The sequence below is a fragment of the Brachionichthys hirsutus genome, unplaced genomic scaffold, assembly GCF_040956055.1.
Source record: "Brachionichthys hirsutus isolate HB-005 unplaced genomic scaffold, CSIRO-AGI_Bhir_v1 contig_976, whole genome shotgun sequence".
Classification (NCBI taxonomy): Eukaryota; Metazoa; Chordata; class Actinopteri; order Lophiiformes; family Brachionichthyidae; genus Brachionichthys; species Brachionichthys hirsutus.
In genome coordinates this window covers 1,009,619-1,081,089 of record NW_027180316.1, presented here as the reverse complement: position 1 = coordinate 1,081,089, position 71,471 = coordinate 1,009,619, and the positions used below count along the sequence as shown (strand labels likewise).

At 42.2% G+C, this 71,471-nt stretch overlaps 2 protein-coding genes and 5 non-coding genes across 8 annotated transcripts in view; 1 reads left to right on the top strand and 6 right to left on the bottom strand.

The window, feature by feature from the left end:
* Positions 1 to 20,341, top strand: part of dync2h1 (dynein cytoplasmic 2 heavy chain 1) — a 65,884-nt gene extending 45,543 nt beyond the window's left edge. For both annotated transcript variants that reach the window (XM_068756703.1, XM_068756702.1), the window contains exons 80-95: positions 2,610 to 2,770; positions 3,181 to 3,306; positions 5,682 to 5,792; positions 6,552 to 6,621; positions 6,701 to 6,786; positions 8,358 to 8,433; positions 8,640 to 8,854; positions 9,876 to 9,980; positions 12,425 to 12,541; positions 14,046 to 14,153; positions 14,412 to 14,513; positions 16,804 to 16,893; positions 18,474 to 18,583; positions 18,663 to 18,744; positions 19,564 to 19,690; positions 19,958 to 20,341. In XM_068756703.1, coding sequence (XP_068612804.1) covers positions 2,610 to 2,770; positions 3,181 to 3,306; positions 5,682 to 5,792; positions 6,552 to 6,621; positions 6,701 to 6,786; positions 8,358 to 8,433; positions 8,640 to 8,854; positions 9,876 to 9,980; positions 12,425 to 12,541; positions 14,046 to 14,153; positions 14,412 to 14,513; positions 16,804 to 16,893; positions 18,474 to 18,583; positions 18,663 to 18,744; positions 19,564 to 19,690; positions 19,958 to 20,106 — 1,835 coding nt within the window. In that variant the 3' untranslated portion in view covers positions 20,107 to 20,341. The remainder of the gene's footprint in view (positions 1 to 2,609; positions 2,771 to 3,180; positions 3,307 to 5,681; positions 5,793 to 6,551; positions 6,622 to 6,700; positions 6,787 to 8,357; positions 8,434 to 8,639; positions 8,855 to 9,875; positions 9,981 to 12,424; positions 12,542 to 14,045; positions 14,154 to 14,411; positions 14,514 to 16,803; positions 16,894 to 18,473; positions 18,584 to 18,662; positions 18,745 to 19,563; positions 19,691 to 19,957) is intronic.
* Positions 20,342 to 34,372: 14,031 nt separating this feature from the next.
* Positions 34,373 to 60,201, bottom strand: LOC137912541 (platelet-derived growth factor D-like). The gene is made up of 7 exons (XM_068756695.1): positions 60,084 to 60,201; positions 46,908 to 47,097; positions 45,816 to 45,993; positions 40,889 to 40,948; positions 39,043 to 39,256; positions 35,759 to 35,976; positions 34,373 to 34,507 (listed from the first exon to the last, which is right to left on the bottom strand). The coding sequence occupies exons 1-7, from the start codon at positions 60,199 to 60,201 to the stop codon at positions 34,373 to 34,375; spliced, it is 1,113 nt and encodes a 370-aa protein (XP_068612796.1).
* On the bottom strand, positions 48,763 to 48,835 carry trnam-cau (transfer RNA methionine (anticodon CAU)). The gene has a single exon. It is a non-coding gene; the product is annotated as a tRNA-Met (tRNA).
* trnam-cau (transfer RNA methionine (anticodon CAU)) lies at positions 49,050 to 49,122 on the bottom strand. Its single transcript has one exon. It is a non-coding gene; the product is annotated as a tRNA-Met (tRNA).
* On the bottom strand, positions 49,418 to 49,490 carry trnam-cau (transfer RNA methionine (anticodon CAU)). The gene has a single exon. It is a non-coding gene; the product is annotated as a tRNA-Met (tRNA).
* Positions 49,872 to 49,944, bottom strand: trnam-cau (transfer RNA methionine (anticodon CAU)). Its single transcript has one exon. It is a non-coding gene; the product is annotated as a tRNA-Met (tRNA).
* Positions 50,309 to 50,381, bottom strand: trnam-cau (transfer RNA methionine (anticodon CAU)). Its single transcript has one exon. It is a non-coding gene; the product is annotated as a tRNA-Met (tRNA).
* Positions 60,202 to 71,471: the final 11,270 nt, after the last annotated feature.

Genomic DNA, 71,471 nt, shown 5'->3' with positions numbered 1-71,471 from the left:
CATATTCAAAACAGCAAGATATAAAAATGTTCAGGCAGAAGAAATGGGGTCAGAGCACATGGCAGTAGTTTTCACTGCACAGTTCAAAGGCAATTTTTCCAAAATGCTCTGATAATTTTAAGCTGTTGGCAAGAGAATCCTCACCTTCAGGATTTGTCTTTGATTCCTTGATTCTTGCCATGATTTCCAATCACTAGAATTCTGTTGTTTTTTTTGCATGAAAGCAATTAGCCTTTGCACTAAGCGGCTCAAACTCTCAACCTGAGACTGAGATTGACGCTCTGCGTACTGTGTGTGCCAACCAAGGTCCAGAGGACAGAGTTCTATTTGGCAAAGTAATATATATTTTGTTGTCACCTTGCACAGATAATTACTTTTAAAGCAATTTTCTGTTTTTGTCATATTTAAATTTGTATTTATATTGTATTTAATTTTTGTCGAGTTTTCTACCATCTGAATTGGAAACGTACGTTTTTTTGAGGCTTCAACTCTAGACCTGTATACTATAGTATGCAGTGTAGTATGCAATATAGTATCACATCACTCAACTGTCAAATATTGTAATAAATATGTCTTGAAGGATCCCAATGGATATACAGTAAGTGTGGAAGCGGATAAAATATGGACAAAGACAGATGTCTTTAACTAGTGTACTGTAACCGCTTCGGTTCCTACTGGGGGGAAACTATTGAATGGAAGTCAGTGTCAGCTGTCGTACAGCTGCTCCAGACTGCTCATAATCGTACTAGCTCACTTGGAGAGACGGTCAAACTTTCACATTGGTCGATTCATCGACTATGGCCAGTTTCCTGCTTCTAAATATTGCTATTATATCAGCCTGTTTTCAACCTTTATTTCAGATTAAGAGACTAATGCACCGCCAGGTGTCAAGAGCTACTATCAAACATGGTAAAAATGAAACGATAGCCATTAAGGGTGACCATGTCTTTGCAGTAGCTGTCTGTGTTTGTCTTATTTGCTGCTATCCAAGTCTTTTTCTCCTATCTCTCTCTCTCTGGGCATTCTGAGAGCACACATTTTACATGTATGTTTTGTTTCTTATTTGTTCATGTGTAGACTTAATAAAACAAACAGTTTGAACATACAGCAGCATGGCAAGGGTGAGTGAGCATTTTTTGAAAGAGCGAGAGAGAGAGGGAGGGGGATTCAAAAATCATGAGGGAAGAAGATTTTGTGTGTGTGTCTGTGTTTTTGGCTGTAAACCAGTATGCTAATGAGGCATGGTCTGTAATCCTTTTACAGCTAATCTCAGTCAATCCCTCCAGTCCAGGCCTGGGCACTGCTCACGCACACAAGCATACCTGGGTGAACACAACCATGCACACTTGTGCTCGCTTGCTGTCTTGATTTCTGAACCTCGCAAAGAATACAATTTCACTTTTTTTCTTTTCATATCTTTCTTATCATTTACCATTTCTGCAAGGGGAAGGCACTTTTTTCTGAAATGAAGTGAAAGGATATTACTGTAATAAAAAACCCCGAGTGCCAGACACCATGAGGCCTGTGCGTCAAATGTCATTAATTCTTAGCCATTCACCTTTTCGTCCACTAAAAGTTTAACTCATAGGGAAACTGTGGTTCTGTATTTTTCAAGTCTGCTCTGTCCTGTTTGTATGACATTAAGCAGGCAGACATTCTTTAAATGCTCCCTGTTTTTGCTGTCACACGTCGCAATCATGTCAGATGATTGTTGTCCTTGTTGTTGCCATGGTGATGTAGATAAAGGTCACACTTAGATGTTCTACCAAGACCTTGTGCACTTATACAAATATGTATAGATGCAGCAGACTCCAAAAGAATGTTCAAGCTGGGTCGTTGTCCTGGCCAGAACAGAGAGCACTGTGATGCATCTGTCTGTTTGTGCCCGTGTGTGTGTGTGTGTGTGTGTGTGTGTCTCTTCCAATCTAATGAATATTTCACTTCAGCTGCATTGCCGTGCAATATGCTGACGTACTGTATATACCGTATACGATTAATGTCAAAACACAGCCACTCGCACTGTATCAATTTGCACCGCAGTTTGTGTGTCAACAATCACTCATCAGATATGAAAATGTATATATTACAGCAGGATTAGAGCTAATATTCAGTGAGAAAACGCACACATGCAGACAAGTACGCAAAAAAGCCTGGCTTCTCAACACCAGGGGGCTGACAAGGTATTCTTCTGCTATGTATGGTGAACACTGCTACACACCTAGCACTCAGTATGCATGGCACATCACCATTGTAATCTCTCTCACACAGTCTGTCTCAGTGTTTCCAGTGTCTCTCTCCATTTGTACAACATCACCAACCCTTCTGCTCTCCCACTTTTATTTTACCCCAGCGTCCTATCCTCGTCAGTCTCAATGTGTTACCACTGTCTATAGCTCCTTTTTTGTCTGCGTACCTCCATCAAATATTCCCTTTTTTTCAACTACTTAACTGGCTTTTCTTTGTCTCCTCCTCATGTACCCTGTCTGCTCAGCAGTTGCAGACCCTCTGACTTTGAATCGCATATTTATTGTACATAAAATATTGCAGCCCTTCTTTGCAGATGTGCATTTTACACCTGCCATTATCTCCCCATCTCTTGTCCTCTGTAGATATGAAAGAGCTCTCCCCTCCTCCCCTGAACCTGCGACGCCTCTACACAGACACCCTGGAATTGGAGCCGGTGTTGATTATCATCTCTCCAGGGGCAGACCCATCCCAGGAGCTTGCAGAACTAGCAGCTGAAACTGTGGGCAGGGACAACTATCACGAGGTAGAGGATAGACAAATAAATGAACAAAGGCATAGCATGTTAGCAAGTGCAACAAAACATCAATAAGCTCTCACACAGCTGCTTTTATGTGGTTAATGCAGCTATTAAAGAATAATGGGTTATTGTTTTGTCTTTTTTGTAATTACATAATTAAATGTACACACAATCCCATCAATGGGAGTTGCTTACGTGATTACTGTAAGTTGTTTAACTGACATAGAGGTATAAATCATTTTAATTACGAGTTACTAAGCTCCATGTGGAAAGTAGAATCTCATTTTGCAAGTATTTCATAATTGCATACATTTTTTTAAAGACCGATTAAATTTTCATTGACATTATCTACTTTTAATGAATGTTAAAAAAAACGTTTTCTCTTCCGATCTCCTCCTTTCTCTTTGTCGGTCTAGATCTCTATGGGCCAGGGACAGGCTGATGTAGCCTTAACTACGCTCAGAGAATGCTCCAGAAACGGAGACTGGCTTTGCCTAAAAAATCTACACCTTGTCACTACATGGTTGCCCCTTCTGGAAAAAGTAGGTACCTAGCGCATGTATGAAGTTTATTCGGTTGATAGAGGGTGTGTATGATTTTTTTTTTCTGTAACTGTAATGTAATTATTTGAACTCTCAACTAAAAGATTTCTGTTGATATACTTAGTAGCCAAATTGACTCTCTTACCCTAGAGGCACTGGGTGGATTTGGATAGGCTCAACCTCAAATATCCCCAGGGTCAAACAGGTTAATGAGCATTTACATATAATACTGCAGCCACATTTGTACTAAAGCAGACGAACAACGGAAGCTGTGGATGTTGAATGAAAATTTACAAAATATAAACCAAAAACGTTTACCAAGAGTTTCCCTCAGTCAATTGAGTAAAAAGCTGCCATCTGCAAACTTCTGGTAAAATATAAGAGCTTGCTGGTGGGCTTCAATGTTTAAACCTGCTTTGCTGTTTATTCATTACATGAAATCACTACATGTACGCGAACACAACAACACAAGACGACAAATTCTGAAGGCTGGAGAAATGTACATATCTAAAATTACCTTTTGTTATTTGCCTGCACATTCACATTTCCTCTCAACCTGTCTGCTCATATTATTTTCTGCGCAGTTGTTTGTGCGGTTGTGTATGTTTAGGTTTCCCTACGCAGTAAGTGTGTTTGTATCAGGCTTACTTTGCCTGTGATAAGCGTATGTGTGTCACTGCTCACTGCATGTTATTTCTTGCTAAATAAGTTCTGTGTGGGTTAATACGTGTCCTCCACTTTCTATTATTAACTCCTGCTCTTTGTGCCGGTGAACTCTTTATCGCTGCTTTATTGTAGCGGGTCAGATCTCACTGGGAGGCTCAGCTGTTGGCACTGATTGGCTTGTCTGTCTGAGCTCGCCCATGTATCTGTGGGGAGCCCGTACCTCCAGGGGTTAGCCAGAGATCCTTCCTGTCCAGAGTCGTCTGCGCTCCCTGTGTCGCTTTAACCTGAGATTATTACAGCTCATTTCTTCTTCTTCTCTACTCAGCTCTCCTCTTTGGTTTTCTCCATTTGTCTCTCCCTCTACATCCTGTCTATCTCCTCACCAGCTTTTCCTGCCGACCCCTCTTCCACTTCACTCTTTCCTTGTCTTATTCTTTGCACGGCAACCGGTGAGGTCGGGTCTTTGCAGTTTAGCTTGAGATGAAAAACTGATGCAACAAGTGGAACAGCGGCGATGGCGAACGTGAGAAGAAAAGAAAAGAAAAGAAAACACAGTCAATGTAGAAATATTGAAGTATGGAAAGATGAACCGAACCTCAACAAGCAGGTTGAAATTGTTGCAAAGCATCTCTACGTTTCTGCATTTGTTTCCATCTGTTCTGTCCTACTAGATTTCTCCATACAGTGTCTAACTTTTCCAACTTCTTTTGCCATCTGTCTATCCAATCCTTCGATACTTCACTAAATCAGTCGGTCAGTAAGAGCTGGGACAAAGGTTGAAAGAGGGGTAGAGAAGGAGAGTGACATACTCATAATTGAAGCTGGCAGTGCCGATGTCTTCACATCCCTGTCGGCTTATATTCTTCCACTTGCAGAGCTTTCTGTCTCGTTTTTCACATCATCCACTCCAGCTCTGCGTATGGATCTATCTTTCAGTCTGAGTGCATGTCACTCTACCAATCATATGGAGTCATATGAGAAAAGATAGATACATTTGACTTGTTTTACTCCCGCGAATAAATGAATCACTGCACACCAAACCTTTCAGAAATGCATCTATTCAGGCAGACAGCGTCTCCGGAGAAAGCACGGGCGATAGGCTTGTATCTGGAGTTACACTGTGTTAAGATTCTTATTCTTATGTAAAAAAAAAAAAAATGTGTACATGCAAATAACACCGGTTTAGATGAAGGCCCAATCCCAAATGATGTAAAATGTGAGCACAAGTCAATGCGGTGTGTGTGTGTGTGTGTGTGTGTGTGAACATTCAAGCAGATGACCCATGATCCGGAGGCTGTTTTTAATCACAAACCTTCATAGAATGAGTGGTGGGAAGAACACAATGAGAGAAAGAAAGATTGAAATTGAGAGGATGCGATAGTGAAGGAGACGGTGAAAAGAAAAGAGAGAAAGATATAGCACAATAATAAATTACAATAAATAATAGCACACATAGTATGTATGCCATTATTTATGAGATAAATACTTTAATGCTTAGTATCCCATTAGTATCTTGCGTTGACTTCATTTTCCTAAGCGCACAGGGTATCCAAGCGGAAAATTAATTTATGAAGTTGGTTAGCTCAGGACTTTTCATTTCTGAAATGCAGTATACCCACAAAATCATGCTCCATTTTCCTGTGATGATCTTTCTTCGTGTGTTTGTGTGATGCGTCATCTAAAACGCATTTACTGTCACTTGTCCTCAGGAGCTGAATGTGCTTCACCCCAAACCAGGCTTCCGTCTCTGGCTGACAGCAGAGGTTCACCCTAGATTTCCTCTCATCCTGCTGCAGTCCAGCCTGAAGATCACGTATGAGGTACCCACACGTTCTCATGAATCACCACACGCAAACAGCTGTGCAAACAACGCAACCACAATACTCTGGTGTACTTTAACCTGAAACGCAGTGTAGGTTATTGTTAACTAATTCATTCTGAAAAACTTTACGCACATCCGTACATTCTTGTCAACACCCTGGGATCAAGTCCTTCATGATGTGGGTTATGTTCTACTCAAAAGAGAGAAGCGTGGGTCCGGACTCTGTGACTGAAATGTTATTTGTTTAGAACCATGTATCTTCCATTCCCTTATATAATGACTGCACACAAATGGAACCACGCATCTGTACATCTTTACAGAGCAGCATAGTTGTGCAGCTCGTGTGTTAGTAATGCAAGCTTTAGTGCTCAGTCTGTTTGTGATGGGAGTCCTGCTCAAGGGGTTGGCTGCTTCTACGGCCAAGCATTCATACAAAAATCCTCTCTCCTTTGAGTCTGTCCGCTTAGATTGTGTCTCTTTTGACAAATCTATCGTTAATATATGTGAGTATTTTATACTTTTTTGCAAATCACTTATATTCATTACGGCCTGTGCGTGCTGTCAAAACCTACAGCTGAAGCTACCAAATGTTCAGTGAAGCAGATAATGTGTGTTGATGTCATTTTCTATAGCAAGAGCACTTTGTTTCCAGAAGAATTTAATGTACATGACTGTTCCAGTTGAATGCATCATAATAAAATATTTTCGACTCCCTTTTCTCCGTCTGTCTGTCCACAATTTACGCCCCCAACTCCAGGCTCCTCCTGGATTGAAGAAGAATCTGCTGAGAACATACGAGTCATGGACTCCAGAGCAGATCAGTAAAGGTTGGCTCTCCTCTCCTCTCCTCTCCTCTCCTCCTTTCCTCTCCTCTTTTGTCATGACATATTGATCATTTGTTTGTAGGAGGCATCCTGGCAAGAGCCCAATCCTTGTTTTGTTTGGCTTGGTTCCATGCTGTCTGCCAAGAGAGACGCAATTACATACCACAGGTAAAATACACAGACACCTCCACATATACCTGAGTGATCAGAGTTCCTCTACTTCATGTCGGAAAGTAAACTAACACTGTAGTAAAAGGGGGAAAAACACAGTTCCTGTTTAATCGTAGCATGTCAATGTTGCGTATTCCATCTGGTTATCTTTCGAAAACATTAAGTAACCCCCATGTAAGAGATCACGCTAGCACATATCTGTGCAGGTTCTCAGTCATCCAGGTCGAGGTAACTCACAAAGAGCAAAAGCGAAGAATCAACTGGACTTGTTCAAGTTTGATTCTTCGTTTTTACTCTTCGTGATTTACGCTAGCGTAACAGTTTCCCTCCGGGGACAATGAACTATGTGACCTGACCTGACCTTGAAGGTAAATACCAATCAAACATAGATTCCATTCCAGCCTCACAGCAGCTCTAAATAACATTACCGGTAAGTGATACATTTTAATGCGCCACATACGTACAGCTCAAAATGTTCAGAGCTGGGGAACATGACTTTTCCTCATTTGACCCTCAATTCTGCTGATAAAGGATGTCCACATAACACAATAGAGTGTGTAAAAAATGGTTTAATTTGCATTCTTAGAGAAAAACATGCTATTTATTTCCTTAGTTGAACCTCAAGAATTAGCATAAAATGGATAGGAGATCAAAAATCATTGAGAGAAGTGATGCTGAAGAGTTATGAGGCCATAGGGATTAAGGGTGGACTGATTACCATTCCGGTTGTTATGTGGATGTTATATTCAGCATTTTATTCTGTCGATGTAATTTTTCGCTTGTTAGATTTCCATTAATCTAAATTAATTAAAATGTGCTGCGTTCACACTGATGCAGCATCCTCTCCATCTTGACACTTCTCTGGTTTCACTCAACAGCCCTACACACAATTTATCTAATGAGAGGTCTGTCTCATTAAATATTGCAACATCTCTGCAGTTATAAAAGGCTGGTATCGCTTTCTGTTTGTATAGCAATGTATGATTTGGCACACAGGATTATTAAACTCTCGGAAGAAGCAGAGAGAACCTCTATTTACTTGTTTTTTTTCCATCCTTAGTCTGCGCCATTACTCGCAAATGTTTCTTTTCTCTATGTCTCTCAATCCTTGAACCTCTGCTAAGTGTCTTCATTTGAGAGTGTAATGTTATTTCCCATCCAAGAACATGATCACCCAATTACAGAAGCAGTCCTCTCCACCGTCACTTACTGCCTTCATCCTTCCTCTCCAATTTATTCTTTTCATCTTTTTTCAGTGTGCACAAAATATTTGAAAAGATATACGAGTGGAGTCATTATGGAAGACAATAACACAGTAGACTGAATTGAATGCTCTTTACTGGTATATAAGATCACTGGGCTGTAAGAGTTTGGAAATCCTTTTTATTGCTTCAGATATTTTGTTGTAATTCCTAGAAAATTAGGGTAGGTCAACCTCAAGGAGAAGACAAACACGACCAGAACAACAGTCTTTATGCTTGATAAACAGTATGTCAGGGATTTAGACTGTAGTAAGGTAAGTCTTTGTCGTACCGGTACAATAAATATATTTTTTTCCCCTTTCCCAGGGTTGGACTAAGTTCTACGAGTTCTCTCTGTCGGACCTCCGTGCCAGCTTTGAGATCATTGACAGGCTTTTTGAAGGTAAGGGATTGGTAGCAAACATTATAGTAAAGTGGAGACTGCTGCAATGTGGGATTGAATCTGTGTGTTCTTCAATCAATTACCTCTTTAATTGAAGCATGTGGTAGATGCCCGCTGTGTGCGTGTTACTGGAGTTTCCTTTTGTTTTCTGAATACATACATCTGTAGCTTTCATTAATCACCATCTACATTTCTACCTCCTTAAGGTGGCAGACCTTTCCAGTGGGAGTTCGTCCACGGTCTTCTGGAGAGCGCCATCTACGGTGGACGTATCGACAACCCCTCTGACCTCCGCATCCTGCGCTCCTATCTGGAGCAGTTCTTCTCCTCGCAGCTCCTCTCAGGTGGCCAGAGATCGAGCAGAAGGGGAACGTGTTTCTTTCCGCCTCAAATCAACCTCCCAAACTCTTGCTCCCTATTGGTAAGTTGTCTGGACATCAGTTGTCAAAGAATGGATTTTAATGAATATTTGCAGCCATAGTACTCTTTGTAAAGCTCTTGAAGATATTCAAGAAGTATTTCTTGCCAGAGAGAAAAAAAATAGCCACTTCTATGGTTCCAATTTACTTAAATTCAAATGTTGTTGTTGGCTTCCTTAAATGGTCAAGTTGTATTGGCAGAGGAGCAAAAACGTAATTAATACTCCCAGTATTTTTCCTGAATAGTTTACCAGCTCAGTGATGGACTTTCCTACGTATTAGGTGTCAGTGTTATTTTAATTTAATGTATAAAGTTGCCAATGCAAATTCATCCAATTAGTTAACCTTAAAGTTGCCTTACATTCTGTTGACGTAGTGTAGAATTCACAAAGATAAATGAAAGCCCAACCTATCGATTAGATAGATTGAATAAGTTATTACACTGCAGAGCCTTAGAAAGACGACTTCCTGCACAAATTAAGTCGATATGGAAATATCCACATTGAATGTAAGTGACATTGATAATTGATAACGTAAGGAAAGCTGTATCAATCTGTATAAATGCATAGAATTCAGGACTGTGCAGTATTTTTTACCTCCAGTAGGAATGCTATATTTCAAGATTACTATATTATTTCCTCTCTTTGATAATAACAGTAACAAACTGAAGAAACTTTGGGTACATGTTGGTTCTCTGCAGATACTGCGATGATACGCGTGGCCTTGTTTTGACATAATTCCAATACTTTTTGGAAATCTACCCACACATTTAGTTGCACTTGCAGATCTACATGTAATAGGAGAGTGGACTATTGGCCTTGGCAGAGATACTCTATCCAACTGCCCTGCTAGTTTATCTTATACTCCCACATTTCAGCCCTAAGAAGCATGCTAGAAGTTTATACTTTTTCAATTTAGCAGCATTTTTGAAAAAAAAAAAGCATTGTGTTGTATTTTAACATGCTCAAATTGACTGTCTTCAGCTTTTCTGTGTGAGCTGTATGTTTTTGTGTTTCTTTCCAGGACTATCGGAACATAATAGAGAATCTCCCAGAGGATGACAGACCTGCCTTCTTTGGTCTGCCTGCCAACATAGAGCGATCCTCCCAGAGAATCATCAGCTCCCAGGTGCAGCCATCGACACAAGCAAACACACTCGATGTATAGCTGTGCACATGTCTTATTTTTTACATGCTCCGTGAAGCACTAACATCCCAGTTCACACATGGGCAGACACTCATCCTCATTGTGAGTTTGAGATGTGCTCTGTGTTTATCGTGAAAGGTGATCAGAACCGATCAGATATTTGAATTGATTATGATGCCTTATTTGCAAAATAATAATAAATAATACATAATACATAAAAGCATGAAAGTAATAGCAAACAGATCTTTCAAGGAAGAGACCTACATTAAAAGTATAGCACATGCATCAACATGCTGACGTTCTCCGACTTCCAGAGGTTCTAACAAAATGAACAAGTAAGCACTCCCTGCCATAGTGAAGTCAATTTTTCACTTTGGCAGCCGTGTTTTTGCAAGGTCACTGCACTCTTTGTACAGAAAGGCTATTTATCTCCTAATTGCTGTTTGCATTACACAGGATATTACTCAAGCATATTGTAGGTGAAACCTGTGCAGTTAAGTTTTTATGTAGTTCTCTTTTTTTATACAATCTATAGTCTTGCTTGAATCACAGTGTTTGAGTTAATGCATGTTTGAATGTGTATCCTTCAAACCAGCCAGCGACCTCAGTTGTGGTGGAGGGCATCACCTCCCTTCAGGAGACATGAAAGCAGTTTATTTCATGGCCAGGACTTCAATTTAAGGTTAAACCATTATACCAGGCAGCCATCCATTTCCATTTATTTCACTACAAAATAAAATTCACCTTGCAGAGACATGGAACTAGGGTTACATGGGTAATCCATCACAGTGCATATCGTGCCAGATTTGATCAAAGCGGAGGTCATGTTGTTGGTGTGAATTGTTGCCATAGCTCATAGGTGCAAGTGGCTTTTTACGCTGCAGCCATTATACAGGTTTAACAATAGTCCCAAGGCAATTAGTTTTCAAACAGGGTATCAATCAATTTGTTATGTCCTGGCCAAACTTTAGGCATAGAATTTAGCATCTAAGTAATTCCTGGCACACAATACTGATGTCATGCACATAAAAACTTAAATATCCCAGAGTTCTGACTCGATGAAAAAAAGAATTCAAGAAACAAGAGCAAAAAAATCAAAGAACCTCATTTATCTGTCAATGGAATAAAAGCAAAAATAAAAGCGAGTGACATGATGGATTGAGGATTATGCAATAATTATTTCTTCCTGTGTGAAACTAGCTCCAGTAAACTCGGCACACTCAAACCATGTTTAACCACTAGAGCTTGTGTTTTCAGGCTTCCTGCAGCCAACAACATACCATAGTTTAGAGCACACGGGTTCCACAAAGCCACACTCCACCCGTGTCTACTTGTCTCTCTTCCTGCTGTCATTTGTCACATTCTCTCTCTATCTCGCTCGCTCTCTCTCACCTTGGCAATCCTCTTGGTTTGGAACTTAACTGTATCCAGTGATGATGTTGTTTCATATGTGACAGGTTGAGAGTTTTTAGTTGTCTTCATCAAATAACTTCTTCACTATGACAAATAGTTTATATGAGATGCAGTCCTGAATTGCACTTGTAATAAACATGACGGTAGCACGATGGTGCAGTGGTAGCACTGTTTGCATAGGATGTTAAATTATGCAGTTGCTGCTTTGTTGCCATTGGTTAAGATAAGAATGATATTTAATATATTTAAATCCCTATACGTTTGACCCCAAGTATATTTCAAATCTCCATCCTCAGCCGCTCTCATTTTTACTGTAGGTGAAATTCTAGATTAGCTATCTGTTTTTTCATCATTCTCTTCTCTCACTCGTCCCCTCTCTTGCTGTCATTCACACACACACACACACACACACACACCCCTTCTGAACAGAGAAGATAAAACGGGTGTTGGTAAAGAGTCCTCCTGGCCAAAATGAAAGCCATTTATCAGGCACTTTGCCTTCCCCATGACACACAGATATGTAGAAAATCACATTAACACACGCTGGGTCAAGATAAAAGCACCGTTCAGGACTCTATGCCTGCATCTAATCCTGCTTGACTAGGCGCTTAAGGGCCTGTTAGCTGATGTGTGTTTTTGGAATGTATTCCTCTGTAGTATTTTAGGTCATGAAACAGTGAAACCAGAGTTATCAATGATGTTGTTCTAATGATTTACTTCTTTAACTCTGCATTGAATGCTTGCTTGTTTATTCCATTTACATTTTGCACATTTTTGTAGAAGACTGAAGCCACACAGACCTATTTTGCATGCGACTTTATGGGTCTATTTATTATAAGGTGGTTGTAAGAATCCGCCGTCATTTATTTTTAGGCAACCTTTTCAAAGCCTGCTGCAGGGCTTCCTGCGTAAACAGGAATGGAATGTGTCAGTTGGAAAAAGGTGCCGCTCTGTTGCCACTTATTTTCTGAATGTCATTAATTTGTTTGTCTGTGTATTTGATTGACCCGTAGGTGATTTCTCAGCTGCGTGTCTTAAGCCGCTCTGTTGCAACCGGTTCAAAGTTTGACAGGGAGCTTTGGTCAAGTGGACTCGCACCCATCTTCCTCTTGTGGAAGAAACTCAACCAGGTTGGTTCAGTTAATATTTCCCATTCTCCTTTGTCGATTTCCACAACTGCTCGGTTTGCTTCCAACTCTGAAGCAGGATCAAACCCCCTTTTATGTTGCCGTTTACTTGCCAAACTGAAAAGCTGGCCAAATGTCAACTTTATTTCATCTTCAGCAAATTTATTAAGTTGACTCCATGCCTGAATCTCATCAGTTCATATTTTTTTCCTTAAAATTTAAGGAATGTGATAACACATCTATAGATCACACCATAATCTTTACATCATTGAAACACTACATGTCTGAATATCTTGTACCATTTTGTCATAAAACTAACTTGTATTTGCTAAATGCTGATTTATCATTCAACGTGCTATTACATTCCCCATGCAGCAATAACTAGTCTAAATTAAAACCCGTGAAAGTTCATTGTGAATAAGTAGGGTCTAATTGAACAATGAGGATGATAGCAGGACTCCTGCGGTTGCTTGGAGACTGGCACCTTTCCAAATCAGAAGGACATCTACCTCTTTTTTGAATCATTCAGCCACCGTGTTCCCTCTGTTGTATTCACTCTCATGCTGTCACATACTCTCCTGTTTGCTCATTTGCACCGATGCCTCCCTCTCTTTCTACTCCCGCCTTCCCCCTCTCTCATTTCAAGTAGACGCATTGGCTGTGTTAAACATTGCTAGCGTTTCACTAGCTAGTTACCCACAGATTACAATCTACCTCCGACTGCGTTCAATTAGCGGACCCTTCTGTCATCGGCTAACATCTTGTGGTTGACCATCAGTGGATTTGTGTTCCCTGAATGCACATCCTTATCTTTTCAACTGAACACGGACTGATTGGGTGGCTGGTGGTCATTTTATGTCTGGATAATATAGCATTTGCCTGCTGTCTGTGTATTTCTTTGTACGAATTGAATGTATTTATTTCATCAAATCTTTATAAAGTCTGGATCAAGACCAGGGGAAAGAGACAGCATATGGCATTGTTGGCTGTTAGGGTGCTTCTGAATGGAGGCAATTGTTTATTGTCTCATTTATATCTCACTCATTTTTTCTTTCCTCTATCCTGCATTCGCACCATCCCTCTCTCTCTCTCTCTCTATTCTCTACTCTGCCTTTCGCTGGCTAGGACTACATTAATATGGAGTAGTACGCACAACAGAATACATCACAATTACATTTTTTGTGTATCTTTTTTTGCGCATAGCATCTGTTGTGCACACACACACTTACAATTGATCCTTCTGCTGACAAATGGAAATGAACTCCCCTGTTTGCATTCTGGGGAAAAAAGCCTAATCCAAATGTAATTACAGCTCATTCTTCATTGTGGAAAAACCATTTTAGTTCATGTATGATTGTGCTAAGGAAGCTCACAGGGAACAGAGATGACAATGTTCAATTGATTAAATTGTCCAAACATCCAGAGCTCTAAGTCAATTGATATGACTATTGTCCAATTATATCTGCTTCCTTCATGCTAACCTGCTTGTCTGTCTACTGTTTGTCAGGGTTCTAAGCTGATACACCAGAACGTGTCTCCGCCTGCTGAAGGTCAGGGGTCACCGGTTCTGTCATTCATCACTCTGGAGCTGTTTAATGCTATCCGCCTGGTCCAGGTGCGTCAGAAATTCAGAAACAAAAATGTAAATATCTGTCTATTGTTTGAAATATAATTTAACGATATATATTACATTACCTTTTGTTTAAAATATTTGTGGTACTTACACTTCTTGTTACTTTCATTTACTTGTTGAAAGTAATTACATTAAAATAAGAACGCTAAAACCGTTAGCTCATTCAGCTAATAACCACTCAAATGGCAGCTCGAGGTAATAATGTTGTTTAACGTCGCTAACCTGTAAGTGTTGTCACAGAGTCTCCACCAATCCCTGTCCGCGTTGAGCAAGGTCACCAGAGGGGCCCAACTGTTGACTCCTGAGGTCCAGAGGCTGGCCACTGCCCTCCTCAATCAAGTGGTAAATTATTCAATCAGATAGTCAAATTATAAAAATGAATACACATGTCTTGGCTGCCTTTGTTTCAACAGCGTCAGATAGAATAGTGTCTGTTATTTGACATTCAGCAGATTTTCTGCTCTGACAGCTCAGCACATTGGATGGAACTTTGATTTATCTCATCATAAAATATACAATAAGTCTTATCTCTTTGACTTAGAGATGGAAGTAAATTATTTCTTTTGACTGGAGGCAAAAGTGGAAAATGTTCCACACAGAGAGGTTTTGTCCACAGGGGCAAACGCAGAGCTGAATGTAAATGTCGAACACACGCAGCGCTTACCCTCCTGCGTTTCAAAGTGGCTGTGATGAGGAGGAGGAGAGCTGCACAATCAAACTTTTACTATGTTTCTGTTTGTAATTTCCTGAGAGAGAGAGAGAGACGCCTTGGCCGTAATTCATTTCTCACTGCTTTGTGACTGTTTTTATTTTAATAAATGGTTCTTTAATCTCATTCCCATCTCTCTCTCCAAACCAATTTCTTCAGTTTTTGTCTCCAGTCAGTTTTTAATTCAGATTAGGCTTGGGACAGACCTGTTTGAAGCGAACTTCACCCAGAGTTACGCAGCAGATAATATCATCCACAACTCCAGATGTGTCAAATAACAGAACTCTTTCTAATGGAATACATTAGCGAGTGCATTAGTGCTTCTATACTGAATACCTTTTTTTTTCTTTTTTAAGAGCACAACGTAGGCAGACAAAAAATTGAAAGCTCCAGGACATCTTCGGCTGCCGAGCGCACCAGTTAAAGGACCACTTTTAAGCAATCATATCCATTTATTTATGTTTTTGGAAGGTGGATCATGGTTAAATTTGTAAAGGTATCGCAGGCACAACTCTGGTTCCATTAGCTACATTGCCCCTCTCCTCATTTGTGCAGTAAGAAATAATTAGATACTTAGAAACTTTCCAAGCATCAGAGGAGAGCAGTGAATGGCAGTGGAAAAACAGAAATAAATATCACCAGCGTCTTTGATCAGGGCTGCTATAATTAATGCGAAAGCATGAGGACAGATGCAATGATGGTGGTTTGACTGATTAAACAATCTCTATGATCAGTGATAAATCGGCACCAGTTACGATAAATTAGCATTTAATCTTAACATCGTGGTCACAGACAGGCTGGTAAGTGATAAAAGGAATGTTCTTATTCAAAATAATGGCTTGCCAGAAAGCCCCCACACGTGGCAAAATATTCAGGGAGTTACCGGTACCTTGAGACTGAATTTGCACCAATTTAATGCCCTGAGAACCGACTGCACAGTCACATGAATGTGTCGTTATTAGCACTGGATAAAAACGAATCTTCCATTCATGTTCACGACTGTCTCATCTACAGCCACTTTTCAGTTCACGGAAGTTGCTGGAGCTTATCCCAGCTGGCTATGGGCGAGTGATGGGGTACACCTCGGACGTGTCGCCAGCACATCGTGGGGCCAGACACAGACAGACAGAAAGCCATTCTTGCACACACTCGTACATTACTGATGATTTTGTAGTAATCAATTCACCTAAAGTTCATGTTTTTGAAGGTGGGAGGAAACCCACGTGGAGCGCATACAAACTCCGTACAGATAGGTTTCAGACCCGGTACTGTGAGGGGACAGCGCTACCCACTACACCACTATACCGCTCAAAATTAATCATAAATGTTTTGTGGGTTTTTTTGTGGGGAGTTTTTGTGGATACATTTTTTCCCAAACTATAAATGTGTATTCTGAAAATCTACCAGAACTTTAATTATATATTTTTTTACTACATGCCACAAAAATAAACAGAATTTAATCAGAACTCTCGTATAATGTTATAATTTATCGACTCTATCATAACGTATTCACAACTATTTTCTAATTGTCATGATTCATCACTAACAGATACTCAAATTTGCACGAATAGCATCATATTTTTAGTGTTCAGCTTCCAATTCACAGTTGTTTCTAGGTTATTGACATCTAAAACTGCTTGGTATCTGGAAAGAGTCTTGCCTTTCTTCTTGCCAACCCACATTGGTTGGATCTTATTCCACCAGTCGTAACCAAAACTTAGAGAAAAGCAGGCATATGTTGTTTTCAGTATCAAATATTTCTTCTTTGGCAAAAACATTGTGAGAGTCTGATACATTTTTGTGTTGTTTCAGGCATATCTTGCAGTATTTTGTGCTCACCATGAGCTTATCTCTCCTGAAGAATAATAATAACACTTGTTTGTTTACTTCCTTCCTTCCTGTGCTTTTTCCCCTCAACAACAGTGCCCTTCAACATGGCAAAATAAATGGGAAGGGCCGGAAGAGCCGATGCAGTACCTCAGAGCTGTGGTAACACGAGCTCTCGCTATACAGGTAATAGCCCCCTGTGACGGTCCTAACAGGATGGAAACTTGGGTTTTCTAATCAGAATAAATGTAAGGATTGAAGGATGCCTTTAATTCATTTCTGCATTTATGTGCTGCCAGGAGCCTTGGCCTCCAGACATGTTGAGTGTTATAGGAGGACACTCTTAGTATTCAAGCAATTTAAAAAAGGACCTTGCATCCAAATACTCCACAGTAGTGCCAGTTCTTATTTTTTGTGTTTGCTTTCTTTCTGTTTCCTTTGGAAAGTGTCTTGAGCCAGAAAAAGTATGCTTTCTTTGCCATTCTTTTCAAATTGCAATTTGTGATTTTAAGCTACATAGTTAACATTTTCCTTTAAGAACCCTGTAGAGCTAAAGAATCCTAGCATTTGTCATATAATAACGGGAGGTTCTGTGAACTGTTTGTAAGTTATAAATTGGTGATAGGAGGTGAAGATTCTCACTTAGAGGGCTGCAGCTCGGGTTAGGGTTAGGGGGTGTGGGAAGAGTTAGGGGTGCAGCTAGGTTTAGAGTTAGGGGGTGTAAGAAGAGTTGAGGCTGCAGCTCGGTTTAGAGTTAGGGGATGTAGGAAGAGTTGGGGCTACAGCTCGGTTTAGAGTTAGGGTTGTCTGTGTCCTGCTAGCTAATCAGTCTGATGAAGGCCAAAGTGTCTGCTATGCGGAGCTGCTAAAGAACAAAGTACTAGCGGCACTGTTGGACGACCTTGAACATAGTGTTTATACATCAACCATAGAATGCATATTCAGGCCAAATCCTTTGCACCCCTGTGCACCCTGGCTTTTACAGGAAACTTTATTGCTGGACCTCTGATTAGAGGAGGCGGTCATCCACCAACGGGGAGGATAAATCATCATTTTTACCTTGATCATGCCGCCATGATATATGTCCCTTCTATTCTGGCCACAGAATCCTGATGTTCCATTTCAAATCACATGTTGGAGGAGCATAAAACCAGTATTATTATGTTGAGTGTAAATAAACACAGACTGTGTGACGAGTCTTCGTTACGTTGATAACATGTCGCTGTGTTTAAATAGCTTGTGTGTGTTTGTACATAAATTCTTGTAATTGGGGTTCCTCCTTCGTCAGCTTGTTGATGCTGTGATAAAGAAAAAAGACAAGGGCACATAAAATTCTGTACGCAGCACATTTTATGGACTTGCTTTTGCATCTCTTTGTAAGCCTTTCTCGCCTCATTAAAAAAAACACGCCGACTTGCGTACAAATATCGAGGCCACGCACAGATCGATGTCCTCTATGAAAATTAACGTGAATTAAAACTCAGTTTGTAATCTTTGCAAAACTTTGACGAGAGAGAGAACGAATATTTAAATTTCATTATTAAAGCATTCACAGTCACTATTTGTTTAAAAGTTCACCCCTCGACCTGAAGATGATTGTCTTATTAACTTTCATTGATCCACTAAATGGGCCTGACTCTCTGTGTAAAATAGGTTTTATGCCTGAACTATTTGCATCTCTGGGTGATTATTTGTTACATGCTCAGTTTATGTTTAATTTATCTTTGTGCGTGTGTGTATGCGTGATGATCCGCGTGTGTATCCAGACTTGGGTGGAACGTGCAGCAAGACAAGCTCTTCTGTCCGACGTCCTGGATCTATCGGAGCTCTTCCACCCTGACACCTTCCTAAACGCTCTAAGACAGGAAACTGCAAGGTGACGCTCGATGCTTTCGCGTATATGTGAGATTTATCGAGCATGCACCCTGATGTTAACGACGACGTGTGATTCTCAGGTCCATGGGATGTTCTATGGATAGTTTGGTGTTTGTCTCATCGTGGAGTCGTCCCATAGCACGGGCCGAGCTGCAAGTCAAGGTAAAACCACAGCAAGTGCACAGATCATGCATGCAGACCAACAGGCTGAGTGATGAGTGATTGCAAACGTAAAGTTAAACCGCAAGAATAGAATGCAGAAAAAAGAACGCGGTGCCTTCAGGAGAGGGGAAAGTTGGGAAGAATAGCAAAGAGTTTGCTTTTAGAGACATCTGCTGCTGCTGAGTCACCGCCGGCCTCCTGCGCTTTCGTAACGCATTTGATGGATGCAGATTCTCGCATGCTGCACAATGCCGTTCTTTCTTCTTTCTTCCCCTTTTATGCTCTGATTTAAAGGGCGATATTATTATTTCGTTTCCTATTCAAATCGTCAAAGGAAAAGCTTCTGTCGCGACAATGCAAAGTGTCTAACTTGAATTGTGTGAGATAAAATCTGACAGAAAAAGTAAAAGGGGGGGGATAATTGTTGTGAAACAATAAGCTGCCCTACACACACACACACACACACACATACACTCTGGGATTTGTGTCCCACTCCCTCTCTTCTTTTTCTTTCACGGATTATGATGATTTGTTGGTCGTCTGTATGTTTGACTTGACGCCAGGGTTTCCTTTATTGTCTGTCCTCCTGTGGAAAATCCCTCCATCAGTGGACTGAATTCCCTCACATAAACACTCCCTCTCAAACACAATGTATGCTGCATGCTGGTTAATCTGGTGACAGAAATGTGTGTCATCTTTTGTTACATGCACTCCCTGTTGTGTGTCATGTGCAGACTTTTTGGTTTTGTCATCCTTTCATCTTGTTTTTCTGTGTCTCATTCCTTTGTCTAATTTTGTTGGGCTTTGCTCTTCTTCCAGGTCGGAGGTCTCCAGCTGGAAGGCTGTAGTTTTGATGGTGTTCATCTATGTGAGAATCAACATAACTCTCCCAGTGTCTCGGCTGTCCCTCTGTGCTACATGGCCTGGGTTCCTCAGGTATGTGTTTGTGTTTAAATTAGCATGTTATATTGGTATATTGTTGCGTTTGAAGATTTCATTTGTGTGTGTGAAACATGGATATCTGCGGTTCTGTTAAATTCAGTCAGACATGTTTTCAGGTCTAAAAGCCTTGCAGAAAGCTAACATCCCTCCTCAGTGGGATGTTTGGGGATTTCAGCATGGATGACTTTTGTTTGTTGCTGGCATTTGAATTCAAACTGTAACTGCCTGCAGCTTCCATAATGTGTGTTTTCATTCTAGAGCACTGCTGCAGACTCCACGGCATCAGAGGAGAGCATCTGGCTGCCTCTCTACACCAGCTCGGAGAGGGTGAAGGTGGTCACACACATCTGTCTGCCCTGTGGAGCAAACCCCAACCAGTGGATCCAGACTGGAGCCGCTCTCTTCCTCAAACAGCAGTGACAGAGGCTTCGGTCGGGTAAATAATGATTTCAAGAAAGACTGAGGCCACAGACTACTGGATTTTTGTAACCAACGCAAAACAGCAGCATCTAAACAGTCATAAGTCTCCACATTTCATGGACATTTATACATCTGTAGATCAGTAATTTATTGTATTTAAAGAAATGATGAAATGTGTTTTGTTGTTGTTTTTTCATCAATGTTCTGTTGTAATTCTGTCCCTTTAGTGTGTTTTTCAACCTCATTTGCTCAAAAATAAAGAGGAAATAAATCATTATTACTTGGATTTATAGTCGTAGTCGTCATTTATATGTTTCAATACGGAGGCTAATGGAAATCTTCCTTATTTTAATTTCGTTTCAGCGTGTATTATTAGTGCTAAGGTGTAAATGATATTGATAAAGCACCAACGTGTGTGTGTGTGAGCGAGCGAGCGCTGAAACAGGTATGAGATGAAAGTGCCTGTTAGGTTGTTAGTTGAGGTTGAGTGGATTCAGTGAAGCTATGATGGATGGCCTCAGAGCGGTGGGTGGGAGGTGTGTATGTTTGTGTTTGCTTGTGTTTGAACCCGAGCAGGTAGCATCAGAACTGATTGATGGCTTAATTTAGACTTTCTCCCTCTGAATCCTCCCGTTGTGCGTTCATGTTTATGCTGTCATGCAAACGCTCATGAGCGTGAACGTCCGTGTGTTTGCAAGATGGAGGGGAGAGTTGGAATAAGGGAGGAGTGGATATTGTGTGTGCACTGCAGTGTGACAAAATGGTAGTGAAATGGAACAGCAGGTTTAAAAAAGAGAGAATTGGATTTCGACAAAACACAGCCCTCTGGGTCAGAGGGTGAAGAGAGGCACAGGGATGAAGCCGAGGCAGAGGGATGATGCAGGGAGTGAGTGAGAGTGAGAAAACAGGTAAAGAAAAAAACAGCATGAGAAAATTGTCGTGACACGGAGGTCGGGGGGGGTCAACGGGAAAGAGGTGGATGGAGAGGGTTAGGATGGGTTGTCAGGGAGAGATGGAAATCTAGTAGGAGGATTCAGTTTAATATGGACGATTGATGTCACGAGTTGTTCAGCAAATCTTAATGTCTCACATGTTCACTGGATTTGAAAAACGGCTGCCATTGTTACACTACTCCTCCGTAAATTGTTGTTGTTTTTTTATCATAATCCTGCAGGCAGAGGTGGTAAATTAAAATCAGCATTGCAGCAAACAGTAGGCGCTTGGCTCAGGGCTGGTTTCCAACTCAACGTGATTACAGAGTCTGTCAGGTATGGGAAACTAGCGTGATGAAAGTCGGACTCTGGTTTCGCTGTCTTGAGATGTTTGCTTGGATTTTTTTGATGGGAAACCCACATTTTTGTGAGTCATTTCAGAACAATGGTTCAAAACGCAGTTCATGACACTTTTCTGCCACCGAGGAGAAATAATAGTATGTAATGATATGTAATCATCCCGTCTCAGAGAGGTCGGATGAGTCTGTTTGGGTAATGCGTATTGATGCTCGCTGAGTCACCATCTCGTGGGGCCTGATGAAACAGAAGTGGTAAAGTGTTTTTTCGGCTCCTGCAAGGAGGCTCGGTTTCTCATTTGGTTTTTACGCATTTAAAATGTTCGTCTCTGCTGCAGACTGCAACCACATTCCGGTGGTAGAACCTCAGACGAGTCACAGCCGGCTTGTAAAGTTACGCCGAGGATAGATTTCACTTCAGCTGTAACCGAGCTGTCGTGTCATCGCTAATGGGACACATTATTCAAATAGGGGCATGTAAATGCACCCAATCACCGTGTGAGTGGCATCCAAACATTTTCTGTATTCTTCACCCGCTTCATGTTGTGTTCAGATTTGTTTTAAATGCTGTTTCAGCTTAAGACCAGAGCCTCTTTGGAGTACGGACAGATGACGGCTCCAGTTCATCCCAGTGCTTCTCTACTTAGCTCCCCTCAGGATTCTGTAAAGAGCAATTTTAAACCTAAAGAATTGTGTTTCTCATTTTACAATTTCATTTCAAGGTTCTGTTTGGACTGCGTGCCCTTCTGGTTTATCTTCTTCCCTTGATGCCACACAACTAAACTGCCAGGTCTCTCTGAATATTCCCAAAAGTCCAGTCCTCGCTGGGAGTGCTCTTCAGGAACGACAGCAAACTTCATTAAGGCGATAGTCTGACTGTGATATTCTTCCTGTGAAATACAGATCAGCCAGAAGATAAGGGAAACAGTTGAACATAGAAAACGTGACCTGGGGATGTAATTCAGCACCATCCTGTTTATTGATCACAAACAACACACAGCGGTGTTTATTAGTGGGAATTGGAATACGCATACTGTATGTTCTCCCCAGTAAACTGTTCATTTGTGTGTGAGTGTGTGTGTGTGTGTGTGTGTGTGTGACTGTACTCTTTCCCTGGATAAATGTTCCTCCTCCAGTGGAGTCAGTGGGACTGACAGAAAACACAAGGTCACTGATCTGTGATCCTCTCCGGAGACAAAAACACACTTCACTGGCATTTCTTCCATATTTTGTCTTCGTTCCTTTCCTCCTTCTCTTATTGCTCCTCTTTCTTCTCCTTTTAGGCTACCGACTGCTAACTATGACATTTAAAGAACCTTTTCTGTAGAAATTGCTAACCTATAATTCTAAGATTGGATATTCCTCTCGCCTAAAAACTGCCTTAAACCAAATCGAGTTAGTGTCATATTCTCATTAATATTATTGCCTCCAAAAACAAGCTCGGGGTTCCGATTCAGAAAGAGAATATTCTGAAGACGTAGTTAGCATTGGCAATGTGAGTAAAGGGATCACTGTATTCCAGTGGATTGCGTTGTAGATGTATCGTGAGGATAAAGCTTGATACATATTGGTTGATGAATGTGTTTTATTAGGAGGATAACAGTCCCTATCATGGCATCTCATTAGCGCTGTCACCTCACACTAATCAGATCCGAGTTCTCCCCTTCACCCATTCGCTACTCTGCTCAGTCTAACGTACAACACCGGTGAACAGGTGACCCCTGTAGTTTAACCCGCCTCTCAGCCTCTATGGCCTGGAGGAGATCCTTCGCCGCCGTGAACTCGCGGAGGATAAATCTTGCAGGAAATGGATGGATGGATGAACACAGCCTGCATGCTGTTATTTTGTTGGGATGGCCTGGGATGACTCATCTTGGCTGCTGTTCTGATCTGAGTGCATTGAGGGAATTGCATCTATTAAGGTGAAGAGGTTGCCTCAATAAAGTCAATGCACTGGGACCTTTCATCGACGGGGGCAGAGGAGGCGTTCTATGTTCCCACAGCCCCTCAGGTTAGGTTTTTAGATTCACGCTGAGCTTGGATGGAAGCCATGTCTTTCAAATGATCTGCTGCGATTTCCCTCATCATCGAGTTTTGTGAAGGATGTTTGCCAGCTTCTCTTCAAAAGAAAAGAAAAATAACTTGAGTCATCTTCCCAAACAGAACTCGGTATTTAAAATCTGGAGCAGCAGTTTGAATGTATTTGTTTAGAGGTTTCTGCCCGTGACCCTTTTTAAAGTCGGATTCAGCAGTTTTTTTTGTTGTTGTCAGTGCCGCTGAAATTGCTGTCTTTACGAAAGAATTGACATTCAATACAGATGCTGAACAGATGGATCTGGTAGATGCGAAGATCACTTAACGCCATGTGTACCATTCTAAAACTACAAAACCAGCACGTACAGCCAGATGCAGCCATCACAACATCACATCCTCCTCTGTTTTATCTGTAGTATATCCTAGCAGTACCAAACAGAGTATGGAGTCCATAACTTTTTTTATTATTTCTGATAGTCCCACTGAATAGCCTTAGAGGAACGTAAACTGGCATCTTTTTCTATAATCTTGTGCCTCCCGTTTGAAGGCAAGATGGGTGCTGGCGGTTTATCCAGCTATTAGACGTGCTCTTCCCCCATCTGGATCAATGCGTTTGTCTCTGGCCACACATACATCTTATCTGAATCAATCTGATCTTGACTTCCTGCTACATGTAGTGTCAGTTCTCTAATGGCTTGTCACCCCTGTGCAGATTTAGCGATATTTCCATGCTCCAACCTTGCAAAATAAACTGGTGTGTGCGCTCTAACAAGCTTTCTTTTTCCCCGGTCCTAAATTATCTGCAGCTTGCTGCAGCCCAGATGTTGGCTGTAATACAAGCTGAGTTATTCTCTTTCACTGCAACAAGAATGCAGCTGTAAACAGATGCCCTGGAGCTACTGCAGAATCCCACTGCATCTGTGCTCCTATGAAAGAGAGGGGGAGGCTGGAGGAAGGGCTAAAATAAAAAATGGTTATGGGGAGGAGCAAGTGTAAGAATAAAAGCAGACACTCTTCCTCATGTTCATGCACATTGTACACTTTCTGTTTAGCACAAGTGCAGTCCACATATGTAATTTGAGTCTTCTGGGTTTTTTTTAATTTTGTTATTTCACCTTTGCGTTTGCTTTGCGTCTGATTTATATTTTCCATCTTACGTGTTGCTGCAGCCCAAATGTAACTTCTTTATTTTTGAAAGATATATGTTTATTTGCACCTTCTAACCAAAACATAAATAAATAAAAACAAATAATGGATCCCTCAACGCAACACGTGGTGCTAATTCTGCAGTGCTACATGCAATCCTTCAGTCATGCAGATGATGCGAACATAAAGCAACTAAAAAATAGGATTTTTCTTTCAAATAAAGCATCTAAATCATGAACAGTGCGAGAAGAACTACAGAGAAGTGTTGCGTGTTTGTGAATTTGGTTTTGCCCCAGTGATCCTCCGTGCATTCCATTTAATACTGAAGAATGCTCCGCGTTAGAAAGCTGACAGCGGCTAACTGACCAGCTGCATTGACCCCTCCCCTCTGCCGTCACAGCCAACGGAGCGGCATAGATTAATGCCCACTCAGAACGTCAGCCAATCACCGGGGCTGTGCTCTCATCTCCGGCCGGGGATGCCCTTGAGCAAACGCACATGCACTCGTGCATTGAAGCGGGAATGCACACGCTTGGCGCTCACAAACACAGCTGCTCACTCGCCACTTAATTCACCGTCCTCCGAGGGCAGCCGACCACTCAGTGCTGATGTTTATGGTTTCTCTGAACCTGCAAATCACCTTTGTAACAGCTGGGCAGATTTATAACAACGGCCCGTTTACCGCCCTTTAGACACACCCCATCACCCCCCCACCCCCCGCCCGGCTCCCATGCGTACACTAGAGGAGGATGACACACATCCTCAGACATCAGGTGATCCGGTCCATGTGTAAACCATGCTTACCTTACTTTTACACATTTGCCTGAGCTGATATCCTTCTTTCTTTGTTTCCGCCGTCTGAATCCGCAGAATTGTCTGTTGAGAAGAAGGGGGTGTTGGGACGTGACGGACGCCTCAACGTGGTGTTTTCTTTATGACTGTGGCCTCAGAGGCTTTACTGTGTAAAGCACTGAGATGAAGGTGAAAATCCTTCATGGATTTTGCAGTTTATTTTGTCATTTCTTCAGCTTGCAGGGGTCAATCCCCAGCGGAGTCTTGTTAAAAATTGCCAACCCCATCAGTTTGCTTGTTGATTTGTGGCAAAAGTGCAAAGCTCTGAGAGGAATTGCGAGTTTAAAGAGGATCTATGTCCGTGACGATGCGTGCAGCGTGGTGTCGGGTGTGTGACGGCGCTGCAGCATTTTCATCATTTTTTTTCCCGCTCACCTGTGTGTGTTTATTTTTTGATGACTCATCGTGACCTTGCTGCAGGGAGGAGAGGCATAGCCAGGGAAGTGCCAGTAACCATCAGGCCTGCAGATTCAGGCTGCGCTGGCCAATTTGAGTCATTTGAATTCTTAAGAAAATTAAAATCCACTCTATTCGTTAGTGTGTTGCTCTCATCCTGCAGAGAATGCTCAGCGTGAAGATGTAGCTAATTTTTTCGTAATGCCAGGTGGTTGGCGGAAGCTTCCCCTCCTGTGCTGTTGGTGTCTACGTCGTTTCTCGCCGTCGCAGCGCCGAATGTGTCGTTTCCTCAAAAAACATTCTTATTTATCATAAGCGCGGCGATTCTGCACCGCCCACGTTGTGGTTTGTTCTCAAGAAGCGCAAATCTTCTCGGTGAAGTGGTCCAATATCTCGGGAATAAAGCACACAATACTCTGACAGCGGCAAAAGAAGCTTCACGAACAAGTTCTTCGTTATGTTTCTAGCTGCATCCTATGTGTCTAGATTTAAAAGTCAAATTAAAAGAGTTGCCGTCGTCCGCTGAAGATGCTGATTATCACCAGCCGCAAAGGTTCTTAGGGATTCAGGAATGGGTTCCATCCAGCCACGTGCGTGTTTATGATTCACACTTCAAACCAGACAGGCGTTCTCAAAATCCATTAAAGAACAGCAAATGATTTTTTGTGGAGAGTTTTATTCGCCGCTGTTGTGGAATGAGTTGAAAAAGGACTGCCAAAAGATAATTGATGAGAGTTATTGCCTTTTGAATTTTCCACTTATCTCACAAGGTTATAAGTTTGATCAAAATCCAATTGGAGGTATGAGATTGACACTTTATGAAGTGGATTACCGTCTATTGCCGTTGTCTTTTCTGCTTCTATGCTCTGACTTGTTTTTGATCATCTTTGACTTTCCTGTTTGCCATCAGTGTTGCATCAGCGGAGTCTCCTTCCAGACTTGCTCCTTTCACATCACCTGTCTCGAGGAGCATTAAATGCACCCTCGAAAATATTTGTTCCTTTCTAAATACTTTGCATTTGTATCTTCAAACACGCGGAAGTGCAACGCGTGTTTGGCGAGATGTGAGCAGAGACAAGTGGAGAATTTCAAGTCTGATGTCATTCATTCATTCAAAAACAGGCAGAACCATAGCAGAACACTATTTTAAGTACCCTTCTTCCTCTGTGCTAACTCCACGACTGAATAGTCAGTTTATCTGTGAGATGAAATTATCTGGACTAAATTTAGACGCAGAGCAGACATTTTCACTGGCGGGGTTTGGGCTTTCAAAAAAGGAAATAAGTTCAGTCAGTGAGGCGGAGAAAGAGGCTTAAGTAGACGTGGAGAAAAGGAGGGAAATCTAGGACACCAACACAGGAAAAGAAAGGAAGATAAGAAGCATGGGAGGGGGGGTTGGTAGATTTGGTAGATTTTAATAAACTTATAGAAAAGGAAAGATAGATGGAAAGGAAAAAAATATTTGTATTGAAAAGGTTAAAAAAAAGGCGAGGCACACTGTAGCGCCAAGACTTTTATTGGAAGGAAATAGATAATAGATCAAGAGAAGAGAGTAGAGGAGGGAATGTAGAAATAACGAATCCCCGTCTTCTTTCTGCTGCGGAGGGGAAGGAGAACTAACAATTTGAAAAAGGACAAGGAGAAAACAGTATTAAGGATGCTGGTAGTAGAAGAGTGCAATGGCTAAAGGGGGGGCACTAATATATATAAAGGATGGAAATTTCAAATCATTAAAGCATTTATTTGACATTGGATCCTCTCAACGCATCATTAAATTGCTTTTATGTTTTAACAATTAACCCAAAGTCCTAATTTTGGGTCCGTTTGATTCACATTATTTAACAACTTAACATTGCTGAAAAACAAACCAAACAATATGCAACCAAGACCCAAAGAGACTCATTTCTTCCTCCTGAACATTCTATTACACTAATAAATATATATATAATGTATATAATATATAATATATAAATGTATCCCTGACTCAGAATTTTGCGCAGACATGAATAATTTCCTGGAAGTTTCCACCAACATCATCAAAAAGAGGTCAGACGCTCGCAGACTCTTCATAAATTATTTAGCTGGGGGGCATCCAGAGCAGCCAGTTGGGACTGGACCTCATGCCAGTGTGTGTGTGTGTGTGTGTGTGGATGTGCGTGCGTGCATGCGCCTGTTCACAGTTGTGTTTGTTTGGGTGTGTCCATCTAAGATTACACCCTTCAGTGTCTCTTGTGTGGTTACATATCTGTGTGTCGATGAGTTATGGCGGTTGGACCGACGTGTGAGAACAGACTTCCTCTCATGACGCACGCACACACACACATACTGCATTTACAGACTGATTGTCAGGTTCAGAAAATCACACACATTCAGGTAATTGCAATTACAACCTACGGAATACCGAAGGTCACAGCTGCGCTGCATTCAACATGGAGCCTCTGGTGCCGTTTGTGATTACCGCCGTGAAATTCAGGCCGATCCAGGAAAGCCGTCCTCCGGTGATGATTGCATAACCTCAGGTAATCTGAGATGCGGAATGGCCTCTCTGTGAGGTGAGTCCGACCGAACAGCTGGACCCGGAGAGGATCGACACCTTCCTTGGTCCTTCTCTTCAGTCTAACTTTGTTTCAGTCGTAATATTCTCTGATGGTCTGACATGAAATGGAAGGAAACGAATGAGAAAAGCAGCTCATTCCCCTCCTTAATTTGATTTAAACCGTCCACATGGTGATCTGGATCATCATCAAAAGGTTCTAAATTGTTCTTGGTATCTTTATACACCAACCATGAGAAGTAAAAGTGAATCAGAGTTGATGTGTATTTTTAACGGGTTTTTGAATCCATAAATGGGGTTTTCAATGTAAAAATGGAATATTTTTTCCTGATCTTATTCTGGGTCCTATCCAGATTAAATTTGGTGGTGAGATTGAGGCCCCCACGATACATGGTTGTGTCAAATTCCAGCCGCAAAATTGATAATGTTTCTGAACATTTCAGTCATCTACAATCCAGGGTCTCTTCTGGATTATTACCAAAGTGTAATCATCTGTTCCTGGTAACATCCCCAACATTTCCTGAACATTTCGTCAAGCTCCGTCCTTAACTTTTTGCGTTATCGTGCTAACAAACAGACAAACAGACCTCCGTCGAGGCAGGTGGCGCAGGTCGTTGAGCGGGTCGTCCTATGGTCGAGAGGTTCGATTCCCGGCTCCGGCACATGTGTACACTGTCGTTGTGTCCTTGGGCAAGACACTTCATCCACGTTGCCTGTGTGAATGTAGTGAACGAGTGAATGTCGGTGGTGGTCAGGAGGGCCCGTGGCGCAAATCGGCAGCCTGTCAGTCTGCCCCAGGGTAGCTGTGGCTAAAAGCTTACTTACCACCACCGAGTATGGTGTAAATGAATAATGCACAATGTAATCAACATGTTATTATTAACATGCCAGAGTGTTTTAAGATGCAAGAAGTCCAGTTGGAGTAAAAGATTATTCTGTGAAAAGACTTATCAGAAGCAAAGACAGTGCAAACAGGGCTTCCAAATCTTAGAGACTGGACGGTTATCTGTGCTGCAGTTACGTTATTGTTAGTGTGAACTAAAATTTAAAGTACGTTTTGAAACACCAGATGAAGAACAGAATACTGAATAGAAGAACCGGAGACAGAGACATGATAGCAAGTGATTTCTTCACCATGTTCATACGTTGTGTTGTAAGTGTACAACACTGTTACTGGCTAGTTAATGGTACCAGCAGAACCGCAGCAGCTGGTATGAATGAAAACCAGTAGGAAGTCCTTTAAACGGCACATTTAATGAGGTTCCGTAAAATAAGACGGCGGGCGGGTTTGGATTAAATGTTTTACTGATGGGAAATAAGTGAGCCAGAAGAGGAGAGATCTATTCAAGGGTTTGGATCTTAATCATCTCTGAGGAGACATTTGCTGTAATTTGTACATTCGTTGATCTCCAGAGGATTGATTTCACCGACGCTGGAGATCGTCTGTCACATATGTGACAGATTGCTAATGAACACAGTTCACACTCTCATGCACTTCTGCGTTTTATATGAATCGTATAAAACTGTTTTTTGCAGATGTTATGTTTCATCTTTAGATTTGCTAAACCTTTCCAGTAGCCTGCTGGCACTCATACTTGTTTTAAAGCTGGTGAAGCTGCAGACGGTGGCGTGTTAATTCACAGTCTAGACAGAAGAGACGTTACAATTTCCTGTCAGTGGAGGAATTTGCTGAACTGACTTGGTTTCCTTCCATAGCCTTATCTCAATGATCATATTTGCCGACTTCAGAATCTTGTTTCGTTTGTCGGAGGCGTGAACTGATCTCCTTTGCTGGATATCCAGATGTGGTCGGGACGGGTTTATGTATTTCCTTTGTTGTTGAACTCATAGAAGCGTCTCGCGTTTGGTTTGTCGGGGCTCTGATCTAAAGATGGATAAATACAGCGAAGCGTTTCACCGCATCTGTATTCCAGTAATGTGATCAGGAACATGACCTCACAGCTACCGAAACGTTCCCAGAGAAAAATCCATTATGGTGTGTGTGTGTGTGTGTGTCAGATGCTCTTTGTAGCCTTCCTTACCATGTGCTTCCTGTTGTTTTCACCTTTTTCGGTCTGAGCAGACACAGATATCCCAGAAGGGTTTTTTTTCCCTCTCTCTTTCACACACACACACACACACTCTCACCCCCCCCCCCCCCCCCCCCCACACACACACAGACCTAGTACTTTCCTGCTTTTCACTAAATGAAATTTGTCACATTGCGTTGTTGTTGAAGGCAGGTGATCATTGCAGCACGATTACCTCACAGAGGGATGGGAGGAGGCGGGATCAGGGTAATGCCTGGCCAATTGGAAGTGATTTTAATCACATTTAAGCAATTCCTCTTCCTCTCTCTGTCTTCCTTCCTTCCTTTCAGTAAATGCAACGTCCCAAACGTGACTCTCCAGAAACTAAAGAAACAAACATACAAACACATTTCTTGTGTTCCTGTCTTCATTAAACTTTTCTCAGCATTCCTTGCATCCCATCCTCCTTTGGGAATATTTTTCTGCAGAGAATCCCGCTTGGAGCCTGAACTTGCAGCAGCGTCCCATCGACAGAGACACACACCTCACGTCTTGATGTGCACTTTGAGTTAATCATTTATTTAATGGAACAGCTTGGATCTGAGAATGTCATTTTTATTGGACTATTTTAAACGTGCAAGTGAGTACTTACAAGAACGACTGTCCTTTTTCCTCCTGATGTCTGCAGGTTCCTCACATATGGTCTTGCTCCATTATTCAAAGGACGTATCTAATATTCATACCTAAATGAAGGCTTTCCCATAATGTAGTGTGAAAGCTGGGGTAGATGGGAACAAGAAGGACCAGGAGGACGGATGGACCTGGGAATCCAGATGGATGGAGGAATGTGTGGGTTGTGGACGATGGCGATGTGAGAAACTGGAGGACAACCAAGGAGAAAAGGAGGGCAGAAGTAAACGCTTCACCCACACTCCTCTCATCCTAGGAGACGGGTGAGTCCGAGGCGTTTGAAGCACTTCAGGAAATAAGTGACCGCATTTATGTAAAAGTGCATCAATATTGTGTCATGACGTTTCTCCTCGGGTGGACAGGCCGACTCCTGCTCCTCCCGCTCAGCTCCATGTGTGCGAAGCCGGGCAGTGCTGCCTCGATACGTTCTTCAGTCACGGGTCACATTCTCACCATCCTTTCCTCCTCGCCTCGATGACTTCATCAGCTCCTCTCCACCTCCTCATCATCTGTCTTTGTGTCACTTCTGTCTGTCTCTCTAAACACTCCCTTCTCTTCGAGTCTTTCTTCTGTCTCTGCTTCTCCACACCTTTCTCCGTCCTTCTCTTTCTCATCCAGCACCGTCTGACACCCTGTTCTCATTACGTACCCTGACAGGCCTCCTCCCTCAATCTCTCCCAACAGGCCAGTTTGAACTTTCTGTTTTATTACATGCTCATGTCAGAATTAATTTCGACATCATTCAACACATTACAGCACTAAGACATCCCAAAGCGACCCAAAAGCAGGAGAATAGAGACAGATTTGTCTTTGGGTTCCTCTTTCTGACTGTAATGTTTGTGCTGTTAGGGATTGTCATTGAGTCCCCCCATTTAGGATGGGGATCCCGAGCCGATTGGGGGACCCGGCGGTAGCTCCCATTACAATCAATCATTGCGTGCTGCAATCATCAAGTTCAGATAGATAGTACATTTATTTAGCTTTAAACTGGAAGTTCACGGTTCCTTCTCTGTTAATTCAGCAGCTCCTGAAGCAGCGCTCATACCTCCAGAGGAGATAATCACGCCTTCCCGACAACCACTGACCAGAAAAGGAGATGTGGAAACGTTTTGAGCGCAGCAGAGAGGGCTTGAAGGCATCGTGCATGTTAGAAACCTCCTCCATGACTAATAAGTGATAAGGTTGAACATGGACAGTCCCTTTTCCCTGACGCCGCCAGAAGCACACTTAAATGAACATGAAAGAAAATACAGGAAATGAGGAATGCATGAGAAGCATAATTGGACACAAAGCAAAGTATAACACATGAACAGGAGAATAAACAGTAAAAAAAAAGAAGGAATTATTTGGTTTTGATGTCTTGATATTTTATTTTCCAATTTCTAATTTGAAACTAATAATACTTGTAAAAATTTTAGTTTAACTGTCCTGTTGCACCATATATTCGACCAAACAAACTATTGATATATAAATTATAATATTAAAACACAGGAAACTCACAGATCGGATGAAAAACAAAAAACAAAGACACTGGTGGCAGCAACGCCAGAAACACTTTATTTATGAAGAGAACCAGCTGGTATTTTTGATAAAACAAAGAAAGAGAAAATAACACCAATAAATTATTTAAGTAAAGAACACATTTTATCAGGAATAGTTCTATGAATTCAGCAAAGCTGGTTGAGTTTCTTTTTATTGCATGACAACTATAAACAAACTTTCTCTGAGCTGAAAATCACAATCCTCCCGAGGGAAGCTGAAAGCCGGGACAAAATGAAGCCTGATGATAATGATGATGATGATGATGTGGTGGTTTAGAGGATCTGGGCTACAAAATCCAAACACAAGCAGGTCTGAAATGTCTAAAGCTGCTGCGGTTCTGGGAGTGAAAACAAACTGGATGTCAGGAATAAGAGGAATGTCACTCCACAGCACGCAACAATGGAATGTGCTAATAACACCGGAAAATTGTCAGACAGGATGCACATACGCACGCACACACACACACAAAGCATATCCCAAGTATCAGTTTCCAGCAGAAATGAGGAACATCAACCTAATCCAGCAGAGCTCCTTTTCACTGTGGGCCAGTTTTGATTCTGAAGAATGAAACTATGTGACAAAACAAAATCCGACTCACTGCGGACGTGCAGCGGTGCTGACCAGCTGCCATCTTATTTGTGCTCTATCTCACCTGGGACTCATCTGCTGGTAATCTACAAATAGGCAGCTGGCTTGATTGCCCCCCCCCCCAAAAAAGAAATAACCCTCCAGGTCACTTTTCCTGAGTGTTTTAACTCTAAGCAGCGCAGTTTTATCCAAGTAAGCAGAATTCCTGCGAGCAGTCGGAATGTAAGTAACGCTCAGAAAACTGGGCAGAGCGCTGCGGCCTCATCTGACACATCCTTTGATGTGTTACGTGAGTGATGGAGGGAAGGGAAGAGAGAAAAACAGATAGAGAGAGAGAGAGAAAGGAAAAGACGAGGAATTATATGGGTGACCGAACAGAAAGAAGGACGTGTGGAATGTAGGAAAAACAAAGGGCTGCAGAATGAAAACAGCAGTGAGGAATTTGGTATAAATAACTGCACTTATCTTTAGGTTAGTGTGAAAGCCTCGGGTGTGTGTGTGTACGTGTGTGTGTGTGTACAATCCAGATCTGGAGGGTTGTGGTTAGCCTAATTTCACATCAAGATAAAGTGTTATTTTGGTTTACGCTTCCTCCAACCTCTCTCCCTCCTTCCGTCTGTCTCTCACTCGCTCATCGCAGCGTGCTCCTGACAGAAGCGCCGGATGATTCGAGAATCGCTCTTATTACGGCACAAAGAAATCGAATAAAAAAAGTTGTTTACACAGCAGCGGGACTCACTTTCTGTTGAGCTCCTCCAATAGCAAAGCAAAGCTCGTCATTTTCAAAGCAATGCATGCATTATTTTCGCATTAATATGTAGGATTTTCCTTTAAATCCATCACATTTTTGTACGTTATATGTTTTAGGGGTTGATTGAAAAGGATATCCATCATTTTAAGTGTCCAAGGTGCAGTTAAATTGGATCTCGAACATCTTTTGGCTGGACATTCATGCGTTTGCAAGCCCGGCCTGCGAACAGAGGAGGGTCGGTGGTTTACATGCAAGAACAAGTCGCTGAGCACGACGAGCGCTGCATTTGTCTTTTCTGCTGCAATGTGTTACTGCAATGATTTTATTATACAAAGTCTGTTGCAAAAATAGATGAGAGGAAAACAATTGTCCAACAGTTCCAGACGTGGAGTTTCTCAGCGAGGGGGCTGGGAGGGACACACACACTCGCACTTTTCATGGTGCGTGAGGAAGATCTCAGCGATGACCCAGCGCACCCGCGGCCTCCGGTGGCGCTGGTACAGCGTGATCTCTGGGGCGTACTTCAGCACCTGGAGGAGATGAGGAGACAAAGGCAGAGGAAAGGAAGTGGATTTATTGTCACCAGGTAAGTAAAATACTGTCCAAATATCAAAGAGATAGACTTCCAGGGAAAATATTCATCAGCTAATGTCATGTCTTTTTTAAGAAGCGTCACTCTTGGTAAATAAGATAAGATGCACACAACACAAAATAAAACAAATAAATAAATAAAGGACTTCAACATACACCAACAAGGTTTCAAATAATGCAGCAGTGTGCTGTGAAACTTGGAGGCGTATGAAGACAATCAGGAACCCACCCCTCCCTTTATCAAGCATAACCAGCCCCAGTGGAGTTTCTGTTCTGTTCCGTAGAAAGACAAAACAGTTCACAGTAACTCAGTCCAAACATCAAACGTGAGATTAAAAAGAAATAATAATAATTGTTGACAATTTTCTATATTGTAATTTTTAAAAAAGGGGTTACATGAATTTACAATTAAATCCTACAAAATGACAGTTAACTGAAGACAGAGTTTGATTTTGTCAGTATTGTATTTTCTGTTTTTTTCTTTTCTTTTTTTGCAGGTGCCTCTCGATGATTAAAAAAATAGAGTGAAAGCAGTAATTGTTCCACCACAGACTGAATTTGTTCTCCAAAGCGGCCTGTGATTTACGTCAGGACTGTCCTGCACTGAAACAATAGCGTGAGTAATAATGCCTTTCTTCAGAACTTAATCCAGTGACGGAAACAGTTACAGTTACTGCCTGCTGGGACACACACACACACACAAACACATCCATGTACAACTCCAATCCAAATCCCACTTTTGTCTAAATGTTCCATTGTGTAATTCCTGACGCAGAGAAAACCCCACAGACCAAGTTTCAATCATGAAGCTATTTGCTAACAAAAACACAAAGAGATGGAGGGAAAACGGAGAGAAGAATGAATGGCGGGCTTAAAGAGAAAGAATGGTGCACTGCAGAGGGATACATTGAAAATGGGGAAAAGGGAAGTATGGAAGGATGATGGTTGAGGGAGAGCGAGAGAGAGAGATGGACTGCTACCGATACACCAAGAGTGATAGAAAGTGATGAGAAAGAGGAAGAGGAGGCTGACATATGAAGTAATAAATGAAAAAACGTGAGTATGAGGCTACATCCTGAACTCTTCATCCCTCCTCCACCGTCCTGTTCTTCAGTCTCATAGAATAGAAGCCACAGCGAATGGGTCGGAAGGCCGTGTCCACCAGCGTGTCTTTCTCTTCGATGTCCTACCTCGTGCAACTTCAGCGCCGTCTTGGAGGCCTGACAGGCGCATCCGTTGTTCCAGTTATCGGTTCCGCAGCCACAGTTGCCTCCGCAGCGCTTCACCAGCAGACATCGAGGGAAGAAGACGGCGTTGGTGGCTCTCAACTCCTCGCGCAGGTTCACGGAGTAGTTTCGAGGAGTGCAGCTGTACCGCTTGACGTCGTCATAGAGACGGTTCAGATCAACTGGACAGTGAGGTAGAGACAGAGAGACAATAGCTTGTTAGGTTTTTGTCTCATCCCTTCCTGCTTTGCTGTGGCGTTTTCCAGATCGTCTTTCACTCCCAGCGGAAATGTTCGTCTTCTTTTTGTGAATAAGCACAAAGATATCAGGTACGAGTTACGAGTAAATAATGAAAACACTTTGTGATTTATTCTGATATCATCATAAATAGAAATGTGTGGCATACTGGAGATGGAGAAACACGAATGGAACCAGAGGAGGGAGATGAACGAGATCAATCTGCTGCAATTCACATGAGAAATAGGCTCAATATTGATTGAATGGCAATGGATGAGAGATGGAGTAGGACTATTAGATAGGAGGACAATCGCAACAAAAATGGACTGTCGAGGAACAGATGGAGAGAAAGAGGTGAAGAAACGGTGAAATAAAGGTGAAGAAAGACAAAATAAACCAGAAGAAGACGCAGGAGGGTCCGTCCATTGATTGCCGATAGATGTATTGATTGCGGTGCTTCTTTGTGTCATCACAATGAACTTGTTTTGTGCATAGAACCTTTGCTCAGCTGCAATAGTTCAAAACTATGGGAAAAGTTAATGGGAAATATTGGATTCAAACGCTGGTCCGGGGAAGAAGACCATGATATAAGAAGAAAGGATAAATGCATGAAGGGGAATAAGATTCTTCTGAAGAATACAATGGTAACATTTATCACGCCTTTTATCTGCAAGCAAAGCACTGAGGGTACTTATTAGTGAAAACACCTCATTCATTGGTATCGAGAGAATTGGTATTCAGAAGCTTGATTAACATGACGCAGCACCAATAAAGGCGTATTTGGATGTAAAAAAATAAAGCACTCCCTTTTCAAAAACAGCTAAAGGCGATCAGTGCGAGCAGGAAGGACTGGAGCAATTTGTGTGCTTTACTCTGATTTAGTTGCGACACTAATATAAAGCTTTGTAAAAGGTTTAATGGCTTCTAGAGGTTCAGCGGAGAAGACTCGACCCCCCCACTGGTCCACAGCGGCGCTTCTCTCTCTCTACAGAAACCACTTTAGGAGGTTTAGGAGCGTTGCCCTCAGCGACTTCAAGAAGAAACTGTTGATGTGTTCACCTTAATGGCTGAATGCAACTGTCCTTTGTTCATTAGACGGAGACACGCAAACAAAAAGCACTAAACTGTTCTGACTGAGTAGCTCCTTTAAATCTCCCTCCTCAGGCATCGACGGTGGATTGAATGTACTCTAACTGGAGAGTCGACTCCTCTCAGTGACCGTGACTGCATACCGTACTTCGTTTGCATACTCCAAAATCCATCGAGGTACAGAATAAGTTAACGGTAGTGGCAGACCATCCCATCTCTGTTCCCGGGCGGAGGCAAAAATAAAATATGGTAGAAGCGAGATTTGGTTGTGTGGGCTGTTTCCAGCGCCAGTACGAGCTGGACTTGGTTGGTTGCACAATAAGTAGAGTCTAAAAAGCACATCAAGCCAATTAGAGAGCGCAGCCTGGTGAATCCTAAAAAAGGCCATTTTCAGAGAAGATGAAGGGAATTTTCTTGGGTCATCATTTGTGTTTTCATCTGATGGAAGTAAAATCAGCTTCTACAGCCCTTCAGAGAACCAAAGGACTTATTGAGAGCTCTGTGGAGCTCGGAGAGATCGGCAAAATGATTTGTTGAGTGGGTTACTGTTCATGAGAGACGGCATGTAGGAAACTACAGTGGATCTGATCATAGACTGCGGAGACATAGACAGAGATGGAGGTAGAAGCTGCACGATTTCTCCTGACAGGCTTGGCTCTTGTTTGTATAAAGCAGTAACGCAGCACAATAAACGCTAACATAATGTTAGATTAAAGATGGAAAAGAAATGCTGTTCAAAATGTCCTGATTTTGACTAAAGTCAAACACCCGATTTGAAGCCAGTGTCATTTTCATGGTTGGAGTCCAGAATAGTGCCGGACCTCGGAGAAAGGCTCCGGTCATGCGGGAGTGTGTTGCTGTGTCGACTCTTCGGGTCTGTGAGCTCACAGAGCTGAGCTGGGCCCTTTTTCAGAGGCGTAAGTGCCATCTAAAAAAAAAAAATCAATGAACCTTGTCAGAAAAAATATACGAAGAACGATGGCTAGCAAGATTCTGAGAATGACACGCGGTAGCCAGGATGAAAAAAGAGAAGCAACCATGAGTGTGTGTGACATTATAAAACACACTCTGTTCAGAAGCTGTGCACAAAGCTATGAATGTAAGAATATTACAGAGTTTAAATGTGTTTCTGTGTTAGATGCATGTGTGTTGGTAACGCCGATTTAACAATGTTCTATTTTGTATCGAGATTGGACCTACTGTCATTCACAACACCTATGCGTGTGTGTGTGTGCGTGCATGTGTGTGTGTGTGTGTGTTTAATATAAACAAAGCTAAGCTGCTGACTGTGGCATATTTATGCTCGACTGCACAGGTTGAATTTCAAATTAGATAGACCAGGACAACAAAGACCTGCAGCACTGATGCACCTCTCAGCCCCCCCCCCCCCCCCCCCAATGTAAGGAACCATCATGCACAAAATATTAACTGAAGCACAGCTGTAGGAAGGCAGATGAAAGGGAAGAGGCTTGATGGAAAGCAAGTTGGAAGTGGTTTCCACTATGAAGAAATCTATTCTGCTACTGATTCCAGGTCAGCTGGTCCTGTTTCGTGTTAAATATGTCACCGACCGGTTTAGACCAACGGACGCACGTCCCTCATTCCGTGACGCACTAACATATTCAGGATGCGGCGGGTCGCAGGAGCTGGTTTAGTTTCTTGTGATGTTCTCTTACATTTACTTAAACCACCTGTTTCAAGTTCTAAGTTTTTTTTTTTCCACATCAAAATCCATTACATGTTTCTCTAATGCACCAACATTTCATGCAAAATGTGTGTGAGTGTGTGTGTGTGGGCAGATACATCTATTGATCAGAAATCAAATATCTTAGCAGGCGTTGTATGCCCCACGCTTCAGTGTGACCGGAACGCGCATAAGATGGACAGGATCATGCGTGGCTTCTGGAACCGAGATCGCTTACCTTTATTGCGCCTGCTTGCCAGATGATAAGCCCTGGATTTGTAATATATGTGTGTTTGAGTGTAAATGCTCTCCAGGTCCTGCCTCCAGGTGTCTGGGCTCAGGGTTCGGAAGAGCTGCTCCACAGTGTCAAAGACAGCAATGGTCTTGTCCAAATCCTCCAAAGAGAAAGGGACGACTGTGACTGTTTCTGGTACCTGCTCTCCCCCGGTGTCCTGCAAAGAGGTCAGAAATTCTTCAATTAGTAATTTAAATATATTCGAACTTCAGAAAAGGTGCATTGTTAGGATTTTAACTAAAACCTTGGAAAATCGTGTCTTTATTATTTCATGCACCATTATTCTAACTTTTATATAACATCAACTAAAGTGTCGGTGATGTATGTGAGCATCAGATATTATAATATGCAGAGAACAGACAGACAAATGTTTTGGAAGATTTGGAGATTATCAGCAACAGATTCGACCCTGAATTAAAGTTTTTCTTTATATTTTTTCAACGCATCTCAGCTTCACTTCTTAACATTTCAGAGTGAACTGAAAAACGGACTTCCAAGCCTAAGAGTTTCTCTGCAGTTAAAAGTTTTGCTGTAACTTGTAGTAGAGCGGTTTCACGCTTCGCATCTACATCAAGCAGACGACAGGCTACACTGCGGGGGGGGGGGGGGGGGGGGGGGGTTACCGACGTAAGAGCTGCATTCACTTAGTTTGGCCACCCGTGGGTAAAACCATAAATCATTCCACATACACACCAATGGATTAGCCATAGGGAGCTATTTGAAAGCTCAGTATCCATCAGAGCCCCCAGGACTCTGTGAAATGTAGTTGGTGTTGGGGATCGAACAAACCATGCTTCCAGTTAATGGACAAACCGCTCTGCCGCCCAAGCCGCATCACCGCACATGGTTTATCATACGCGTTTCAGTATCCAGCCAAAACATCTGATATAGAAATGGATTTTAAGAAGAGCCACATTTTGTCACTTTCCGTCTCGACTTGGCCGCGTTTTCCTGAGGAAGAAGGAGAATGTGACCTTGAACTTTGGGATCAGTTCATCAGATTAGTGAATTCACGAGAATTGCAGACGTATGGATGGATGCACAATTAAAAATCTACATTATTTTTTTCACATTTTATTTACTACCTTAAGGGAAATTCCTTCTCTGCATTTGTCTCATCCCTGAGGAGCAGTTGCCCCCAAGGAGCGCCGAGGGAGCAAATTGGGGTTTGGTATCTTGCTGACGGAGCTTTCGACAGGTGGACCGCAGGGGATGTGGATCGATCCACCAACCCTTCAATAAGTGGACGACCACTCTACCACCCCTGGGCTACAGCTGCCCTCAGAATGACAGCATGATCCCCCCCCAAATTAATGTCAAATATCCATTAGGATACTTTTCTGATACAATTAGCATTCCTTCATATAATAACGTATTTAAAATGTTTTTCACAAAAGGGTCTAAGATGCCCTGCTTTCTAATAAACCATCACATTTGTAGCAGAAAACTTCAACACATCCTGACGTATATTAATTACAATAGTCGCATATATCACAGATCTTACATATAGGTATGCTCAAATTACACTAATGCAGTTTTGTCCAAGTAAACATGCCATATTTAGCAGTGTCAACTATAATTGGGCGGGATGTTGTGTATAGGTGCTGCATTATCACGTAAGCAGATGTTCCATCTGCAGAAACGCGATAAAACCATCGTTTCTAACAAAGGAATTAAAAGTTCTAAAATCACCGACTCATCAGTAGTTTGAAAGCGAAACTTTCAGGATGATTTCTGTATTTCTAAAAGATTTTGCATTCATTTCCTGATCTTTCTCTGTCCGACTCACCGACATGGGTCCGGTGACGGCCTCCCAGTTGCTGTTGGATGCAGGCAGAGGAGAGTCGTACTGCAGAAATGCACAGCAGAAATAATTGATCAGCGACTGCTCAACTGAACCAACGATGAATGAGAAGCAATACGGAAGAGACGACAAGGAAAGGAGGCAAGTGAATGAATAAAACACACCCATGCAGTCTCTTACTGGATATCAAATCTCTGTGAGGTGCTGAAAATGCCCCCAGGTCAATCTGCAACAGTTAATCTGTCTGCACCCGGGTTCAGAGACACAGCGCCCTCACTTTGTCTCAGCCTGTGCGTCTGCTAATGTAATAACCTGTCAGTGTGTGAAGGCTTTAGTTTACCAGACCGGTGCATGCGGCCCATGTGGACGCTGCAAACCACATCCTAAACAGCTGTGAGGGTTTCCTGTGTGTGTGTGTGTGTGTGTGTGCGTGAGTGCATGTTTACAGATTCTCGGTCTCATTTCCTTTTAAGGTTATACGCTTCGTTTCAGACACATATGGGCCACTTAACGGGGTTTGAAGAGAGGTTGCAGAGCCAGGAACCAGAACCTCTGAACTCACAGACTGTTTTAGCGCCGCTCGTTTGAACCTAGGCAGCACGACATAATGCTAAGTTTGAAGTCTAAATACACACACAATAAAATACATTTACATACACAGTGTTCCACTTCCGTGATGAATAAATGCCAGAGTCACACCTTTTATAGTGTAAGGCCATTTTTTAAAGTGTTGTAGTTTGATTGACAGCTTTTACACATGCCTGAAGGAAGTGAAAGGAATTCTAAGTAGTCAACTGAGCAACAACTCAAAGAAAGACAAGCATTAAAATACGCAATTTGGCTGTATTTTATTTTGTGGCATCTCATAAAATGAAATGACCGATTATGTACGAACTAAAGACGTCATTTTTAAAGATATTCTGTACGTGGATCTTTTTTATGGAAGATGTTTATCAAGAAGATGAATTGTTATCTGAATGTGCACTCTTTTATGATTTTCTATTCTAGAAACTAAAAGTTATACTTTCAGGCGCTATTTACCCGTAGAGAAGACAAGCCCTTATTTACAGTGGCAGTCCGGCGGAGTGGACACCGGTGATGTGCCCTTTGCAACCTCTATTTGTTACAATTGGACAGTGGAGCAGCTCAGGATTAAGTGTGTAGTAGATGGGGAAGAAGGCCAGAGCATTTCCCTGTCACCTTTTACTCTGCATGACCAGTTATCTCCTTTACAGACAGGGCATTAAAGTTAGTAGATAAATCACGCCGGCCACATTTATTGTGTCTCATCTGTGCCTCAGTATAAGCCAGTGGTTCTCAAATGGTGGGGCGCGACCCCCAAGGGGCGCGCGGTGCGATGTCAGGGGGGGCGCCTGTGACCGCGGAGAAAATGCTTTTTTTTGCCTTACGAGATTAAAGTGTAATTGCACATCCACTCCAGTAGTTGGCAGTGGCGCCCTGATTGTCACAGTGCGCGTTGTAAGAGCGGTTGTAAACAAACAATCTACGGTGGGGGAAGAAGAAAGACCTGGCTTCCTCATTTTGCTAAAAGCACAATTCTTTTTTCATTTTGGTTTTATAGGTTAAAGTGTTTTATATTTTGTGCTCCCTAGTTAATGTTGCTGATCAATTTTAATGTGTTATTATTTATTGATGTTATTTAATTTAATTTATTATTTAATTGTATAAATTGTAGTTTAAGGATTAAAAAAAAAAGTAAGGCAAATTGATGCACTTCAAATATTTTATGTTGCAGACAAAAAGTTTTTTAATAAAGTTATTCTTTGTTGTAAGTTGATCTATATTTCTTTCTTTTTCATATTTCTTTGTATGTTAATAAGGATACAACAGTGTTTTTTTTGGGGGGGGGGGGGGGGGGGCGCGAAAAGTTTTTTTCCTTCCTGGGGGGGCGTGACAGAAAATAATTGAGAAGCACTGGTATGAGCTTAGGTCAGAAAAATGCTCTTTCCCTTGCAGCCTAGTGGCTTTTGTGCTTATGGCAGTTTAATGTGACGCTTCCTGTCTTAATATTAAGAGTCTTAAGTGATGCCTGAAAGAACACAATCAGGGACACAAACTGATTAAATGCGGTTTCCTCCTTATGACAGGTGAGGAGAGCAGTCATTTAGGAGGAGTTCAGTGTAGCGCCGGTGCTCCTCCACAACTTGAGGCGTCAGCTGAGGTGGTTTGGGCATTTGGAGGAGGTGGCTGGGGGAGAGGGTAGTTCGCGCTGCTCTACTGAGACAGTTGTCATGGGAACCAGGACCCGAATAAGCAGAAGAAAACTGATGGATGACGCATCCAATTAGGTTGTGTATTTAAATTAGTATAAAGCAGCAGCAGCAACATCACAAACGCATCATTCAGAAAGTTAGAATGTGATACTGAGGCCTATTTACCCATAAATGTCCAGAAAGCACCTGGATACTATTCCTTGAGCAGCAGTTTCCCCCTGCAGCAACTGCCTTTGCAGCCCTCCTAGGAATTTACCCAACAAAGATACCACCACAGTCAGAAAAATCCATATCGAGAGCTAACAAACGCAAGAAGAGGTCTATGAAGTTCTGAAGTTGAACAAAGTCAAACTGAGAGCTGCTTCTGGTCATATCGCTCAGGCACTATCACCCCAAAATGTTTTACTTGTGCAATTAAAAGCACCCCTTGCTTAATTTAGTTTGTACCGCTGACGACTGACGCAGCCTCTGAAAATAAGATTTGAAAAAGATCAGACAAAAATGATTTAGGGAAAAAAACAATGACATGAATAACTAGAAAAGCACGGCAAGCAGCTCATTCCCCTCCTAATTGGATTTATTGATCTATTAGGTGGATTTACACCGTCCACATGGTGATCTGGATCATCATCAGAAGGTCCGGACAGACGGACGGTGGAGATAATTACCAAAAGATACATGGACCGTGGAGACACAACGGTCCTCTGATTAAAGAGCATTCTTTAGAGCGGTCTGAAATAGCAGCAGTACAGATAATCCTTTCTGCATATCACAGGTTGTACTTTACCTCGAGGATCCCGTTTGTCTGTGATGATTACTGCCAAACACACAAGGTTGGCGCTGATAGTCAGTCTGCAGGGACACAGTTTGGTACCAGACCACACACCAAAAGTGTGTGGCGAGATTTCAGACTCCATTCATACTTAAGACTGAAGATACTTTGGGCCTGGTTCAAGTTTGATTCAATCAATATCCTTTGGTTTGAGCTCAACATTGGTAGAGTCACAACAAGCAACCCACGTTTCTCTAAAATGGGCTGACTTAAACATGCAATAACTTTTAAGATGCTCATTAACCACAACTCCAGCTGCTTTCATTGCTTTCATTCATTTCTTTTTTTGATATTTTCCTGTGTTTTAGTCATCAGGGAAGCGTAGAAGCAGCTTTCCTGTGGCTCTCTGGCTAAGAGTAAAATTGTGTTCAATGTTGATTTTACTTTGCTCCTGTTCTCGCCCTGTCTCCCTTGCCCTGATGCTGTTATCTACCTCAGTCCACTACCTCATGAATGCGCGGTTTCATGCCGCCTCTCTAAGTTCAGCTTGTTTTGGTCATTAGCTGACGTGCTGATAGCCTCTCAGACACATGTTCCATCCTCCCAGAGCTGCCTCTCCCGATTCTCTCTTACCGTTCTTTCCTCTCTCTGCTTCCTCACCCCATCTCTCTTATCAGCCCCTCTTGATTTAAACCCGGTCTACGTTTCAGCCACACACAGAGCTGGTTTGGCTGAAGGCAAGGTGTGTGTGTGTGTGTGTGTGTGTGTGTGTGTGCGCGTCTACATGCTAAAAATGAAATGAGATAACACAATACATGTTACGCGAACAAACTTTATACGAGATGTCATTAAAATCCGTCAAGTGGTTTATATGTAATAGACAGATAAAGCCCAATGGAGCTACATTAAAGAGGAGAAGATCCCTCCCAACCCCGCCTCCACCAAGTCTCTTAAAAATCCTTCAAGCAGTTTTGATCCTGCTTACAGGAAGATAAACAGTACAGTCAACATTTCCTGTTCGACTGGGCGGATTCTTCCTAAAATTTAATAAGCTGTTCCCATCCGCAATGCCTTATCTCCAATAAAAGATTCATCCAACTCTGTTCGTAACTAAATAATCAAATAAATAAAAAATGAACAGATTATTTTACCTCCTTTTGCAACAAAACAAAACAAAACAAAAAAGTGCTGCAGGGGACTTCAAATACGATCCCTTCGTTTGCGTCTTCGGTTCGCCTCGGCCCCAGTCGTGCATTCAAATTCCGAAAATCTTTTCGACTTCCGAGGCATTTTAAACTCAGTTTTTTTGCTCGAAAAGCAAGTTGTTGGAGAACCGAGTCGTCGATATCAAAACTAAATGAAAGTGAAGATTATCTGGAAATACAAAATCTCTCTATCTGTGCTCACCTTTCTTTTCTGTCATAATAATAAGCGAGGCCACCAGATCAATCCCGTTTGTGATGCATCCTCTCATAAAAAAGGAAGCCAGGGTAAGTCTTTAAAATCCTCTCTCCCTTTCCCCCTTCCGATAATATGATGGCAGTACATCTTCAAATCAGAATCCCTCTCTCTTTCCTTTCTTCTCCTGACAAAATGACAAAGCTAATCTCCTTATCTGTTCCTTTGACTGCCTTTAAGAGAACCTTTCCCCCTACCGCCCCCTATCCTTCCGTCTCCTCTGCTGTCGAGTGGACATGTGAGGAAGAGAACAGCTGGCTAATACGTTTTGTCATTTTACCGACAGTGTTACCAGATCCTACCTCTCTTCCTTCCTTACATCCCACCCATCATCCCGTCTCTCTCTTTTGCTTAATGCCGAGTGGCGGTGCTTTGTAAAAGAGTGAAAGACACATTCTTTGGCAGTAGCGGGACAAAAAAAAGTGTGTTATAGTGTGAGACGTCTCACCAGCAGCGAGTAGTAAACCTTGAAGCCCGGCTTTGCAACGAAGTAGTCGTCAGACTTGAAGATGACTCGGAGCATGTTGGTTTTGGAGTTAAGACTCGGCGGCGCCTTCTGCCCACACCAACGACCCCAAATTATAGTGCTGGTCTCCGAGCGGTCCTCCACTTCTATAAAGTCGTACCTGGAGCAAGAGACAGAGAGGTGCGGAGGCAGACGGTCGTGTAAAGATGTAGGACGGAAAATGGTGCAAAGACAATTTCAACTGGAAAAAGCAAACCCAAGTGGTGACTGTCTCGTGTCTATCCTCAGCGATGGCATGAAGGCGGCGCAGTAATATGTGTCAAAGAATGATATCGAACGTCGCCTTAGCAAAAAAAAGCCAACCATCCCAGTGGTCAATGCTTTATATCATCTGGAAAACGAGAAGTTTGGTTTGGTTTTACAGATGCAGCTCAAGTGGTGAGAAAAAAAAACACGAATGATGCAATTTCAAGTCACCACGCTGGCAAAGTATTTGAAGACTTTTCCTGTCTTGCAGGAAAGGTTTCTGGGTGAAAAAGAAGACATTCCAGCAATCAATACCCATGACAAATACATTTAATGAGTCCATGGAAAAAAAAAAACTGGGCAAAGCTACTTTGTGTCTTTTTCTACCTCTCCAAATCTGTCCTCCCCTCGTCCCCCCCCAACCCCACCCCCACACTATCGCCGAGATGGCCGAGGTATATCTGAGGATTAAAGATTTTCTCGTCTAATTCCTCAAGGACGAACTTAAACTGCCTGCCATGGAATGAATGTTGAACTGTCCATCTCCGTCTCAACATCTCTCGCCCTTTTTTAATTATATTCACTCACACGCTTTTAATCACAGTTTAATGTGAACACATTGACAAATCATCCACACACCTCGTCTTCTCGGCCCGAGTTTTGTCTCCATAAAGTTTTCCTGTCCTGTTTTTCATTGGACTAATTTTTTTCATTTGCACAAATAGACAACAGCCATTTGGATCCTCTTTCCCATTCCTTTTATACTCTGTTACTTCCTCCCTGTTCTCCACCCTTTTACCTCCATCTCTCGGAATATCAGTGTCGTACCTGCACACTCCGTTCTCAGCCTCCTCCAGGCTGAAGTGTCCATCAAACTCCAGGTGAATGCAGCTTCCCGGCGGCGACAGCAGCTTCCATGACAGCAGCAGGTTGCGGGGGTAAGCGTTGGGGAAGCGTGGGCTGCTGATGGCTCCGCCCACCGGCGTCACTGTGATGTTTTCCTCTTTGCGATAAAAGTCTGCGGCGAGGCGATTGCTGTCTGTTAGTGTTTACAACCAATCAGTTATCCCAGTTGCGGTTGTGGAACCAGCAACCGTGAAGATAATAACATGATAATATATCATTTATACAATTATTTTGTACCTTTTTTCTTTTTAATCAATCAAACTAGATATTTAAAATTGTTTTGCTTGGTAGATGTGTCAGTGACAGACAGAACCAGCGTAGCTACTTCCACTTCCTTGCTTCCTCGCTAAGCTAAACCCTAGCGTCGTATTTACAGACAGATAATGCAAGTTGAAGTATTTTATTATATAACACCTTACAATAAATTAAATAAATGCTTTTAAGAGCTGAAGTATTTATTTAACTGTGACCTTATACCAGTGGGGTTTAGCATTTGTAATGTGAAAAGGAACAAACTAAGACTAACACAAAAATGTGGACCACATTGAAGCCAATGTTAGAGCAATCCTGACGGCACACACAACTTGGTGAATCTCCCTCCCTGTCTGCAAAACAAAATGTGGCTGAGTGACTATATATACTTTCTTTCTGAAGTTGTGTTTAAAATACAATCACACACAATCACAATCAGTAAGTACACTCACAGCTCATTTTCACAACTAGATCCCCATCACTTTATAGCTGAAATTAGAAAATAAATTACACACACACACAAAGGTCAGGCTGTTTGCTGAAGCAGGCTGACGGGGCTTTATTTTCTGAGCAGTGTGTGGTTTTGTGAGAGGGAGAGCTGAATGCCTAATCAGGGAACCACAGCCTGCTCCCCTGGGAGAGGATGATGAAGATTTAGCTTTCTCCTCCACCTCTTCACTGCAAACCTCCTCATTGCTCCTCCAGTCCTATCCCATTTCTTGCTCTCCTCCTCTCTCTACTGCCCCTCTTTCCTTCCGTCATTGATCTTGTTTGATCTTCATGAATTCTTCTGGAGTCACACCCTCAAACGATTTTGAGGTTCAATAATTAAAAATGCAAGTTTGTCATATGTGCATGTATGCATTTGTGTATGTGTACCTGTGCTCCTCGTGACTAGTGACTCAAGCCATTTGGGGTGGGGGGGAGTGCAACAAGCATGCCACAACCATGTCCAATTGAGTTCTGGGTATTCTCTTAAACATATTTTTTTTAGTCATCCGTGGATTCTGAGTTTATTTGGTTGTTTTCACGCATCTGATTTCTAATTTTTGCCTCCTTTAAAATGTTCTCCATGCTCGTCAAATTGGGGAAGATAATCAATTCATTCTCCTGTGTTTTTGTTTATTAGCATGAGTTTATTAGCATGAGGTGAAGTGAGCTGCCAGGGTCTCCGCAGTGTGAGCTTGCTGTGAATCTCGCATGCGTGAGTGCGTGTTCATGTGTGAGTGTTGAGGCCAGAGCTGGCTTGGAATGGAATTCTTCCACTCTGCTGATCAGGAGCCCAACTGTGGTGTTCATTCAGTTATAAAAGTGCTATAACTTTTTATTGTTATCCAACATTGCACGAGTGTGCTCCGTACAAACATTTTGTGTTTGTGCACTTAACACAAAGATAGATAGATAAGTTGATATGATGTTTAAGGAAATAAAATAAAATATGTAGTGTGCAGAATTAAGCAAAAGTGATGAATGCGTAGCAGTTTTACTTTAATTCTTTTTTTTTACTATATGACCCTAAAAGTTTTGCCCCGTGAGAGGCTTGAACTCTCGACCTTCAGATTATGAGACTGACGCGCTGCCCACTGCGCCAACGAGGCCCGAAGTCACTTTCTCTGTGCTTGTAATAAGTTGTAACTGTCAACAGTTGTCCACTCCACACACAGTTTCACTTTTGAAAGAAGGGCTTGAAATCAAGAATAAAAACAGGATTCCAATAAATAAATAAATAAATAACAATATCTGTCCTGATAATTTAAGTCAAGGGTGTTAGCTTGCAATGTCTATAGCGTTTCAACATGACCGTAAAAGCTTTGCCCCGTGTGAGGGCCGAACTCACGACCTTCAGATTATGAGACTGACGCGCTGCCTACTGCGCCAACGAGGCTTGAAATGCTATGCTTTGTGGCTGAGACTTGTTGTGAGTGCAGTTCTTCTTTTGCAGTTTCATTGACGAGCCCAAAATGGTTGAGCTCTGCCAACACACCATCGTTGTCCATAAATTCACATTTACAAATACAAATGTCCAAGTTGTTCTCAGCTAAAGCTTGGTTCAAGGCTTCCAATCAGAAATTACTTTTCAGAAATGTGATGATTATGCATTCATTCAACATATCATGTTGATCGTATAAAGCTGCATTCACTGCCCATTGCATTGTGCCTCGATATGACCGTGAAAGCTTTGCCCCGTGTGAGGGTTGAACTCACGACCTTCAGATTATGAGACTGACGCGCTGCCTACTGCGCCAACGGGGCTTGAAATGCTGTGCTTTGTGGCTGAGACTTGTTGTGAGTGCAGTTCTTCTTTTGCAGTTTCATTGACGAGCCCAAAATGGTTGAGCGATGCCAACACACCATAGTTGTCCATAAATTCACATTCAGAAGAGGAATGCAATGTACTGCCAAACTATTGATTCATGGGACGCTGGTTGAGTTTGCTGCTTTCGTGTTTTCTTTTTGCTCAATTCATGTACACATGACCTAGTTGTTCTAAGATAAAACTCGGTTAAAGGTTTCCAATAAGAACCTACTTTTCAGAAATTTGATGATTATGCATTCATTCAACGTATCATGTTGATAGTATGAAGCTGCATCCACTGCTCATTGCATTGTGCTTCGATATGACTGTAAAAGCCTTGCCCGGTGTGAGGGTCGAACTCACGACCTTCAGATTATGAGACTGACGCGCTGCCTACTGCGCCAACGAGGCTTGAAATGCTGTGCTTTGTGGCTTAGGCTTGTTGTGACTGCAGTTTCATTGACAAGCCCAACAATGGTTGAGCTTTGCCAACACACCATAGGTGTCCATAAATTCACATTCAGAAGAGGAATGCAATGTACTGCCAAACTATTGATTCATGGGATGCTGGTTGAGTTTGCTGCTTTCGTGTTTTCTTTCTGCTCAATTCATGTACAAATGACCGAGTTGTTCTAAGATAAAGCTTAGTTAAAGGTTTCCAATCAGAAATTGCATTTGTGAAATTTTATGATTATGCATTCATTCAAGTTATCATGTTGATAGGAAAGATGTATTCACTGCTCATTGCATTGTTTCGATATGACCGCAAAAGCTCTGCCCCGTGTGAGGGTTGAACTCACGACCTTCAGATTATGAGACTGACGCGCTGCCTACTGCGCCAACGAGGCCCACAAGCACAGGCACGATCTGGTAGGTTGTCATTGTTGTGAGTAGATCCATTTATGTTATTAAATGTCGGTTTCACCTGCCAACAAGCACATGGGGAATTTGTTTAATATTAAAAGGTAAGTAGACTTAAAAATATTTGAGTCTTTCATGACAGTGGTGACCAAAGCTGTAGTCAGTGATAAATACAAAATATCCATACATATTTTTTTTTTGCAACAGTTGTGTTTTTTCATCCATCCATTCTTGTTTCTTGGTGCTTTTGTTAGGATCCTTCAGACTTTTCTACAGCATCAAAACCACAGAACTGGTGGAATCCTCCTCTTTAAACTGCCTTTTAGAGATCCTGCCTGTATTCTAAACCCATCTTTCTTTATCTCTGTTCTCTTCCAAGTTTAAACTTCCACAGTCAGAGGAAATAAAATGCGAGATGTGTTGAAGATATCACCGACGGACTGACTCACACTCCTAAATTTAAACTTCTTTGCACACGCACAATGTCTGACAGTGGCAATTAAGCTTTCAGTCTCTCAATCCGACGCATTACGTGTGACAGTGATGCTGCACGATGGTGTTATGTGCATTTGTTTTTGGATTTGCCAGGTTTCAGGGGAAATTCTTCCTTGCCTGTGTGTGTGTGTTTGAATGGGTGCATGTCTGCCAGGATGTAAGGGGTAATTTCTAACTAATTACACTTGGCTCTCCCACCCTCCAGAGTCAGAGTGTGATGTTCTTCATTCCTGTGAGATCTATTTTAGATCCATGTGCCAATCACACTCTGTTCACACAGAAAACAGCACAAACAGTACCTCCGCAGAGGAAAAAGCTGAAGCCACAATATGAGAACAGACGATGAAGACGAGATATTAACCTTCATCCTAAAATTAAACGTCACGCGCTTTTCTTCCAAGTCGGTGTGCAGAGTGCATTTTTCCTGAGTGACAGTTTGCATACGTTGCTGCTTCACTCAGAGACACCGTCCCTGAAGACATTACCTATAACAAGACAGCCCCATTTCCTCCGTCTGCCTCCGTCTGCCTAAAACACCCCGTCTGACTTTCATCTTGTCAAAATGAATTCTCTTAGGCCTCAGCGTGAGCTTACAGGACACACATGATTCACTTTGAGCTGCACAAAACTCCCCAGAGAAATGTTGCTGTTCTCATTCTTGGTGGCATTCCCAGTTTCTATATGAAAAATAAGTTTGGAACTAAAACGTAAGCCCTACAGGCAGTTTGTCTTGTTTCATTGTTAAATTAATATATATATTTATTTTTCTTACTTTTTGATCTGTCCCTTCAATCTAAGGCGGAGAGAAACTACAAAATCTACCAAGCTGCAGTTTTGAGGTTCTTGTATTTCAATTTTTTGGTAATTTAATATTCGACTCCGCTGCAACTCGGGCATACTGGTATTTTGTCTTCACTTCATTCCTGTTACAGCTTTACCGTAGTTGCTATGGATACCTCCTGTTCTTGTTTTAGTTTAATAATATAAAATATAATCTATAAATAATTTAGGACATACCACTTTGGATTATGATAAATTAGGATGCTCATTACACATTAAAGCTTCAATAATTTAAATGCAATAACACAATAAACATGATTCTCACAAATGTGATTCATTCTTGCATCCTTAGTATTTTATAGGCTAACTTTTTTCTTTCTTTACTGATGCAAAATATGAATGCACTATTTCTGCTTTTAAAAGTATAATAAAGAATCCAAAAATGAAATAGAATGTTTAAATTTAAAAAGTGCTTCTGAGTAATATCCTTAATGAAATTGTGTGTTTCATGACAGTCTCACTGAGTCCAAGGATGCAAACGAAATCCACCCCTTCTCTTACTGAACATGTACAGGTTTATGAGACATATCCTTAGCCACTTCCATGTGGCTGACAAGGTGTGTGTGTGTGCGTGTGTGTGTGTGTGTGTGTGTGTGTGTGCGTGCATCAGTTGTCTGCATTTGAAATCTTTCATTGGCTCCTATGCTTTGCAGCTCTGTCATGACTAATCAGTATTAGATTAGTATCCTTATTTCCCACTAATGCTCACACAAGAACAGAGACATGAAACACACACACACACACACGCACACACACACACACACAAACACACACCTGGAGATAACACTGCATGCCCAGAAGTGTCAGCTTTAGTCAGCATCTGCTCTCAACCTGCATTTCCCCTTCTCCGTCTTCTTCGCTCTCTCCACCCTGCAGCATATTCTTCACCTTCATTTACCACTCTTGTTGACCCTGACAGACACGTTTTATTTTAACTGTTTGTTTTCAGAAAAGAATATTTGACATGTATGTTCGTGTTTTAAAGTCTTTCACATCTATGGAAGCAAAGTCAGACAGCAGTTCCTGAGGCGTGGTAGATGCTTGTCTTGGTCTTGTCCCTTTCTTTTGTGGAGGGAGGCTGCAGTGGAATGTGAGGCTGAAGCGGCGTGATTTTGTCGTAAAAACCGACTCGGTCATAAGTCGGCCCTTAAATTAATAAGTATATTATGCTGCATCATGATTCTGTAAATGAGGAGTAGAAAGGGACAATTTCCTCACGATAGACATTGTGGGTGAGACCGCAGAAACTGAAGCTTTCCTGTATGTCGTAAAGAAAGAACAGGCTACCTTCATTATGCTCCTTCAGTTGGACACAACAGTAGTGCCGACATTAGAAGGATGACCACAAGAATTTCCATCGGAATTTCTTCGGCAGTGTGTCCAGAAACCACAGTTAGCTCCAAACACGGAGCTGCGCCAGAGCTGCTAATGAGTCAACAGACGTTGATAGAAAATGAATATTAGGAATTCAAAAAGGGATCAATAATACTTTGATTCCTACCAATGACGCCAATTTGTTTGGTGATTTTATTTGTGTGTGTGTGTGTGTGTGTGTGTGCGTTACCGCATGTCACTTTGAAGTTACCACAAAGGCATGTCCTGTGACACGGACAAAAGAGGTTAAACCAACAGTCGCGCACAGCAAAACACGGTGCTCGTTCAGTCTGTTCAAAAACACACTAAGCTCAAAGAGTAAAGAGAGGGAGGAGACAGACAAAAGGAGGAGGACAAAAAGAAGCTGAGGAAGGTCGAGAAATGATCAGAAAGGAGGAGACGGAGCGTGGATGACAGAGAAGAGGGGAGTCGGAGATTGCAGGCGAGAAGAGGAGAAAGGGACGCATGAAATAAATGCTAACACAGACACACTTGTAAAATGACAACAAAGCACCGCGATAACTCGACACGTCAGAGCAACAAAGCCTTTGAGTTACACCCATAAATAGGCAAAGTTAAGAACTGCTTTGTGTGCATCGGTGAAATCACGCTCTTCTTTGTGCATTTGCTTTGTTGTGATGTTTGTAGAATGTCATAACTTTTGTTGTGCCTTCTGTGTCACAGACAGACACCAGAAAGCTGACTCGTGATGCAGAATGGCCCCTTTCAGTTGGTCTGCCTTCTGATACATTCACTCACGAGTGTCATCATCATTATCATCCACTCATGCCGCTCAGGCAGCGCCGACGCGAGACCAGTTAGTGCGGACACATTTGCCTAATGGGCACAAAGAAGCGGAAGGAGCTGTACTCAGCAATTCAAAATACGATGATTGATACGTAGCTATAAATGTTTACTCCGACTCATTTCAAGGATGCCATTTATGAACATCTTGTTAATTTGAATTATCCACTTTGATGGAAACCAACCGCATTTGCTGGATGTTAAAGGTGATGTGCACCAAACCTGTTGTGGCTAAAACGTGGGTGCTGTCACATGGCAGAATTCACCTTGACTTGTTTTTCCTGTACAGCCATCCTTTCTTTTTATACGCCATCAACATAATAGCCTCAGTGTCTTGTAGCTCCGAGGTCGTGTCTGCATCACACTGAGCTGCCGCCTCTGCTTTCTCATTTGCCTTGTGTCAGTCCACTGAGCTTGCATCCATCCTCTGCAGTGATGTGCTAAATTTTAACACCTTTGTGAGTTGCTAAAAAATGCAGAGGGGAAGGGGCGGGGGGGGCATCAGTCAGCAGTGAGGACGCGTCAGCTGGGACTGGCATTACGGATGCACCGGACGTAACACGCAGATGCATTGGCAACACACGCATGGAAATGCAGGGGTATTCAGGCACTGAGGTTTACGCATTCATGGACACAAATACACGAATACACAAATATAGGCTGATGGGCATTGACACAGGAATACATACAGATGGAGTAAGGAGGGAAAAGAGAGAGAGCCTCGGGAAAAGGGTGGGATTCCCATCTGTGCAAAAATTCCATGAAAGCTTTCAGGGCAAAGAAAAAACGGACATGAAAAGAATGATCAACGCAGCCTAAAAGCGTCACAGTCAACAGCTCTATCTTTATAATCAGTGCTTTGCAGCATTTATTTCATTTAACAGCTTTATTAAACTCAGCAAACAATTATATAAGGTATCCTACTTTAGAACTGTAAAGTTTACTTTTTATTTTTAAATCAGAGTATGAGGGTAAAATCATGTCGTGTTTATATGGTTGGTAAGCACCTATGCTGATTCTCGAAAACCCACCGATAGTCAACACAATATTAATTCACAAGGATCGTGCTGCTAAAACAGAGGGATGGAGGAGAAGTTGGACGTCTGGCAGAATGCTCTAGCTCGCTAAAAGTGACCACAAAAAGAAAAAATCATCGAAAAAGAAAGAGAAATGGATGTGACAAAGAGAGGTGAAGAAGAACTTGATAGATCAGGAAAAAGAAATCCATGAAAGCTGGTGGGTGTGGGAAGCCGGCTCAAGTGGTAACGACAGACAGGGAGGAGTAGGATAGAGAGAAGAAAACGGATGACGGATGAGAGAGCTTTGTCCCTGCGTAACCTCCTCCACTGTGATGGAGTGTATTCACCAGCACTTCATCAGCGACCCCCCCTCCCCGTGTGTGTGTGTGTGTGTGTGTGTAATATGTGGCTTGATTACGAGCATGGCATGTGCATTATCTTCAATGTCATGTCTTTGTCACGCCGTCTGGAATATGAACGGCAAGAAATTGGAGTGGTCCAAACCATGAATCGCTGCTACTGTAAATCAAACAAGTGCTACGTGTGTGTGTGTGTGTGTGGGTGTGTGTGTGGGTGTGTGTGCATGTGCTGGCTCTGAGCATTGGCTGTGATGATGCTGAGCAGATGCCGATGTTTTGACAGCCATCCTGCTTGACATCAGCCGTGCACAAGTGTGCATTGGTGTATGTGAATATGTGAATGTCAGGAAGTGTGTCCAAGTGTGTGGTCGGAGTTAGACACTGCTCCGCCCATCAGTGTGTATCTGACCTTCTATCGATCACTGGGATCACTTATCCTGCTGCAGGCTTCACAGTAGCACATTACGCCATCCTCTTGCCATTTCTTTGCCCTTCGACTGTATCCAGTCTCTCTTTTGCTCCTCTTTCTGTTTCTCATCCCCCCCCCCCCCTCTGATATACTGCTAACAATGCGTTCCATCTTTTCTTCCAGGTCCCCTATCCCCATTTCTCCCTCCCTCTCCTCTGTATTTGTATTCCCCACACTCCCGTCTCCCCCTCTGCTCTCTCTGCCGCTCAGATACCGAATTCAGAGAGTAAATGATGAAATGAAAACAGGAGAGGGGACGCTAGTAAAGACAAGGGGAAACAGAGCCGCAGCGAGGGAGACAGCTGGAGAAACGCTGAGGTGCTCAGATGGAGAATCAGAGAGAGTACGGGAAATATGGGCAGAAACGTTGACAGTCGGAGGGGGAAAGATAAAAGTGTTTGACAGAGGAGGGGAAAATGAATCCTTTTCATTCGTGTCACAGCACCATTGTCAGCGTAACAAAGACATAGCTCTCACGGTGCACTAGAGGATTTCTCTGTTAGAAAGACATGGAGGCACACACATAAAACACACAACGTAAATACACAGTGTTTAGCTCAGTCCTTCAGCGAGGGTGAATCTCCCGGGGTGGAAGACGCTACTGCTCTCATCTTTCTGCAGTGTCACTTCTGACATTTGTCATGTTCTTACCCTCACTTAGCCCCACTAGCAGAAGCCCACTGGCACCAGATTTTGTTTTATATATATATATATATATTTTCCTTTTAGGTTCTGGATCTTTAACATGAAAGTTTCGGCGACATTCAAAGCTTCATTCATTGGTGTTCTTGAGAAATCATTTTAAATATTCTTCCTTCACAGAGGCTTCCCTTTAAAGTGGACCATTAGCTACATGGCTCATTTTTCTGTACTCGCCGCTGTATGGACTGAACCATCCATCTTGCCTTCTCTTTCTTTTCTGCTCTCCTCGGCTGTAAACTCTGTCCTCTTAGTGACATGCAAACTGAGTTAGGGTAGCCAAAGGAATCCGCGGAGATAAGGAAATCTGAAGTGTGGAATTCATTGTTCTGGATTATCTGCATGCATGTGGATGATCAGAGGGGAATGCATCATTCATTTAAAGAATGATCAGGTTTCCTTCACGGTGAATATTCAGCTGTTGTCTGAATAGCCTTGAATTTTGATCAGACCATCTGTACACACCAGAAATTCCTTATCCCCCTCCCCACATGCACTTAACTGCTTCCTGCAATCTCCCACTTTATTCTCTGTCCATGTGGCTCGTCGCTGCTCTTTCCACCTCACCAAGCTGACGGGGCAGAAAGGTGGAGGGACAGAACTTTTAACTTGGCATATCTCTCTGTACACACCCTTTCCCTCTTCTCCTCCTCCTCCTCTGTGCCCTCCAACCCCTATATAAACTCCCTTAAAAACTCCTTTTCTCCTGCTGCCCTTTTCCTCCTACAATCACACCACACCCAATGAGTCTAAATCTATTTCCACTTTTGTTGTACAGTCTCCTCTTCAGCTTCAACGTCTAAATGGCAACCCTCCCTGCTTTCTCTCTCCAGGGCAGGAAAAGACCATCTGCCAAATGTTTACGGGGTGGGGTAACTTTTGCTCAGGTCATCCATGTGTAACACGTGTGGGTGAGTGTTTATTGGAGAGTTCCCTTGAAAAGGAGATCCTGCAATTGTTTGTGCATGTGTGTGTGTGTGTGTGAGTGTCCTCCTGGGTGGGTAAACTGCGAGTGTGACTCATGAATTCCAGTATCTCCAAGACACTCCTCCCTGTTGTGAAAGGTAATATTCAGGGTGTTTTTTTTTAGGCTTCAGATTTTGTTTTATTTTTAAATGATCTTATATTCACGTTAGATTTTAGGATGGTTTTGCAAAAGCTTCAAAACACAACAAATGTCTTGATTTACAAAGGTAGACAAAATGTATTGTCCTTGTGCAGGCAGCATCGTTTGGGGTGACAGTGCTGCTGTGAATGGCCTCATAGAGCCAACAGGTTAAAACGGCTTTCGATTAAAAACAGCTGTAGATGAAGATGGGGGTGAGAAGATAAAAGCAGAAATGAGAAAGGGGGTGATTGAAGAAGGGGGGATCTGGATAGATGGAGTGATATGCAAGCAAGGCACAGACTGATAAGACAGCACTGAGAGAGGAAGGCAGCAGATAAGAGAATACCCATTGGAAGGAAGAAGAAGAAGAAGAAGAAGATGAATGAGGAAGATGTGCCGGGAGCCTTTATAAATAGTAACATGGTCTTTGATATGTTGCATGGTGTCTGAAGGGTTCACCTCTAAAAGCAGCATCTCAGTGCCTTCATCCTTACGAAGGATGAATATGTGTTCTTGTGCACAAGGTCCAACATCCGCCTTTAAGTCAATCAATCATCAGAAACCAATCTCCTAGAATTCTAATATACGTTTGAGGTTACTGGGTTTGTAACAGCTCCCATTCACATTTGGTGAATCCAGATCTTTAATTGGATCACGGTGTGGGACGGAGGGAAGTGAGCGGAGAAGAATTACACCTGGGAGGTGACAAGCTGCCCATTTATTTTTTCCTATAGTGTGTGGATGTGCATACAACTGTCAATTTATATAGGGGAACTCAGAGATAGCAAGATTTAGTGCATTTAGTGATTTGTTTCATTCTGCTGACAATGAATTCAAACAGTCAAACAAACCAATAGACAATAGTTGAAACGACAAAATTCTATCCCCAAAATACAAAAGAGTGACGTTGCACATTCCAAGTCGCCCATGTGTATGGAAAAAAAGTAACGATTTCCACTGTAGCCTGATAACAATTCAAATGGCTTTATTCTACAAATGTTTCCCAACCCCTCTGACCTCTTTCCGCAATGGTCGGCAAAAATGAGCAAACAAACACAGTAGGAAAAAGCTTGAGGGGAAATTCCTTGAAGTGAGCAAAGGCATTTTGTCAGAACACTCATGCATACACACATTCAGCTACGCAAAGGCGCACACACACACACACACACAAAACAACAACCGAACGCCGTCTTGTCTTTGAACCTCCTGTGGCAGGACGATTATCTGTGTCATTGTTTAATGGCTGCTGGTGCCGTTGTGATTGAACCGCTGCTGTGCCATTAAGCCCCTCCTGGAGTCTCTACATAAATGAAACACATTTTCAAGGCAGCGTCCGAGGGCAGGAGCCTTGGATAAATGTTAACGGCTATCTTACCCTTCATTTGAAGCACTAAAACAATCATTTTCTGACAACCTCATCACCAGGGAGTTCCCAAATGCTCCATTAGTTTGATAGATGACTTGTGTGGACAGCCCAGGGAAATGTGCAACGGTGAAATAAGTCCTTAACTTCCTGTTTCAATTTTTTTTTTTTTTACCAAAATTGAACTCGAGCATCCCAACTGATGCGGTGTGAGAGGTGGGGCACGCCCCGAACAAGATGCCAGTTCATCGGAGAGCAAACACTCACGGACAAATGACCCTTCTCACACTTGCACACCTATGGGAAATTTAGACGTTTGCACGCTTCCCTTTTGTTTCTGTGGTTTATGTGGGAACCCTGCAGGCATCCCGCTGTCCAGATAACACGCAGTAGTGGTGCATCGCAAAGTGCACGTCAATAAGCTCGTGTAAATGTCACCGGAATCCTCACAGGTTGAATCCAAAGCAGCTGGACTTCTTCACCTCTCGTGATGCGTTCACTGCCCTGATGGACTGGTGTGACTTCAGGTGTTTGACCTCCTCTGAGCTGTCATTCTTATCCTGACATTTTTTTGGCAACAAGCCGTTTTATTATCATCGCGCGTGTATTTTACTCCTGCCTATCTGCCCTGTGTCATTGCATCCCTGTTCAGAATTCAGAAACGACTTGGCTCCTCTTTATTAAGCTCACGGACTCTAAAGGCTTCATCTTCAATGTAGAAAACGGCCTTCATAAAGGACTTGTCTGGCAGATGCATTTAGATTTCACAATCTGACAGAGCAGCTTGCCATCCAACCGACACACCCCCCCCCCCCCTCCTCTCCTGTTTGCACCCTCTTTGTAGTGTTTAACTCTGTTGCTGCCTTCTCGCTCACAACAGGTCATCCACTCCATCGAATCACGTAGGCCATCTGCTACACTTATAATAATTGATTGCTGTTGTGAATTAACACCAAGAGACAACCAGTTACTGCGAGACGTCCCGGCTGCAGGTGGAAAAGAACCAGATTTGATACAGTAAAGTCTGATTATAGGAACCTTTTCTGACAGAGAAACAACAGACAGGACCATGTTATTATTTATAAACATGTTGCACATTAAGCCAAAAAGAGAGAAAAGAAAAAGCACAACAAATGGAATAATGAAGACAGGATCTCACCGTCTCTCCTCATGTTGCCCCTCATCACTCTGGCGGTGGAGACCTGAGCCCCCACGACCCCGCACATGGCCCCCAGCAATAAAACCATCCGCATGTGGAGAACCCCTGGTCCACTCATGGTGCTTAGAACAGTACAACGCGCGTTTCAGAGAGCTCGGTGAACGTCCTCCCCGCCTCGCAACTTTTATTATCCTGTTCTGCGACCCGCAAAATGAGCCTCTCGTGGCTGAATCCTGACGCACAAGATGTCCCGACGCGCCCCCGAAGCAAAGTGTCTTCTTCTTAAAGTTTGGAGGTGGAGGTGGAAATAGCTCCGTTCACGGTCAGATATCAGCCAGCAGGCGCCGAACTTCTTATCGCCATGGAGTAAATAAATTCTCTTCAGTCATCGCATAGTTTCCATCTCAGGCGTCTGCGCTGAAAGGAGTCAGCGCCTCAAACTGTGCGTGTGCGTGCGTGTGTGTGTGTGTGTGTGAGAGAGCGAGTTGTTGGCGCGGGAGGTCAGTAGGGAGAAAAAAGTACAGTACACTTTAAAAAGCATCTATCTATCTATCTATCTATCTATCTATCTATCTATCCATCATCTATCATCTATCTCTCTATATCCTGTCCATTTTTTTCTCATCCTCATATTTATTTATATATTTGCATTTTTATCATGAATAAAATGCTTAGAAATGAAAAACAACAAATATGCATTGATGCCATCTCACCATCTTGTTTATCTTTGTTTGCTCTCTGATGTTTTCGTTCCTCCGCATATTAAAAGAAGCCGTCGGTCCAACACGATGCTCGGCACCGCTGCACTTGTTGAATATTCTATTGAGTAAATCCTGGAAATGAATGAATCGGCTGAAATCGTTCGACAGGCAGCTTTGAATAATCCAAAGGCAGCCAGGCTTTCTGTTGGAAGTCATTTCAGTAAGTGCATTTCAGAGTGGTTTATTCTCCATTGTGAAATGTCAAGCTTCTACATGCATAGTTTGAAGGGAGAAACAAAGCGGTGCCATCAGCGCTTTCACTGAATTTGTGACCACAGACATTCTCTCAACACCACTCTCAAGTTTATCCATTACTCCCTCATTCAGAATCTGTTTTCCTCACCCATTGCGTCCCCCCAGCACCCCCCATTCACTCTCATTGCTCATCTCTTCTCATTCTAATACTCAGACCTTACGAGCTGAACTTGTGGGTTCTGCTGACTCAGCACTACCCACTGCTCCACCATTAATCGAGCAATCGGCTAATGAGTAACGGTACACCTTTAAAACTTAGAAGCACTTAGGGAATGATCTAGGTTATTAATAGAGAGAGGAAATTAATTACAATTAAAAGCTGTTAGACTACCCCGCCGCGCTTCAGTGGCAAACGCCCCAGGAGGGTGAATCTCTCAGTACATATAAGGATCAATGGCATGCACAAATATATCTCACACACACGCACACACACACACACACACACACACACACACAGAGATTCATTTGAATCTTCATTTATCTCTATTTATAAGGAACGGCATGTTAAGGTAATACTTTTAATCAGAATGATGCTCAGTAATAATACTTTGCTACTAGCCCTGCAATGTGTGTGTGTGTACCTTGCATTTAAAATGGAAAAGCATCTCTGCTCAAAATGCCACCATCCTGACACCATAAGCCAGAATTTAATGTGGCAGAAAGCATCATTCTCTTTTGTACTCTTTTGTTCTCTTTTTTTAACCTACCCTGTCTCAACCTTACCTCCTTATCGCTCCATCCTTCCATCCTTTGGCTTAATGTCAGATGTGGGAGGGGGGGATTACCTTTGGTAGAGGGAAACGTGACCAGTGTTCTAGTGGGTGCAGCTGAATGTGTGTGTGTATTTTTGTGTGTTTTGATATAATGTGTGTGTGCTGAGCAAAGGTCGCAGACTCCTGACATAAAAACTGAGGTAACCTTTTACTCTTGCAGTCAAAGATGCAGTGAAGAAAAACACATTACCTTTAGAACGAGTGAGTCATGAAGCAAGGTGGATGGAAGGAACATTTTATCCTTTACGTTTTAACTGCAGAATCAATTTATTATTACATATTTGGGAACATTTTTAGCACGCAGACGTTTTTTGTTTTTGTTTTTTGGAGACAGGCTGCAATTTAAAGTTATTGTCCGTGCTATAGAAAAACCTTTGCAGTCTTTTCAAACCCTCGGGGATTTAATCTAAATAAAATAACCCGCTTATCAGTCTGACACAGTTCTCTTTAGTTTACATACAGTAAGCACACATGTCCAGAAAAAGTGGACATTAAAAGCAAAAACTCACAGACATGTTCGCATAAGTGAAGTGTTTACAATCAAACATACAGATATTGGAGCCATTTGTGAATTTGATCATTTATTTACACCAACATGGGCAACCTTTGTGCACCTACAGGCTATGCAGGTGATATAATGAGCATATATACACCGAAAATAAGTCAATGCAGGATGATGCACTCTCAAAGCAGAGCAGATGGGAAAATGCATGGTTTAAAATGCGACTTGAATGCACTAGACAAATATTAAACATACACAACACCCACTGACACAGCTGATAAGATTTAATTACCACAGTTCAACCTCATTGTCGAGCCGTAAAATGTGAAACTAAATCCTTTACAGTCATTAAAATAATGTAAAACACTCCCTGCTTGAGCATTAAACACCGGAGTAAAGCACAGACACAAACAATCAGGAGCCAGTTAAATTTAACCCTTTACAGGCCGCACCATGAAGTAATCGTCAGAACACTCAAATTTTGGGAAAATAAGGTCTTCTGACTTATGTAACTTTTGCAAAATTTTCAATTTCAAATTTCTGAAGTAGAAGGGTCAAAATCCTGAAAGGCCATGTGTATCAAATATGATACGTTTGGCAATTAAGGGGATAAAAAGTCATATTTAAAAATGTTTCTTGGAACTTCAATTTTGTGTTGGTTTTTACTTTTGATCTATTGTACAGATCATTAACTTGTATTCTTCTTATTTGTTTTTGATTACTTATAATCACCATTGACGTGCAGATATTTCCGAAGGCTGGTTGTTTCTGCGCCATGTTTCTGATACGGTTCAGGGGAGCAAAAGCTAAAGAAGAAGAAAGAAGCAATCTATATGAGGATATGTAAGGAAACAGGCAAAGTTTTAGGTGTCAAACTAAAGAAAGATTGATTGATTTTTTTTCCCAGGTAATGCATTGTCTTATTTGCTAAACAAGCTGTGTTTTTGAACTGAATTCTAAATATATATATCAGCGCCGCAGCAAAGAATCACTAATGTGTAAGAAATTCTAACTGACATTGACATGATAACTGATAGTCCAGCCCACTACTACGGTAAAATGATAAATGTGCTGTGTTTGTATGTGGCTTATAAAAGATCAATAAAGATTAAGGTTTGAATATTTATTTTATTGTTAAATCCCTGAGCCAACGTTTTTCTTACGATTGTCTCCATCGCTAATGTTCACACAACTGCAGTGTATTACAGATCTGCAATTATGTTTTCAGGATCCTTGCATTGCTTCTTTGTGTGTGTGTGTGTGTGTGTGTCTGTGTGTGTGTGTCTGTGTGGTGTGTGTGAAGCTGTAAATGCATGGGCATCCAAGGTTGTTTCTCATTCCCTGCAGGAGAGAGCCCCCGACGGATCATTAATCCCTTTGCTTCACTGGTGGTATTTAGCATGTTACGTGACTGGATAACCCGATGTCTCTCTCTCTCGCTCTCTCTCTCTCTCACACACACACAAGAACACACATTCAAACAAGGACTCCTTCCACATCTTCTTTTTCTACTGTTTACTGAAAATGCATCTGAGGAGTCAGGGATTTACGGAGTGTGGGATTCCCTGATGTGTGTTTTTCCCCAATTCTGTCCGAGCCTGAAGGACATCTACTTGATTCAGTGGAACAATGTAGCTTCTGGTGGAAATTTGCCCCTGGCACAAAAAAAAAAGATTTTGTTTCTTCATGTCATTTAATAATTTAAAATATTTCTGCAGACACCATGCAGTGTTTAAAAATCTGAGAAATATACAACAATAATTCTGTATTCTGATTCACAGGAAAGCTAATTCTGATTCTGAAATGAAATTTCTGCCAGTTTCTTGTCCAGTAACTCAATAATTACAAACTTTACTAGAAAAGCACTCAGATTGCTTTGTTTTCATTTCATGTCAGGTAATTATAAAAAGAAAAATCTAGTCCGTGAATCTAGTCCACTCCTGGATGGTGAGTGCAGCCTCACCTGTGATATTTGTGTCACATCATGCCAGCGGGAGACGGCGATCATGTGACCACAACTTCAGTGTCCAAAACTTTTGATTCAGCAATATATTTTTCAGCCCATTGCGCTGTTGCCATCATTCGTAGCTGGAGAGTTCATTCCCTCTCCTTCTGTGCCTTTGTTTGCTCTGTTTCATGTTAATCTTTATATCCTCCTTGCATCTTCCCCTTTAACAGTCTCCCCTCCATTGTGATGGACTAATTGTCTCCTCTCTGTCCAACCTGTTCCAAATCTCTGTTTTTGTGTGTGTTTCCTTTCTTTAATGTCAGTTCTTCCTATGCTCATGTGGATTATTCCCTCTATGTTTTTGGTTCAACTCATTTTGGTCTTTGGACTCAATTCCTATCAGCACCCCTGTGAATGCTCCCTGTTTTCTTAAAATCACTGGACTGCTTTTCCCTGTCTCTGAGTATGCATTTTGATCCTGATGCTTAAATCTCTATCAGTGTTCAACAAGTGAAGGAAAATGTGATTACCATCAGTGTGTACAGTATTTAATACATTAGCAATTGGTACAAAAATGAATCTGATTGATTGATCAAATAAGTGAAGATAGAGATTGTAAAAGTCCTCTCATGCAATCACAGATAATTTGAGAAGCACCCACTCAATGTGGAACCAGGTCAGCCTTTAATGTTGGAGTTTGACATTTCTCTAAGCCACACTCATCCAGGAAGAATCTTTTGTGGAGCCACAACACGGAGCTGAAGTCGACGGTTGAGCGGCCCCTTAGAGTCAGCTGATATTTAGTCTTTATGCTTCAGGATCGAGCCAATCATCCGACTCTCACGGGGCTCCTCCTCCTCCTCATTCATTTCGGTCACTGCTCCTCGAATTGATTAATACAAATCTTAATTTAAGCGCAGATGATGAGTAAGGGCAAAGGACACCCTCAAGGCTCAGCAAGCTTACAAGTGCAGGTGAATGCTGACTCCTTAAGGAACTTGTCAGCTGAGCACCTCGAGGCTAACAGCTGTCAGCTGAGTTGTTGCCTGGGATAGCTGACTCTTAGCGCTTTTTAAGAATCAATATTGAACTTTCAGAGGTTCACAGTCACAAGAAAAATGTTTCAGATTCTCATTATGGTTGTGTTGCTTCTCTGAGAATGTGACTTTCTCTCTTTAAGTTTAATCAGTGCTTGCAGCGCCCAGCCCCTTAGGGTGTTGTCGCCACCCTTAAAGCCCATTACATTAATGTAACCACAAGCATACAGTTCCTAGCTAACCGGGTGATTTATTTAGCGTCTTCCCTTCAAATTCCTCAAAGTGTATTCTGCACGCATTTCACCATTATTACAGCATTCTTGCAGGAAGGCATGTGATCGTTGTGAAAGCAGGGACGTACGGTATCTTGGATTATCTTTCTATCCACCTAATGTGTTATAAATGTCCCTGGACTGAGGAAACTGGGAGAAACTCGACACGTAAAAGGTTCGTTATTCAAGTGAAAGACGGCCTTTATGTGTCAGATGTACTCCGGTTACGAAGTCCCAGACAAATCAAATGTTCTGCCCTTTGAATTTATTGTTGAGGAAAGCAAATGGTAATATTGAAGTTGACACCTAACTACCGGTACTAATATTATAATTTTTGCTGTAATTTTTGAAAAACAATTATGTACTGTATTTATTTATTTATTTAATTAATTGCAATTCTATACATATTCTCTAAGGGGGGATGATTACGATTCCATGTACTGCACTCATAAAAAAACAGAAAGGTAGAGATTGGTGTTGTGGGATGAATGAAGTGAACAGATCAATTTCTTTTCCCTTGGCCCCGCCCATACCTGCGCTGTTGTTGCATAGAGGCGGGCCGGTGTCATTTCCCCGCTAACTCTCCCTGTCTTCCCCTCTCCGCTGCTCCTGCTATCACTTAATTCCCATCACCTGTGTTCCTGTCAGCACCTGCAACCCGTCAGTCATCAGCCCGGACTCTATATATGCTCAGCTCAGTCGCCACACCCTTGCCAGATTGTCAGTGATGTTTCCTGCTCTCCAGCACTTCAACCCAACCTCCCTCTTCGCCTTCCCCTTGGGATCGTTCTGCCTGCCTGCCTGGATTTCCTGGTTTGTGACCCCTGCCTGCCGCTTGGACCTTCCTTGTGCCTTCCCCCTCGGATCTGTCTGCCTGACCTGTCTGCCTGACCTAGCCGACAATAAAAGCTGTTTTTGCGTTTCCACTCGACCGCCTCGCATTTGGGTTCTTACCTGCCTTGGGCCGTGACAGAGAGATTGCTATCGTTTTTACGTCTCACCCTTGAAACAAAAAAAACAAGCAAAAATGTCTAGTGTTCATATTCCAATTATTTACCTGCTGATTACTTATTCATTTTGGGCTTTCAGTGCGACATGATTGGCAGAAATTAAATACATTCTGGTGAAATAATTATTTCAAGCAGTCACTCTCCAATGGAGGCGTACTTCTTGTCGGTGCAAATGCTGCTGTCAGCCTGTTGCTGTTATTACACTCCCCTTCAGGCACTCTGAATGAAAGCACCGGCTTACATTCACGTAATGTACATTACATTGTACGGTATATTTCCTTATTCTTACAGTAAAAGCCTCGGGGTAAGAAATTTCTTTTTTTCTCTTGGCAGGTATTTATATCTTTTCTATGTGTGGAAGCAAAATGGGTCTGTGTGTGAGAGAGAGAGAGAGAGAGAGAGAGAGAGAGAATTGGTAAAGTAATGCCTATATCTGACTGGTGGACCAATCACAGCCCATGCTATGTGATGCAGACTGTACTCCAGAGAGCTAATATGCTAATACATACGGCACTGAAGAGGGATGAGTAGGCAGGAGGTTGAGTTGTGGCCACTCCTAATGGGAAAAGGTTGAAGGGAGAAGAGGAAGGCATCAGGCTTTTGTTGAATTATAATTCATCACACTTAATCAGACCTTAAGCGATTTAATTTAACCGTAAATAATAATGGGAATATTATGGGTAATTTAAATACTAAAACTGAACTTTGGGAATTCCAATGAACCTCACCTAATGCTAGAGCCAAATAGAAAATGTTAGCATGCTAAGATGCTGAAGTAATGATGATAAATGACGTTTGATCTGCTTGCAGGTTTTGTCACGTTGCTGTGACATCTTTCTCAGGCTGTCACTTCTTCACTCTTCCACCGTTTCTTTGCGTCAGCACTTCTCTCTTTTTTTCATAATATGTATTTTTAATACATTGTTTCAGCAGAGCATTCAATCTTTCAACATTTCATATAAGCTCCTTATACTCCTCTTCCCTCTGCTATCCATCTCAATTTCTTCTTCTTGCCTTTTGTTCCTGCATGGCTCCTATCGACTTCACGGTCTCTTTCATCCTCTGTCGTTTGCCATCCTTTCCCTCCTTCTCAAATCCCCTCCCGTTTTTTAAATTCCATCCTCAGTGCCTTTCATCTTCCATCCCTCCGTCCCGCTGTGCTCTGCCACCGCCCTCTTCCCTCCATTCTCTAATCATTTCTTTTTTTATTATTTCCCCGGCAGACAGCTCTACCGCTGGTCCATTTAGTCACAGGCTTTTAATTAGGCGAAAGCAGATTAGAAGGCCACTCTCTACCCTGGTAATTGTGCACACACACACACCCACACACACACAATGGAAATGTAAGGACATTATTTTCAGCCATGCCATTTATGATTTCTTGCTTGTCTTATTTTGTCCGAACATTTCCCAGCACCTAACATAAGATAATTGTTCCATTTGAAAAATTAATAAACTCCATCACACTCAATTTGTCAAACAGTGACCGGGGGGGGGGGGCATGGTGCGTCTATTCCTGTGGGAAACACAAGCTGGCTCGATGCTTTATATGTTATGCGGTGCATATCAGTGTGTATGTCAATGAGATTTTTGTGTTTGTACGTGTGCATGTATTTTTCCCCTCCTACCAATGACATAATTTGAAGACTCTGCAAATTCCGATCCATCGTGGAAAAGCATAGATTCTACATCATATTTGTGCCTATCATGGCAGGTTGGGCCTATCAGAGCTCTCCAGACACAGCTGTTAAGTCATTAAAAGGATTTAGATGATTCATTTCTAAGTCTAATGGTCTGGTTAAAGCGACGTCTAGAGAGCAGCAATATGGCAGATTGACAACAGGAATAACAACAGTTACTCCTGTTATGGTATCTGCAAAGTGGAGGCTTAAAGTAATCCCACTTGATCATGTTGAGAGATCGGAGTAAACAGAGGGAATTAAGACTCCTGGAAACCGTTCCTGTACTCGTGTGAGAGAAAAGAAGCCCAACGCAATTGTTGGAACCTCCATTGTTAAATGAAGAGATTGAAAACTTGAATCGAGCTTGTTCCAAAAGTTGAGATCATAGCTGGCAGGAAAGTTCATTCCCTTTCCAACGAATTCTGCGTTCCTGATCACGATACTGCAGATTGGCACTAAGCTCTTATTTAGATTAAATAAAATATGTTTTGATTCTTTTCAGTGCAAATATATCCTCCCTGGGAATGTTTGTGGATGATCGTGTGCATACTGTGTGTGTGTGTGTGTGTGTGTGAGCGTGAGCGAGCCTCTTAACATCCTGCGATTGCCATCAAACTCCTGTTAACCTGTGGTCTTCCTCCGTGTGCATGTGTTTTAGTGTTTGCATGAGCCTGAAGCATGTTAGGTGTTCTCTCTGTCTGTGTGTGTATTCAGTAAACATGTTCAAAGAGTAAATTGATGCACATTTGTGTGTGTGTGTGTTATTCCTTCTGATGGTGGAATGAATAAACATGAATGTGTCCCTTCTTGTTTCCTCCCAGCAGGCAGCCACTGTGATATGCAGCATCAACAGCTGTTGTTCCAGCAATAGGACAACGGAGCTCCACTTCATCTTGACATGCATCCTACTGCACCTTTTCACTATGTGAGTCCTTTAAAGCTTAGATGATGACCTGATGATGCCAGTAGAACCACAGAATGTGTCTCTTGATGCTGTTGGACTGCCTAGGCATCCACAATCATTAAGAACTGAATCAAAAAGCAGAATTGGAATCAGACTTGTTAAAATCCATACAGTGCACAAGCCAATTTAGCTCTAACCTGCTACTCATAATCCGCCAATTTATTTATTCTCCAATGATACTTAAGTGCCGCTGATTCTTAAAATGAGAAGAAAACACAAGCAGTGTGTTCGGTGATGGAGAAATTGTATAATTAACTTCGATGGCAAATTAACCTTTGGTTGAAATTTGATTTGAAGATTGTCGCCTTTTTCTTCTTCATGAATGTTGACTGGACTTAAAATTCCACCTCCTCATTTCAAAATACTTTCGCTCTCTCCTTCTGTTCATTTGCGGCTAATGAAGTGGTCCCACAGAGCGAGTTAGTGAGGCTTTAATTTGATTTTTTTTTTTTTTTTACTTGAGTCATTTCTTGCATGTGTCAGCGTTTCGGAGAGAAAACGTCTATATTCTGTCTGTGCATTTATTTCCATCTCTATGCATTTAGGCATCTGCCTACTAGTATCCCTTCCTCACCCAATCCGACTGAACAGTGGTTTCAGGTTCGGGTATTACAGAGTTAGGGTGGAACCAATGAAAAGTGTGCACACGCACAGACCCAGATAGTTATTAACGATGTCTGTTCAAACTCCAATAAATCTCTCCAGGGCTGTTCTTTTCTTACATCCTTCTTTCAGCCCTAAGTCAGGAGCAACATCTCATTGAGCAGCAGCTTACCCTCCGTATGTGTGCTTTTGTATTTCTTCAAGTGCGACGTCTCTACAATGAGCGCTGTTAAGTAGAATAATTATATTGTTACACTGTAAAGGGACGTTTTTAGGATGGTGGGCAGTGAAAACACTCCAAATTCCTCCACTTTGCTGCGCTCTTCTTAATTCCATTAATATAATATGATCTGATGTGTTGCCCTTTTAAACACACACAAAAGATATGACAAGTGGAACAAAGTATGTTGTCCTCCTTGGTTCTTGCCTTGATGTCTGATTTGATGCTACATTAATAAAATATATCAAATTGTCAAGCAAGGAGCTGGGATTAATTTCTAATTATAAACCCACCTTTGTGCAACAATTTGTGGTTCAACGTTTTGAATTTGCCATCAAAGTTGAAGCTGAGCTGGAAGGCATAGAGCTCTGATTGTAGCAGTCCATCTAGAGTACAGTCCAACCCTCACCTGCTTTAAAGTCATGAGCTCTGATAGTGAGCAAAAAAAATTAAAATTAGACACAAGCAGCCACAATGAGATTCCTCAATTGAGGGATGCTGGGCTCCTCTTGGAGATAAGGTGAGGAGCTCTGACATCTGAAGGGAGCTGGGAGGTAATTTGAACCGCAGCCTCTCCAGGAGGTTCTGGCATTTAGTCTGGAATGATCTATTCTATTTCATTTGGCCTGGGAATGCCTCAGTATCCCTCGTAATGATCTGAAAAGTGCTGATGGATGGATGGATGGATGGATAGATGGTGTGTTTTGTACATTTCTCTAAGACAATCGGGTTTTAGGGCTGCAGAGGAGGTTAATCGAAGAGGCTCATTAAACTAAGATTCCCCTTGTCTCCATCTTTCTCTTCATCTCTACATCAGCTGCAGGACCGCCTTTATCAACCATTTACCTTCAGCCTCAGTAAGTCTGTCTCCATCTATCCCCATCGCTCTCTCTCTCTCTCTACACACACACACACATGCATTTTGAAACTTTCAACTTGACTTGAAATCCGCCGTGCAATTTGAAGCAAGGTTTTTCATGCAAATGCCACAAAAGATACCAGAATAATTTTAGACATGCACATCTCTGCTATCGAATAAAGAATCCGAGGCTTCTCTTAGTGCCACATTTTCTGTGAATTCCAGTCTTCTTCCCTTCAATTCTTCAGGAAGGTCAACATTATCTTCCAAGCGACAAAACAGTCAAGGCCTCGTCATCAGTTATGTTTGACAACGTCCTAATTTTGTGCGAATTATCTGGTGTTGCGTGTCTGCAGGCTCTGTTTCTGTGCTCAGTGAATTAATACTGTAACTGCCAATAACACCCCCCCCCCCCACCCCCCCCTTCACACACACTCACACACACACACATTCTAATGTCTTCTTGCATCTATTGAAGTGTGCGCCACATCATCTAAAGTAA

What these genes read in the sequence shown, in the direction of transcription:
- LOC137912541 (XM_068756695.1), bottom strand. Translation starts at nt 60,201, where the DNA reads ATGAGTGGACCAGGGGTTCTCCACATGCGGATGGTTTTATTGCTGGGG. An exon ending in GGGCAACATGAGGAGAGACG is followed by an intron (nt 47,098 to 60,083) that starts GTGAGATCCTGT and finishes GCCTCGCCGCAG; the next exon opens with ACTTTTATCGCAAAGAGGAA. An exon ending in AGGTTTACTACTCGCTGCTG is followed by an intron (nt 40,949 to 45,815) that starts GTGAGACGTCTC and finishes GCATTTCTGCAG; the next exon opens with TACGACTCTCCTCTGCCTGC.